This window comes from Pteropus medius, unplaced genomic scaffold, assembly GCF_902729225.1.
Source record: "Pteropus medius unplaced genomic scaffold, Ma_sr-lr_union100, whole genome shotgun sequence".
Taxonomy (NCBI): Eukaryota; Metazoa; Chordata; class Mammalia; order Chiroptera; family Pteropodidae; genus Pteropus; species Pteropus medius.
The window spans coordinates 12,212,199-12,283,335 of record NW_024352787.1 but is presented as its reverse complement, the minus strand read 5'-3'; the positions used below and the strand labels follow the sequence as shown (position 1 = coordinate 12,283,335).

Sequence of the window (71,137 nt, the reverse complement as noted above, 5' to 3'; positions counted from 1 at the left end):
TGAAGTCCCCTTAGGAAGACCTGAGGCCCAGGCAGGTTATATGATGACCCAGGGTCCTACCTGGGAGTGGGTAGCTTGTGTTCCCTGCTCCCAGGTGACTGTTCTCACTTTACCTGGCTCCCTCGACCCCCACCTCCTCCTCATACAACTTTTTTTCCTAAAGTAAAACTGCAACTCACCAACTGGTACAGAAGTATTTGATGCCATGGTACAAATAGGAGGGTATATTGTGAGGAAAGCTGGGGAAGTGTGGCGTGGTCCAAGAAGAATCCGTGCTTTTTTCCCTTGAGCTCTGTTCACATCCTCAAGTCTAGTCTTTCTCCTCAGGCTGGGGAAGCTACTTAGAAAAGTCCTACCCCCACCCCACCCCACCCCCACCGGACTCTAGTGCCATTTGAACACAGAAAGCACAATTCGGAAAGGGCCGAGTCTGGTGGAAGGACCATGTCCGCAGGCCTGCGCAAGGGCCTTACGGGTGCCAGGGCAGCACGCACAGACTAGCAGCGGCTCCGGGTTTACAGCCACAGGATTTAGTAGGCCGGACCCTAAGCCATCCCCATCTGGGGATGAGGATTTTGGAGAGATGAGAGGCAGTTGTTAAAAAGATGGTTTTTTTGTTTTGTGTCATCTTTATATAGGACTTGTTAAAACCTCACGAAGGGAACATCTTGAGGGGGATTCACAAATCACAAACACTTGAAAAAAAGCAACTTTAGATCCCAAGGGCCAGACAAGCTGCAACTGAGGCCAAACAGAGAGGGGGAGCCATAGGTCCTCTCACTAGAGCCCAGGGCACTCGCACATGTCTGCAGCTGCAGCAGATGTGCTGCCCTTCTGACTCCCTAGTTCCAGGGGTGCAAGGGGAGGGGGCCAACAGGTCTGAGGTGGGGCCTGAGTCTGCATTTTTTTTTTTTTTTTTTTTTTTTTAGGCGAGGCAACCCTTGGTTGACCTCACAGATTGCAAGGACCTTGTCAACTTACAGTCCTTTATATTTTTATTTTCTATGCCTACAGCACCTGGTCTTCCTAGGTGATCTCCCATCCAAGTGCTAACCAGGCCCAACCCTGCTTAGCTTCTGAGATCAGAAGGGATTGGGCTTGCTCAGGGTAGCATGGCCATAGACCCAAGTCTGCATTTCTAACAGGCTTCCAGGCAGTGGCACTGCGCTGGTTTGCAGGCCACACCCAGAACAGCAAGGCTGTAGCATCACCCATTTTAGACAAAGTTCTAGTAGCTAACACTTATGGGATGGACTCTGCTCCAAGTACTTAAGATATATTCCCTCATTTAATCATTGCCTATTATAACCCGTTTTATAGATGAGTAAGCCAAGGCACCGGAAAGTTAAGCAATGTGCCCAAAAATCACACAGCAAGTAAACAGTAACTCTGGGACTTAAGCCCAGGCAATTTGGCTCTTGAATCTGGGCTCTTAACCCCCGTGCCTCTTTGTTAATGGAATGCCTCTATGTTAAGTAAATGTCGCTCTGCTGACTCTTGATCTGCAGGACCATATGAAATGTTTAGTAAACATTATGAATCAGTCAATACCAGTGGCGAAAGGAGCAGACAAGCCTCTACCAGCAAGTTCTCATCAGGAGAGAAATCAAAAAAGCTGATGAATTTAACACCTGCCTTTGATCTAGCCAGCATTGGTTCCCTAATGCAGGTGAAAGCCGGGTGCTCATCACCAAGCCATTAAGAAAAGGCTTTGTCCAGGGTCACCACTGGTGATTTCCCAGAGGAAAGACCTTTGGCATCTGTGTTGATTTTCACAGGAGATTGGGAGGGGCATGGTATGAGGTTTAGAAATTCCAGGTAAACATGTGCCTTGGGGACCAGTTGGGGATCTATTTAATTATATCTGGTAGGTATAAGGCCAGAATTTGCCACAGCGGTATTAAAAAACAAGACTGTGAATGTAAGGCAAATGTCTTTATGCAAAGTCAAGTTACTGTAAAGCAAGGGTTCCCAATCCCCGGGCTGCAGACTGGTACCTGTCAGTGGCTTGTTAGGAACCAGACCACACAGCAGGAGGTGAGTGGCAGGCAAACCAGCAAAGTTTCTAGATTTGCAGCTGCTCCCCAGTGCTAGCACCACCACCTCAGCTCCACCTCAGATCATCAGGCATTAGATTCTCATAGGAGCACCGGTCCCTGGAGCCAAAAAGTTTGGGGATTACTGCTGTAGAGGACCAGCTCTTTATAGGCCAAATGCCTGCTGGTGGGAATAGTAAGCACCTGAGGATCCAGTCCAACATTTGCCAAGGACTGTCCCACGGGAAAGAAAAGAGCCCGACAGCCACACCCATATGCCCAGCTCAAGCTCCCACTTGAAGGTGAAGCTCATCTTGCTATTTTTCTCAAGAACAGTAAGGTGTGCACTGTGTCTTCTGGCCAGAAAAACTGACCCCGAAAAAGACCCAAGCTTTTATCGCCAAGGGAGTCTGGGCCTGAGGTCAGAGGTACATGAGTCTGTGTAACCCTTTGGCCACAGTGGGGAAAGCTGGGCCTCTGCTGAGTTAAACACTCCAAGGAGGGACCAGGCCTTTGGCCAGATGCCTTTGTCCTCATCCCTGAAGCTCTCAGTCTCTACATCTGGGAAGTGGGATTAAGAGTTCCCCTCCACTGCATCTTCTCTCCGGGATGAGAGGGGCATCATCGAGGCACCCCCTGAAACATTTTCATTTTCTCTGCCATTTAAGATGGAAACACAAGTTCCACATCGACGCGAGGAGAATGAGTACGTTATCATGCACCCCTTCTCCTTTCCCCTAGCAACGCGTGGTAACAGCGGCTCTTTCCCAAGCCGGCTCATGTATCTGAGTAGGGCTTCACTGGTGTCTTTCAGGTTGGGAAAAATAGCAGCCTAGCTTTGTCACAGTCCAGTCCTTCAACTATATCCAGCCCAGGACACAGCCGACAGGTAAGTAAGTTACTAGGGGGACAAAAGTACATAGGGTCATCAGCAGGTTGGAAAGAATGAGCATTGAGGCCAGACTCTGGTTCAAAAGTTCCAGGTAAGAGCATGGCAGCCTGGCTTCTAAAACTAGGCCTTCTATTTATTAGCTGTGTGCCCTTGGGCAAATTACTTAACTTCTCTGTGTTTCAGTTTCCTCACCCATAGGGTGAGGAACATAATGGCCCCTTTATATGACTTTTGTGGGGATTAATTTATTCACTAAAAGCTTCTAGAAAATGCCTGACACATAAACACACAGTATTAGCAACTGTGTTATATTAGGCTGATTACTTCTCTGATTCTAATTTTTTTCTTCTGTTAAATGGCAAAATTGATGCCTGCTTCCTAAGGTGGTTGTAAAAATTCAATAAGATGATGTTAAGTAAAGGGCCTTGCTCATGGCAGATAGCAGCCAGTGCTTTCTCAAGGTCTCTGGGGAGCTCTAGCTACCATTCAGGATGTGGTTTTATGGTGGGAATATTCAGGGTAGATTTTTATAAACTTGAGGTGTGAGAATAGTCAGTGATATTCTCCAATGGAGTGTAAGAGCATCCAGGGGAAGCCAGGGAAAGTAGAGGGTGTGGTTGTGCAAGTTATACATGATTGAAAAAATACAAATATGGCTGCATTGTGCTGTCTTAGATGTGCTGTAGGCTTTGTAGATAACAAATGGCGATGTATTAGTCAGCGTTTTGGCCTTCGGGGTAGAGTATAGGTGAAGATTATAGGGAAACAATCTTTATATCCTCAGATCTTTGTGACTACCCTACATTTATGGTGTCCTTTACAGCCATCCCCTCATTTGTTTATTATGGCTGCCTTTTCCCAAATGCAGGAGGTGGGATGGTATCCTTTTTAATATAGATGGGAAAACTGAGTCTCCGTTCTCAAATCCTTGTGGTAATCCCAAATATATGGTTTTGAAACAAGCTTTTCTTTTTTCCTTTCCTAGAAGACCACAAACAGAATGGGCAGGATAAGGACTCTTCCATAACAAGACTGTGAAGCCACTTCCAAACCAATTCCTGGCCACCGGCTCCCACCCCAGGAGGCCACGGGGAACTGGGGAAGGAGAGAGGGAAGTGGGCAGTGGGGGAGTCCATTTCCTGGGCCCTGACTGTGGCTCTGGCCTTTCTTCCTCTTTTTTTAATGACCAATTTTTAGTTTTGGAGAAAAAGAAAAAGGCAAAAGAACGTGAATTTGAGATTTACAGAAAACAATACCAGTGTTTTGTTTCCGTTGTCTTTCGTTTGCCACATGTACGCATTCTTCCAAGAGTGGGGTCACTCCTCCAGCCTCTGATTCCACTACTGACACCATCATTTTGCTCCAGCCATGAGAGCAGACAGTGCAGGGTTTTAGTTCCTGGTGGGCATCATCGGAAACCCTTGAACTTTAGCACCTACAGTGCTCCTTTCCTTGTCCTCTCCTACCCATCCTTCCCATCCCCTCCTACCTACCACTCACTGGGTCCCCAAGCTCCCCTCTGGACAGTGTGCTGGGGGAGGGGCTTGCTGGGGAGCTGAGGGCAGAGGCAGGAGGCTGAGCCAAGGGCACTTGTCAGGTTTCTGTGATGCACCAGCACAGCGGGAACCAGATGCTATGGGTGAAATTGAGAAGATCCACCTTTTAATGGTGTACTTGCCACAATACCACGGTCCTGTTGTGCATCTCAGAAAAAATATACTGGGTCAGGTCTGGAATGGGCCTGGGAGATGGCAGGAAGCAGAGCACAGGTATAGGGGAAGATCCTTCAAAAGATGCAGGTGACTGTGGTCTCTGAGCTTGTTAGGAATCCATGCTGTAAATTACCTTCCTGGGCACTGTGTACAAGGGCCCAAAGCTAGGCAAGCCAGAAAGGGAAGCATTCCAGGGGAAAAGGCACGTGACCCTAGGAAGCTACTCAGAAAGAGGCATAATGTCCACAGTTGTGGAAGTTCTCAAACTGCCCTCAAGGGCTAGTAGGCAAGGGAACAGGTAGGACAGGAAGGAAGGATCTGGGGGGAAAGCTTCTACGGAGGGTTAAGTACCAAAGCCCTGATGAGGACAAATACTGGCATGGCCCCACTACCTCCACAGGGCCCTGTGAGTCAGCATGCCCTTAGATTAGCATGTGTGGGTTATCAGAGGCCCCAACTCAGACAGAACCACTCCAAGGCGTAGGAAGGCAGAGCCACCACCTAGTGAAGAAGAGCCATTGGGAAGAGAGAGGCTGGAGCCCTGCAGCTATGAAACCGTTCACACTGGAGTTTTGAAAGAACAGCAATGCCATAAGCTCTAATCAGGTATCATAGGAAAAGAACTCACAATATAGAGGACATGTTCTGTGCTGTTCATGAAACTTTGCAAATAATATAATGGCTTGGATAGTAGGAGGTTTTGCTTCATCCCTAAATCAGAAATGAATGCCAGTTTTGCAACTGGGCACAAACCCTCACCCCTACTCTGTTTCCTTTTCTTTCCCATGCCCCCTTCCCAAAGATCAGACTACTGTTAAGTTTTCACCACACAATTGCATTTTACAAAGACGGGAGGCAAACGGAGTGATTTGCATCAATGGAATTGCACTGACAGTGTTTCTTATAGGATTACTAAAGTTTTTTAATATAAAATAAAGATTTTTTTAAAAATCATGAGTTGATATTAGGTACTAGGACATTAGTTCAGATGATTTCATTTTTATTTCTACAGTGTTAAAAGTGCACTTATATGCTGGTTTATTTACGTCTTGGGAAAAAGAGACTGCAAATTGAAGGGAAGATTATGTTACTTTTTTTTTAAAAAAAAGGTTAAGGCAGATTTTAAGACTTATAAATGTTTAAGAAATTATAAACAAGGTTAGACCCTTTGAAAAAAGTTTAGAAGATATTCTTAAAGTAAATTTTTATAGTGTTAATTTTGTAATATTTATGTTTTACTATATTACAGAGCTAACTGACCAGAATAGTTTCAGAAACAATATGAAACTTAGGAAAGTTTAAGCAATGTTTATATTTTTAAAATGTTCTTTGAATTATGTTTTTATTGTACATTTCTTCAGACTGAAAAGTATGTACATATCTTTGTTATTTTTGCACAATTTTTGTCTTGTTCGGTTTTAGAAGTCTGTTTTTTTATAATTTATTTTGAGTTGTAAAACTTCCAGGAGTAAAAACAAAACAAAACAAAAAAAATCTCAGCAACAAAATAACCCTCTGATTTATAAACTCTTACATTCAAAGAGGGAAAACAAAGGTTGAGAGATTAAGTGGCTGCTTCTGAGAAATAATGTCTCGACAGGGACTAGAAAAGCAATTCGATAATAGGTTTAAATATTTTAGCTCTCTACACCTTGAATTGCAATCTGGAATAAAGAGGCTCCCCACCGAATGCTGCTGACTTGGTAAAAGACTGACCCTGACCAAGGTGAGGACATTTCCGGAAAACTGAGCAAAAAGGGAAAACCCACGGTATTTCTTCCTTCACAATCAACCGCAGGTTTACTTTATAATGTATTTAAAACTCAGCTTGAAAAATGCAAATAAAAGGTTTTCTTTGGGTTTGTTTTAATGGAGTTCAACTGGACCCACCTATAAAGCACTATTAGGGTAAAATTTGGGGGGAACTAAAGCCCACCCCACTCAGCCCTCTCTCCCAGCCCCTTGACTGCACACACCCCCATTTGCCTGAAGATCTCGTGACTTGTCGCCAGCCACGGAGGCTCGAAAGCTCTGGTTGTTAAGCATAACGCAATGCATAGACCTGTCAGCCATAAAAACAAAGCGACTTGGATAACTTGTATGCCTTCTTTTGTATCAATGTACCAATTGTAAATAATGCCGATCAACCTTTGTAGAGAATAGTTTATACAGCATATTCTATTATTGCTGATTCTCAGTGAACTCTTGTTTTAAAAAAAGGAAAAAAAGAAATTTTCTATTTACACCTTCTATTTTGTTATGCTGTCTGCCCATGGCACTTTAACAAAACTCTGTGGGTTTTACGTAGTTGGTCAGTCATGGGGTATATTAAATAACTGTTATTGCACAGACAAGAATTTGCACCTGCTCATTTGTCCTTTCCTACTACCGATTTTAGAACCTTTTCCAGAAGACTTTTGAAGAAAGCATGTCCAAACATTCTAAGCAAATGCCACACTTGTGGAGTGGGTTTCTTTTCTACGATCCATATTTTGTAACACTAAGTATTTTCCTTATTTGTCCCATACCTTTATGTATTAGTACTATCAGATAGAATTCATTCCATGCCTGTGATATTGTAAGCAGAATAAATGTCTAAAGTAGGTGTAAATAGTAAATTCTATGGCTTACAGTTTTAAAAAGGAAAGAACAAACATGTATCTATTGATACTGCCATGGTTCAACACCAGGCCTGGAGACATTCTCCCGTGAGTGATTGTACTTTTTTTTTGTAGCTTGTAACTTTGTAAATAAAATAATTTATATGTTTGTAAAACAAAGTCTTCGGGTTTCCATAAAATTTAGATCTTTTGTTATTTTTTTCCCCCTTTTGGGTGAAAATGGTCTAACCAGATGAGCCTTCCTGCTAGCACGCACATTTGAGGCACAGAGAAGAGAGTGAACTCATTCAACAGATATTTGTGGAGCATCCTGGCTGTGGCTGCCCCTGAGCTAGGCACTCTGTGCTTAGTGATGAGAAACAGACATACTCCCAGCTGCTTTCTGAAAGCAACCCACTTGAGGGAGACAGTAAATAAATGAACACACAATCAAGTGTGTAATTACAGATTGTGGTGAATGCGAAGCTGGAAAGAACTGAGTTGTATGAGAGAGGAAACAGGAGAAACTGACATAAAGTGAGTAAAGGGAGTGCTGTCAGGGGGTTTTCTCTGAGGAAGTGAGCTGAAGGCACAGGGTGGGGAGAGAATCCCAGGCAGAGATGATCTAAGGTGGTGGGAAAAGCTTGGTAAGTTCCTGGAGCCTAAGGAAGGTCAACTGTAAATGAAGCAGGGTGAGAGAGATGGGCAGGAAACAGGGACCAGATCACATGAGGCTCTTAGAGTTTAGATCTTGTGCATAATTCAGTGGAGATTCTTTGAAGGGCTTTAAGTCAGGACATGACATGATCTCTTAAAAGATCACTAGCTGCTGTTTGAAGAATCAGTTTGAAGCTATTGCAAGAGACCAGGCGAGACATAACGTTGGTGTGGTCCCAGGATGATGACACTAGATATAAAGAGAAGTGAATAGATTCAAGGTATATTTTACATATTAAGTTAACAAGACTTGCTTAGGAATTGAATGTAAGAGTAAGAGAAAGAATGATTTCTGGGTTTCTGGTAGAGCAATTGTGTTGGGTGAAGATGCCATTTCTTCAGATGTGGAAAACCAGAAGAAAAACAGGTTTTTTAGGGGTGGGTGGGAGGAATGTTTTGTGAAGATCAGAAGTTCTGTTTGTGCATGTATTTGTTCATGCATGAGACTACTATGAAACATCTATGTCAAGAAGGTATGGTATACCCATGATAGAAGCTATCAGCCTGTCTACATCGGAGGCATCAATTTGGGAATCGTTAGTATATGGATGATATTTAGAGTCACAGAGTCACAGGTATAGATGTGATCACTTGAGAGAATGTAGAGGCAAAAAAGCAGACATTTAGAGGTTAGGGGGTAGCAGAAAGATAGCAAAGCCTCCCAAGATGAAGCATTCACAAAGAGGAGAAAGAACTCAACAGGAAGTGGTTCCCTAGAAGCCAGGGCTGTAAGGTGTTTCAATGAAGGAACAGCCAACTGAGTCAAATACCGTGGCAAAATGGAAGATAAAGATGCTATGTGTCTGGGGTTTTGCAATATGGAGGTCATTGGTGACTTATTTTTCCTGAGGGCTGCCATAACAAATTATCACATCTTGGTTGCTTAAAACAAATTTATTCTCTTAGAGTTCCAGAGACTAGAAGTTCAAAATCAAGCAGGGCCTCATTCCCTCCAAAGGCTCCAAAGGAAAATCCTTCCTCGCCCTTCCAGTTTCTGGTGACTGCTCGCAGCCCCTAGCATTCCTTGGCTTACAGACCTATCTCTCTCATCTCTGCCTCCATCTTCACATGGCCTTCTCCCCTGTGTTTCTCCTGTGTCTCAAATCTCCTATGCCTTTCTCTTGTGAGGACATCTGTTGTTGACCTTAGGGCCCACCCTAAATCCTGGATGATCTCAAGATCCTTAATTTAAATACATTTTTTTTTTCAAATATGTTCACACAGGTCTAAGGATTAGGACTTGGACATATTTTTGAGGGGTTACCATTTAACCTACAGTGACCTTAGAAAATCATGTGTGATGGGATGGTAGGGGCCAAGACCAGACCGGAATGGTCTGAAGAAAATTCAGTTGTGTAGACAAATCTTAAGGATGTTAAAAGACACGAGGGAGTGTTTGAATGTTGGTTTTGTTATTGTTGTTGTGTATTTTGTCTTTCAAGGGAGAAGAGAGCAGATTACAATTCACATGCTGGTGAGATTGTAGGGGAGCTGGTGAGACCAGTGGGACAACAGAGGAATGAAAGGTTGAAGAAGCAGGAGAAAGAACAAGTTCCTCAAAGAGAGAAGTCCTTGAGAAGGCAAGGGAGAAGTAAACTCAAACACATGAGGGAGTACTGGCTTTTGTAGTGTTAAAAGATAAACTGAGGCATATTAAAAATTTTAAGAGTTTATCTGAGCAAAAATGGATTCCAATTAGGCAGCACTAAACCAGAAGTCATTAGGAGCACTCCACTGACAAGAGCTCAGTAAGAGACTTTTATAGAAAAAGGCAAAAGCAAAGTAAGAAATTCTTAATTGGCTGTAGCTTAAAGCCTGGTTGGCTGTTTGTGATGGTTGTCTCTAGGACTTGGATTTCATAATCTTGAGGCATTTATAGGCTTAGATTTTGGTTTGCTTGTATAGACCACCAGGGTATTAGAGCCACCTGAATCTGATGGCCTCCTTGTTTAATTAATTTAACAGTAGGAAGAGGGCTACTTCCTCCAGGAAAATGGGGGTGAAGTCAGCTTGTCAATTCGCTGTTGGGGAGATGAGGGAATTCCCACCTGACGGCTTCCATCAGTGACATGGAGCAAGTTGAGTGTGCATGAGACCATGGGGAGAAGTTTGAGAAGAGTAAAAAAAGAATCCGTTACTAATGAAACTGGATTGCCACATCATGTTGAGCACATTTTGAGATTCATGATCAAAGGAAGGTCTTGGTATAGAAGAGACAGTCTTGGGGTGTGGTGTGAACACACCATGAATAGATAAGTCCATTTGGAGCCAAGGATTTTGGGTGAACTAAGGCAAATTTCTTATCATTTTACCTCAGGCCCAAGTGAATATTTTTACTATTGTGCAGAAGAGAAAACCAGAGGAAGCAGATTTGTAGCTTGGCACAGAGTAAGCATATTACAAATAAATGTTTGTACAACTGGAGTATTCAAAGTCATAAAAAGTCAGTGTGGTGCTTCTAACAACACAGTTGTCATTTATCTGTTGGTTCTGAGCTTTGTCCATGACTGGCTTCACTGCACTATCCTGAGTGACTTCTAATTCCATTTTAAAAGAAACCTATACATTCTGTGTTTTCCAAACTTAAAATTCTGAGAAGGCATCTTCAAAATTAGTCATAGGCTAGGAGAATCAATATGAAAACAAAAAGTAATCTTAAAGACTCTCTTCTACATGTGAAGAAACTGAAACAGAGAGGTCAAATGAGGTACAAAGACCACACAGCTGGCTGATGGGCAAGCCTGTTCTTTCAGTCTAGTGCTCTTTCCGTTGTAACTCACTGCCTCCAGTAGGAATAAACTCCTACAGACTTTCTTCCTAAGCCACTGTAGATATCTCCACGAAGGTATTTGAAAAGTCTACGTTCCTCCTAGTTGGTTTACTCAGGTCTCTGGAATTTATTTTACTACACTTAACTATTTTTCTCCTTTTTTATTCTTCCTAATAGGCAAGAATGACTTGCTTAATGGATTATTCCTTGCTTTCCGATCTGGCTGGGCTCTTCCAGAGCAGCAGATTTTATGTATCCATGTTTCTGAGCAAAGTTCCCAGACATGTATTTCAATAAGTCTACTTCCTATTCATTACATCTTTATAAGCCATCCATCTAGAAAAATAAATGACCAAGGTGCAAAAAGCTGAATGCCTCAAAAACAAATTAGTCCCACACAAGTCTGAGTCACTGCAGAACCGCTGTGTGAAGCCTGCCGACAACTTAGACATATTGCATTTATGGCGACAACTCGAAACACAAATCTGACCAAAGGTCATTAGCACTGAAAAGGTTCTCTCAATTTAAGAAATTTTGGAAATTTCCTGGGTTTCTTCTTTTGCTTTCAAATGTTTCAGTAAATTTTTAATTAATGCAAATATTACTATCCCAAAAGCTTTTGCTTCCTCTGTAACCTAAGTCAAGTATTATGGAAGCTGCTATTAAAACAGGCACTTGTGCAGTCTGCATTAGGATTTTCATCTTTTCTCGATTCACTTCACTTCCCTATCTGATTTCCTAGCCAGTCTTATCGCTAATCCCCTCCGTCATCCACCCAAAATCTCTCCCATGTTTCTGAATAATCTAGACACAAGGTTGGGGACTGGCAGCGAGAAGGTAACAATTCTGGCACATTATTAGAATAGAGCAAAGGCAGAGCCCCATAGAAGTGAAGAAAATGGGGAGGAAAAACATGACTCAAGGGTGTTTTGGTTTTTTTTTTAAGAATCAGGTGCATGTTTTGTTTTTGTTTGCAATTTTTGCAATTCTTTTGGTTCTGTCCAATTCAATAAACTGAGAAAATTTTGATATGGATTAGACGCACAGCATTAAGTAGAGGACTGAACTTCTCTGCTAGAGGACATAACCAGAGTGGGTGTTTGGGGGGCCTGCGCTCACCTTCAAACACTTGGAGGATGTTCCCGCCAGGTCCGTGCTGAGCCCAGCATTGTTCAACATTTTAATTAATGAATTGGCATTCAAAGTAACCTTGGTGAATTAAAGCCATGAATATCAACAGATGGATTTATAAAATAGCTGTTACCTTTGGGGAACCCAGGGGAGATTACCGGTGCTGGAAATGTTCTATATCTTGACCTGGGAGCTTATTAAATGAATATAATCATTGATAAAATATTTATCGAGTGTATACTTAAAATTCATTCATTTCACTGTGCACTTTGAAATTTAAAAATTTACACACAGATGCAAAAGGTAAATGGCAGACTTGGAGTGGAATTGTCTTAGCAGAAAGAAGGAAGTTACAAAGTGATTTGAAGAGAATACTAATGAGAAGCCCATTTTCTCCCCAAGGCAAAGGAGTGGGTGCAGCCATGGGTTGAAAATAGGGAAAGGGATTGGAAAGTCTCACACGAAGTTGTTGGACCCGTCAGAGATCTCTTCACCTCCCACATGCAGCCAAGTGGCTATTCCCACCACCTCTCCGTCAGCAAGGAACTGAAGGGTTATTTTTTGGAAAAATTGAATGGGACACTTAGATTCTAGATTCAATGATACCAGACCAGGCAGTGAAATTCACCTTGGGGTGGGGGAGTGGCATGAGGCACAAGATTGTCTCTTTCATCATAAACTGTAGAATATTAATTTGTTGCAAGATCATGCTGTTTTGAAATTTTTTAAATTAGAGTATAATATCGGTATGCCTAAATAACAATGAAATACATGGGAGTCACTAGATGAGCTCACATTAGCGTTTACCAGAGCACAGTACAATGTTTGGCTTTGGGCATAGCAGCTTAAAGGCCTGGATACAGGACCACAGAAAAACTGAATGTGATCAAATGTAACTGATTACAGTGAACGGTTAGGGAATCTACTTTCTTGGAGGTAGTTAAAAATGGAATGCCAGGAATGGCTTCAAAAGCAATCCTCCTTCTCAGGGGGACTTATCCAGCAGAGAGTTCATGCTGGTAAAGCTTGGTGTGGATTACAAAATGGGTTACATTGACATTTGCGAGCTTTTTCATTCAAAACCAAGTATAGTTCATGTTTCCTTGGACTTCAAATTTATTTTTATGGATTCCTTTAAAGTTCCAAAGGGTTGTCTTGTTCAGTGCTATATGGTTCCTAAAATAGTGGTGGGCATACAGTTGGCATACAATAAATGTTTGCTAAATTAAAAAATGGAGTCACTGGTATGTGGATAAATGTGGAACATTCAGATTGCAGGTGAGAGAGGAAGCATTCTCTGATTTCTGTGATTTTAATGTGCCTATTATGTCTGACTTCAAGCTACCAGCATGACCTTGCTGAACCCACAGTGGGAAGAGAGGTGTATGATTGACACTGTGAGCCTAGTCAAGCCAGCTCCAGCACATCCTGATTCCAGCTAATATAACAGATGTGCTTATGACCCGCAATACTATGTTAATTCACACTAAACTATCTGAAATAATTTAATACACTAGAAAGGCCAACAAAAAGAATTTTACTATCACTTGGAAATGACCAACATTCAAACAATTTTTTTGCCAATTTTTATTTTTCTTTTAAACTCATTTCTGCTTGGAAAAAAGCATTGGGCAAAGTAGGTATCTTAATTTCAAAAATAATATACAAGCAATTATCTTTCTTGTATAAGAAATCCACACTCCATGGGCTATGCTGCGAATGTTTCATTTGGAGCCTAATACATCCTTCCATTTAAAAGTAATATCAAGGGTGACTAGGTTGCAGGACAATTCACAAAACCCACAGATCTCACAATGCCCTGGAAGTCTGATATCAATGGTAGTAGTATTCTAGAAACTGCGTTCTCAGTTTCAGCCAGGGAAAACCAGATTGTATGCACCTGGCCGCCATCCCAACCATGAGAGACCATACACTTGGACCTGCCATCTGCCAACCACCAGGAGAGTAAAGACCTCTGGCTGCACCCAGAGTAGCCTCCCAGCTCTAAGCTGTACCTGTACTGCTCTAATATCAAGAAAGTGGCTAAAAGGACAGGGATTCCCCTGGTGGTGGTAGCAGTGGTACTGGTGGTGATGGTGGTGATGGCAGTAGTTGTAGCAGTAACAGTAATAATAAACCAATAACATTATTGAATATGTGTTTCAGAGCTTTTCTAATTTAATCTTTGCAATAACTCTATAAAGTAGGTAAGATTATTACCCTCATTTTACAAATGAGAAAAGCAAAATTTAGACAATTCAAGTAATTCGATCAAGATTACATGTCTAGTAAGTGGGAAAGCCTTTGGGGAAGGGTCTTAACTCCCTGTATAAACTGTGTAACAGGAGATCGTCTGAGGTCATCCTGCATACGAAACATTTAGAAAGCTCAAATAATGTCATTCACAAATTTTGTTCTCGGCTTCAATTTGGTGGACCTGATCAAAGCTTAAACGGACCTAGTTAATGCGATGGGAGCCAAATTTTAAGCTCAGCTTATAATATTCTGAAATATAGAAGTAGCCTCAAAAATGAAACAGAACAGAAAAAAAAAGTCTCTATCCCTTTTTCCACAAAGATAGCGCAGAAAGCAAAGCAGGAAGCGCTGGCCGCTCCCAAAGCCAAAGCCAAGGCTTTGAAGGCAAAGAAAGTGGTACTGAAAGGCATCCACAGTCACAGAAAAAAAGATACACATGTCTTCCACCTTCTGACAGCCCAAGACACTGCGGCTCCAAAGGCACCCAAACATCCTCAGAAGAATGCCCCCTCAGAGACACAAGCTTGACCACTATGCCATCATCAAGTTCCCCCTACTACCAACAGAGTCAGCCACAAAGAAGACAGAAGACAACAATACACTTGTGTTCGTTGTGGTTGTTAAGGCCAATGAGCACCAGGTCAAACAGGCTGTGAAGAAGCTCTAGGACACTGACATGGCCAAAGTCAATGCCCTGATCAGGCCTGATGAAGATGGCCTGTGTTCGACTGGCTCCCAACTATGATGTTTTGGATGTTGCCAACCAAACTGGCATCATCTAAACTGAGTCCAGCTAAGTTAGTAGTATTGTACCAGTTGATTTCCTAGTCTGACAATGACTGTGGTACATGGTTATATAAAATATTATTGTTGGAAGGAGGCTTAGGAAGGGTACCCTTTGTACTATTTTGCAACTACTTTTGAGTCTTAAGCTATTTCAAAATTCAAAAAAAAAATTAATGAAGTACCATACATGGGGTACTATAGCACCAGATCCATTATCCCCATCTTCTGCCATCCTTTGTGGCCACTCTCTTGATATTTCCTACTTCTGTGTTTTGTAAAATAGATTTAAATTAGTGTTTAAAAATATTTTTAGCATTTTTGCCTCTTTTAGGTCAATGAAGAATGAAGAATAGCTGGACACTGCTTCTCAGCAGGTCTGGCACTATCTAGATAACTGAATGTTAACATTTCAGAAAGACTGAGATGTAAGTTTTGAGACTTGAGCTCCACAGAACCCTGTGTACTTGTTAAATCACAGATGCAAAGCTAAAACAGACTCCTGTGTTAGCCCCACCTAACACCAAGACAAATATGGTGTCACTACTAGACTGTGTTCTGTTTTTAAAAAGAATTCTTAAAATGCAGTTCATCAGTACAACAACTTGGTGAAAATAAAATTATCAAGTTCCAAACTTATATCTCCCTTATGATTTGCACAAGAACATTAAATGTACAGCGGGTCCTCAAATAACGCTGTTTCATTCAATATTGTTTTGTTATATCATTGATGAGATGCCATAGGACTTAACTCTTGGTTATAACAATTAGCCTATGGTAAAACTGCTTTCATTACATATCGTTTTGCTTAAAGTCTCAGAACCTATTGATGACATTAAGTGAGAACTTAACGTCTACTAAATATAACTTTAGTTCCTCCTACATTGCCACACAGAACCAAGAGTCCTTTAAAGCTGCACCATAAAAACTAAAATGTTAACCCCCCAAAAAATCTTTCAATAGAAAACCAAGTAGGACAGCCTGTGGACATAGGTTATAGAACTATATTTAGTCACGATTCCTCGCTTCTCATTTTAACAAAACTATTAAGATAATAATAGTGAACACTATGTTGCACTTAATACATTCCTGGCACCATTTCTTTAAGTGCTTTACATATATTAACTCATTCAGTCCTCAAGACATCCACTGTGAGGTAGATATATTATCCTCATTATAACCATGGAAAAACCAAGGCAGAGAATTTAGGTGTTTTGCCCAAGATCACATAATTATTAATGGTCGGTGGTAAAACTAGCTTTTAAAGTGAGACAGTCTGGCTCTCGATGCTGCTACAGTACACTTCAGCACCATATATTTTCTCAGAAAAAAAAGAAAGCTTTATATTTTTTCCCCTCCTTTTTAACAGCAACCAAAACTCCTACCTGAGGCATCTTTACTTGCTTCTGGCTGAAACAGAAACTGGAAAGAGGGAATCAGCTCACAGTCTATTGTGACCACTCATGTCCCCACACTTTCCCTTTTATACATACCCCCTCAAAACACACACAATGACCCTGCACTATAACTTCAAGGTGGACAGGTAAGTCTTTCCGACACCAAAGCCTGAGCTCTTTATGCTAGTGGTCCACAAACAGAATGCCCAGTTGTTAGGCTGACCTGGGACTTTCCCAGTTTTATTTTTCAAAGTGTCACAGCACTGGACACGCCCTCTCCTTCCCCATGATCCTGGGCAAACCTGAAGAGTTGGTCGCTCTGTGTTCTAGAACACCTGGGAAGCTGTTAAAAAGTTGTGATGCCTGAGACAGTCACCCTACCACCGCATCCCTGACACTAGAACAATTCTATCAGACTCTCTGGGTGGTGAAGAGGCAAAATTCGAATTTTTAAAAGGCTCCCCAGGAGATTCTAGTGTGTGTCCTGGTTGAGATGCTCCCAAGTACAAGCTGGGGGCTCCTAGACTCTAGGGACTTCTGACCGACATGCACCAGGCCCTCAGCTCACAGCTGGCCCTAATGCAAGGCCTCCGTCCCGGCGGCCCACTGAGATGGCCTGCGAAAGCTCTTAATAGCCACCGAATTGGAAATGTAAAATGCTGCAGCCACTTTGGAAAACAGTTCAGCAGTTTCTTAAAAAGTTAAACATACAGAGGTGCTGCAGGCACCATGTCCGGCCACAAAGGTGACAAGGAGAAGCCTCTGAAACAGCCAAAGAAACGGGCCAAGAAGATGGATGAGGAAGAAAAGGCATTTAAGGAGAAGCAAAAAGAGGAGCAGAAGAAACTTGAGGAACTACAAGTAAAGGCCGCGGAGAAGGGCCCCTTGGCCACAGTTGGAATTAAGCAATCTGGCAAAAAGTGAGCTGTTCTTTGTGCCTGGGAAAATGGTGATTCTTAATTCCATTCCCATTTTAATATCTGGATTTCCTGCCATAACATCTGTTGCCACCTATAGCTAGAATAAAGTGTTGTCTTGGAGACTGTTGTACATTTAAGAATAAACTTTTGTAAAATAATAATAACAATAATAATCATGCAGCGGCTCATCTCTTTAGTTCTTCTCACTCAGCCATTCCAACTTTAGCTGTGAGATCAGAGTAAACCCAACCCGGAATCATGTCAAAGTGTGTTCTTCATTCTTTGTTCTGTCCTGAATTCTGTACCACCTGGAATTAAACCAACTCAATTTAAAAAAAAAAAAAAAAAAAAAAAAAAAAAAAGTTAAACATACATCTACCACATGATCCAGTTATCCCCTTTCTAGATATATAACCAAGAGAAATGAAATCATATGTCTACACAAAGTTCTATATGCAAATGTTCATAGCAGCTTTATATGTAAAAGTTCCGAAATGAAAATAACCCAAATGTCCATCAATTGTGGTATATCCATACAATGGAATCTAACTCATTGAAATAGTGACACATGCAACAACACAAGTAAATCTCAAAATATATATATATATATTATTTTGAGTGAGCTATTTGAGTGAGCTATACAATTATTTTTGTCTGGTAGACAAAATATGGTTCTATTTATATAAAATTCAAGAAAACGTAAACTAATCTATAGTTACAGATTACAAAATGCAGGTCAGCAGTTGCCTGGTGATAGCGGAGGTGGGGAGACAGGGTTAAGGAGAGGTGAAAGGAAGGAACTGGAAAGAGACAGAGGGAAACTTTTGGAGGTGATAGACATGTTCCTTATCTCGAATGCAGTGATGATTTCATGGATATACACATACATCATAACTTATCAAAGAATATACTTTAAATAGTTAGTTTATTAAGTGTCAATTATATTTCAATAAAGCTGTTCAAAACAACAAAAATAAAACTATCAATATTCAGGCCCCATCCCAAGAGATCCAATTTCATGGACCTGGAATGCGACGAAGCCTCAGTACTTTTTAAAGGACCCCACGCTGTTCTAATGTGTAGCCCTGATTGAGAACCATTGCATTAACACCTTCCACCTGAAGTACTATCCCAAACCACTAAAAGGATAGTAATAAAGAGATGGAGAACAAGGAGTCGAAGAAGAAGGGAGAAGTGTTAGGAATGATGATGTTCATAATGATTATTAATTAAGCCCAAATTGGCTTAAGAGATGGCTTTGACAGAGAACAGCTGACTCCACTAGGTGGCATCTGGACACTTCGTTTAGCAGTTTCCAAAGGAAGTGGAGATTTGGGGCCATAGCTGTCTGAGGTATGTCATGAAAGGAAGTGCTGAACTGACAAAGGCACCCAGATGCTTTGGAATTAAAACAATCAGTAACTTGGGAAGGCATCAGCAGGGTCCAGTGTGTTCTCCGCCTCACTCCATAGGCAGAGAGAATCATATTTTTGCAATTTCAGTGTCATTTAAGGTTCAAAAAGCAGAGCTATATATTCAGGGACTGAGTAACTCATAGAGAGTAAGTAAATGAAGTTCTCGGGACCAGGTATCTTGAGCTTAGAGCACTGAGCTGAAATCACTATCTCCTGTGCACCAACACAATGTTCTCTCTCTCCATTAAGGGACATTCCTTACATTTTTTACTTTGCTTTTCCCAGGCCATGCTGGTCTCAGTCAAAGGACACCATGACCAGCCCTCTCTTTTCATATTTTTCAGGTCCTCCTCTTCTGCTTCCCATAGCCATTATCCCCTCTGCAGGGGTCCCTCTCCATTTTAGTCCGTCTACCATTGTCTAGCCTCTGCTATGCTGAGCCAGAGTTACTTTCCTAAGTGATCACACATCTTTGGTTAACCCTGAAGAGTCAAGGATTTGGGACTCGGGGTGGGGCTGGGGGGGGTCACACATAATTTAGGCTTTGCTGTTCGTGTTTCACTATCACCTCCATCAGGGAACATAAAGCAAGTCCCCAAAGGACGATCAAGACACACTGAAGAATAAAAGCTCACATCGGTAGTTTTCAAATTCTCCCAAGAACCCATCAGGAACTGAGGTCCAACTGGGCCCTTGGGTCCACAGGCCATGGAGCAATGCATCTGCTTTGTCAGCTTAGTTCTGTCAGGGCTTCCCAGTCTCTAGTTAATTCTGTCACCAGGACCACTCAAGCTACCAGCCATGTCTCTGTGAAATAAAGCACAACTCAAGTAGCTTAGGTAATGGGTCCCTGTGAATCCTAACATAGTACTCTCTCATCTGTTCTACATGAGGGGGTCCTACCTACAATTTCTTTAAAGTGTTCTACTGCTGGAAAGTTTGCAAAGCACACTCTACATCCTCCTGAAATATTCTTCTTATAAACCCAAGCTGCGGTGCAGATCTGGGCATAAAGTTTTCAAGTCATTTCAGAGAATGGGTTCCTCCCATCCTCTGAATGCCTCCTCCAGACTTGGCTAACAAAGCACTCTCTCTCCTCTTTTCTCAGGCTTGTGTCAATGTCCCGACCACTAGCCATAAAGTCTCCTCTAGTTCTCCCAGATGCTCAGGGCACAGCCTTCTCAAGGTAAGCCTGACCTCTGAAGATTCAGACACCATGTCACCAGCATCTCAGGTATCTTCTGTTTCAGTCTTGGTTCAGATTTTGGCATTGACTTTCTGGCCCCTCTTCCTCTATTTTTCAATCGCTTAAAAATAGTTATTAAGTGTTGAGTTGATTTTTTAAATTGTAAAATACATAAAGTATACATATAGTTCTTTAAAATACATAAAGTATACATAAAGTATAAAGAACTATAATCAATGAGCACATGTGTACCCACATTACTATTACCCCTGGAGTCCCCCTCCATAAACCCATTCCCTTTCCTCTTACCTCCAAGGCAAACACTATGCTGAATTTTATGTGTCATTCCCTTGCATTTCTTAAGATTTCTCACGTTTGAATCTGTAAATAATATATTGCTTAGTTCTGTATGTTTTTAAACTCTGTATAAATTGATTCATACAGTATACATTCTTGAGACAATGTTTTTGAGATTCACCCATATTGCTGCAAATAGCTACAATACATTGTTGCAATGCTTAATAGTATTCCATTATATAATATAGCACAGTTTCTTTAATCCATTCTGCTTTGGTGACCTTTGGGCTACTGTCAGTATTTTCTATTACGAACAGTGCTTCTGTGAACATTCTGTACATATCCCCTGGTACACATATATGAGTTGCTCTAGGAGTGGAATTTCTGGGTTATAGTGTAGAAACATGTTTATATTACTAGGACAATTCCAAACTGTTTTCTAAAATGGATATTCCAATTTTCGCTCCCATCATCAGTGTTTTGTTGCACTATATCTTGTCAGCATTTAAAGTTGTTCAACTTCTTAATTTGTATCAGTCTGGTAGATGTAAAATAATCTTTTCTCGTAGTTTTAATTTGTTCATAGGATTGCCAATGAGGCTGAGAATATTGTCGTGTTTATTGGCCATTTGTCCTCTTCTTTCAGTGCCTGTTCTGGTGAGGGGTAAGGACACAGGTTTCAGAGCCTGGCCCTTAAAAATATAAGTGCCAGCTTAAAGTTTAGTTTTGCAGATATAACAATGAGTAGAGGCCCTCCTAGCATCTGTATCCCACCTTACTCTGTGACCCTCCCTCAAAACTACTCTCAGGTGGTCTCTGCCTCACAAGACCAGTACATGCAGTCTAGTTAAGCAACAGATGTTGGATCTCAGGATCCGGTCATGCTTCATAACCCACAATCAGGTAAAGAAAACAGGCTACCTTCCTGCTCCATTGCCAGCGCTGAGCTGCAGGCTGCTCGTACCAAAAATGCTAGTTAGGACTCGCCACTAGACACCTCCAGAATTACACAAGTTCTTTCTGTTAGCTCCTCCTGTGTTATTAGCACAGGAGATCTCACTTATTGGATCAACAAGTACTGAGCTAGGTGCTAGAGACAGTAACAAGAGGACAATCAGGCCCAGCCCTCAGCCAGGATAGGGGACGGGGCCATCCGCCCACAATGGGCTCGGCGCCAGTTTCCCTCAAGCCTCGGAGCACGATCCAACCTCCCAGACCTCTACGGGAAAGTGTAGAACTCCCCGCCCAGGTCGCAGCCAGGGGCAAGCGTGTCACGTGACAGTCTCGGCGGAAGGGGCGGGGCCAAACAGCCGCGACGCTGCCTGGTCGTCTAGCAACGGCCCAAAGCGAAGATATGGAGGCCTGCAGCAGCAGGGAGCTGGAGGCCAGGAATTATTTAGAGAAACATCGGATAATGGAGTTGCTGAACTATCTCACCAGCTCCCTGGTCTTTTACCAGCCAGGTAAGGGTCTTGGCTACCACTCGGCTTTCTGTCCCGCCCACTTCCCCACACGGAGCGGTTCCACGGAAATCCCCGGTACAGCCATTCCTACACGCCCTCCCCTGGTGGCGCCCGCGTCCCTCCCAAACACCCCATCGCCACCACCTTCACACGCACACTATCCTCTCTCTCTGCTGCTTGAGCCCTTGTGCTGCCAGTCAATGGTGGCCTTCAGTGAAACAAGTACTTATTGAAAGGGCTCTTCGTGCCTACCACTAGCTAGGTGCGGTGGGACTCTGGCAGGTGGAGGGCTCGTAGGGGTGTGGGAGAGACTCCTAGGTCCCACAGCCTGGCTTCACCTCTTAGTCCTATGTGTCTTTGGGCAAAAGTCTGAACTTAAGTCTCCTCCTCTGGAAAATGGGGATAATAGTACTGATTTCGTGGAAACGTGGGGAAGAGTAAATGAATGAATTATCCTTATGTCTGGCAAGGAATAGATGTTTCCAATATTACCCCGACCTCAAAGACTTTTTAATCTGGTAAGGGAACTAAGCAATTTTTAGGGTTAGACCAAAGGGTGTTCTTGAGGAGACAGCTTTTCCTAATGCTTTTTTTACACCTCTAAACCCCTTACAAGTTTGAATCATTGCATAATTTTTGTGCAGTGATTTAAAAGTTATACTAAGGTGAAATGGCTTGATATCATTTTCCCTAGGATGCGGAACTGTAACTTGCAGGCCTCCTTAGGGAATGTCAAAAATGCCAAAATTATCCATTTGTTTCCGTTTAAGGAAATGGAAATACCAAACTTTCCGACTTTGCCAAAGAACCACTTAACCGAATATGATCATGTCTAGGGTGATTAAGTTCTATTTGTTTTAAACGGATAAAGCAATATCCGTTTAAAGGAATGAATAAAAATTAATGGAACGCGGAAAAAATAAAATACACAGGAATGCACTTTTCAAAAAATGCACTGGGAAAAGTTGCTATAAAACTAATTATTTTGGAAAAATGACTACTGTTTCTTACTAGGGTTTAGTACTGTGATAGTGAAACAGTCTTGCAGTAATTTCTGTATATATGTATACTACATACACATATATGTATATACACATACACACATAGATAGATCACTACTAAGGTATCCAATGAAATAACACTTGTTATTCCTGATAGCTTGATTTTAAGGCATTTGGTTTTTCAAAATAAATGTTATGACATTCATGTTAACAACCTCTAATATTTATTATATATAGGCAAATTTTAATTTTCCCCATTTTAATAAGATATTATATTCATTATATTAAAATATTTTTCAACATATTTTTAAATTTCATTTTGATTTTTATCAAACTAAATATATGGGGTTTAACAGTCAAAAAGTACTGCAAGGCTTGTAAAGATTAACAGCATTCCCTCCTTATCCCAGATTCCTACTCTACAGAAAAAATGATTTTCGGCTCCTTTAGTTATTTCCTTTGTGTTGAAGACCTGATGTTTCTAAATCACAGATTTTTACTGCTGCTTCTTAATGATTCCGCCCCACAAGGTTTAGATTTAGCGTTATACTATACAATGAAAATTTAGCTCTTTTACACAAACACATGCACATACACACTCACACCTGTTCCCACTCAACACCATCTTCCCAATAAAGTTAAAACACAATTTTAATATGACCAGTATTCAGAATTTACATTATTATTGGGCAAATAACCACAGCTAATCCATGTAGTATGCTATGATTGTATTCCTTGGTTGTTTTCCCTGAAATTAATAACACTATCTTTTAAATGTTTGCTTAAATTTTCTATGTAATTATCACTAATTCATCCATATCTTCTTTTTCTCACAAGTGTGGTTCTCCTCTCATTACATTTACATTCATCAGGTAATCACCACCATCCCCCCATCCCCCCAACTGTTTTCCTGCTCCAATCTGGACTGGTTCCTCAATTTCTCAGCTACACAGTTATATTCAGGGGTGTCCCTCATTCTTATCCTAAAAATCCTCTTCTCCTCTCTCCTGTGTGTAGAGCCTGTTTTATGGCGCTTGGGTCTCCATGAAATTTATGAGACAACAGGAAATTCGAATACCACCTGAAAATTTGAGGATAGTAAGAATTATTTTAGAAGTGTGAATAGTATTCTAATAATGGTATTGTGGTCATGTGAAAAAGAAAAAGGAGTCCCCTCTTCAACAAATGGTGTTAGGAAAACTAAATAACCACAAGCAGGAAAATGAAATTGGACCCCTATCTTATACCACTCACAAAAATTAACTCAAAATAGATCAAAACCTTTAACATAAAACCTGATACCATAAAACTCCTAGAAGAAAACATAGGGAAGAAGCTTCTTGACATTTGCCTTGGCAATGATTTTTTGGCAATGACAGCAAAAGCACAAAACAACAAAAGCAAAAATCAACAACTGGGACTGTATCAAACTTAAAATCTTCTGTACCGCAAAAGAAACAGTCAACAAAATTAAAGGGCAACCTACAGAATGGGAGAAAATATTTGCAAACCATTTATCAGATAAAGGGTTAATATTCAAAATATATTTTTAAAAAACCTCATACAAAACAGTAACAAAACAAACAAACAAACAATCCAATTAAAAAATGGGAAGAGGAACTAAATAGACATTTTTCCAAGGAGGACAACGAAATGGCCAGCAGGTACATGAAAAGATGCCTAACATCACTAATCATCAGGGAAATGCAAATCAAAACCACAGTATCACTTCATACCTGTTAGAATGGCTATCATTAAGAAAGCAAAGATAACAAGTATTGGTGAGAATGTGGACAAAAGGAACCTGTGCACTGCTGGTAGGAATCTAAATTGGTTCAGTGGCTATGGAAGACAGGGGTTCCTCAAAAAATCTACTTTTTTAATTAATTAATTTTTTATGGTGACATTGGTTAACAGAATCCAATAAGTTTCAGCTGTATACTTTAACAGTAAGGCATATATATATTTACACTATGTGTTTCAAAAAACTTAAAATAGAACTACCATATGCTCCAGCAATTCCACTTCTGGGTATATAGCCAAAGGAAATGAAAACAGGATATTGAAGAGATACATGCACTCCTGTGTTTATTGTAGCATTATTCATAATAGCCAAGTTATGGAAACACCCTAAATGTCCATCAATGGATGAATAAAGAAAATAATATGTAAACAGAATCGAATATTATTCAGCCATAAGAAAGAAATCCTGCCACTTGCAACAACATGGATGGACCTTGAGGACATTACACTAAATAAGTCAGATAGAGAAAAACAAATACTATATGATATCACTTATATGTGAAATCTAAAAAATCCAAACTCATAAATGGAATGGAAAGGGGTAGGGGAATAGAGATATTGTTTAAGAATACAAACTTGCAACTAGTAGATAAAGTCCTGGAGTTCTAATACACAGTACAGTAATTATAGAATACCATGTTATAAATATCAAACTTAGAGACTAAATATTAATTCCTACCACAAAAAAAGTGATAAAGGTGTTAACAAATGCTACATTGACAATCACATTGGAATATATAAATGTATCAAAACAACATGTATGTCAATCATATCCCAATTTCAAAAAAAGAGTCCTTATATTTTAAGATATACACTAAAATATTAATGAAATACGATTACTGTGATTTACTTCAGAATAATACAGGAAGAGGGGGACTGGACAAGATTATGGTGAAAAAGAAGACTGGCCACAAATTCTAACAGCTGAAGTTGGTGATTGGTTCATTATATTTTTCTATTTTTATATAAGTATGAAATTCTCAATGATGACTTTTTTAAAAGAATTATATATAACTACATATATGTGTACATATATATATATGTGTGTGTATGTATGTATATGTATAAAGCCTAGTATTGAAATAAAGTGATGGAGCAGTAAGTATGGCATTTGTCATCAAAGCTGCTCCACCTTAACTTCTGGCTTCTTTTCCTCATAACTGACCTACATTATTTCTGGAAAGTGGATTGGTCTTGATTTTTCATTTTTAACATTGCTTAAATGAAAGCTAGCTTATTTATCCAAACGACTGCTTTTGTTAGGAATGAACATTTATGCTTCCTAACTGGAAGACTATATTAACCTAGGAGTCTGTTTTTATTTATATTTCATCCTTTTAGCTGGCAACCTTCTTTCCTGCATCATGCCATTCCAATTTTTTTAGTTTTCAACTTTGTCTCCAAATTAGAATCACCTTAAGAGCTTTTAAAAGAAATGCCCAGGTCCAGCCTCTGGACTGTTTTATTCAGCCATCTGGGGTAGAGCACAGATTATACTCATATGTAATTAAGTTTTCAATGTCTTGCCTTTCTCACAAGGCCTATATCCCCAGTTCCTAGTACAGTACCTTGAACAATTTAATAATTGTTAAATGACTATTTATGACATACTTGTGACATTTTAATTTCATATCAGAAAGAATTGAAACTATTCTTTTACAGATAAACCAAGAGAGTATTTAGTAGCTCTATTGGAACGACTGAGAATTGCCAAAATGACAGGCGTGGCTTTTCCTTTCTTTATGGATCACTCTAACATTGTGGCTATGTTTGAGATGATGGACTCCTCGAGCAAAGGCACCATATCATTTGTGCAGTATAAAGAAGGTCAGTAGCTAATACAATTGAGGTAATAGTTCATAGTCATTTCTCAACTTTCTCTAGCTGAAAATAGTTCTCACTTTATATTTTCCTTTCTTCTCATTCTGACTTTTACAGCCCTAAATACCCTAGGTCTGTGTACTGCAGATGAAGTTTTAAAAGATGATGGATATGGAATAACTTTGGATAAATTCAAGCTTGAAGTGTAAGTTCATTTTCTAATGAGTAATATTTAAGAATATGGCCTGATTTTGATGTACAATTAATACACTTTAAAACAGAGGTTCCTACTTTTTTGATAGAAATATTTTTCATTCCTGCAAAACTTTCAGCTGACTAGAAAGTGAAGACAGGGAGGGCTGACAGTAAAGTCCCTAAGCCTTGTGGGAGAGGAGGGAGAAGATGCTGGAGTTAGTTAGGAGGTTCCAGAGGTGGCTTTATTCTTTTCTCAATGGAAAAATTCCAGCAATTCTCAAAAAATGAGGTAGAAAAGCCTTAATCTGCTAAAAGTAATGGAAAAGCTTTGAGCTCAATACACTAATTGGAAAATCTCTGTATAAATTGTAGAGTAGTGGAATTTCTCTAAAATATTTCCTCAATATTATTTATCACAAAGTAAATGTTTATCAATAGTATAGGTTGCATCCCAGACTAACAGTTTCAGATTTGTAGTATTATAACAGGAAAAGTAGTAATTAAATGCTAAATCAGAAAACAAACATTGCAAGTTTTTTTTAAAGCTACAGAATCATCAGTCTTTAATAACTTATAAATGCTAAAAAATAGTTAATAATACAAAGAACCACTGCAATAAAATTTGATAGTTAAGAAAGACTAGTTAATCTAACTCAATTTGTTTAAGTTTTACTTGCTGAGGATTTATTAATCAAGAAATGATTCAAATAGTTTTAAGGCCAAGGAAAAGTTAGAAGAGAAAGTTCAAGATTCCCATCTCATCATCAATTACATAAATGTTAAACAAAAAATGTGTAATTATATTCCGTACCCAGGGGAAAGAGTGCAGTACAGTGCTCTGGCCTGAAATGTTTCATCCAAAAGAAAAGGTTGCCCACTGTTGTATGGAATGGAACTAGGAAGTATTTTAAACAGAAGGACATTTGTGGAAAATGAGGGCAGTCCTATTGTAGTCACTATCTCATATAATGTGTTTCCCTATGGGAAAGACAGTGAATGTCCAAATAAGATGCAGGAACTTCAATTATAAACATGCATTCTGAAGTGATTTTTAAAAATTTATTTGCTGTATTTGATTATCCATAACAATCTCCCTTAATTAACATAGAAAACTGAAAGTTGGTTATATTTTATTATCTTTGCTTTTGTATTTATTTTATTCCACAGACATATTCAGCATTTATGTTTGTAAGTGGAACTACTCTGAGTTTTCATGGCTTCTGAGTTTTCTGTTTCTGTTTTCTCAGGAACAAGAGGACTAAGGAAATATGGTCAGCATTTTAAGTCCAAAATAATAAATGATTCTATGAAGTTTTCAGTTGTCCAGTTTCATTGATTTGGAACGTCACTATAACTTAATTCAATTGGCACCCTCTTTGTTCAAATAAAACCAACTCAAAACAAAAAAAAAGATGCATTATTTTCCAGTGTTAGGCCAGTTTGTCCTCAAGTTAAGTAGAATCTCAACATCGTGTTGAGCCAGTTTGTAAATTCCAACTTCATTTAATGCTGCTGTGGCGGGAGGTTGCCCTGAAGCTGACTGCAGGACATCTTTCAAAAGTAGAGCAGAACCAATGTTCAAATTCAAAACAATGCAGGCTTCTTTTACACTGTTTAAAAGAAAGAAAACAGGGATGGAAATGAGATCTCCATTATCTTTATCATCCACATTATCCTATAACAATTTCGTTTTGAAAAACTAAATAGCTTCTCTGCACTGCTAGCCTGTATGCCCTCTAAAAAATTATGTATGAATTTATTATTTGGTTCTTTTAACATGTTAGGACTATGTATGTGTACAGAGTTTATATATCATTAGATTATTACAAGGTAATAGGATCACTGTTTTCAGTACAGATCCATTACTCCCCAAAACATAATACCTGATATTAACATTCTATTAAATGTAACCAAGACTTTAGGTAGATTAGGAAATGGGAAAAGAGAAAAGGGATGAAATGAGAGCAGTAGAAAGGTAGGATATTAAAAAAAAAAAAAAAAACACTGAAATGAGCAAAAATAATCTTTCATTTTATAAATTTAAAATACTTTATAATCTCAGAAATGCCCTAAACAACTTAAAATTTACATCAACAATTTCTAAAACTACTTATAAGAATTTTTCTTACATATGTTTTAGTTATACTTAGAACCAAAATTCATATCAAATGTTTAAGAAAAAAATATTTTCTTCAAGGCTGGCCTAATATTAGGTACTAAACATATTTTTAATTTCTTACATTTATTGAATATAGCAGAACTTCACTTGCTTTCATTCTCTATTTTTTTCTCCAGTAATATGCAAATAGGAGTATTAAACTAAATGCTAGAAAACAAAGCCCAACATATAATTTATATCCAGTTCTGATAAACTTTTTGGGGTCACAGGTCCCATATTTTTCATTCATATTTTTCACTGGTACACAATGAATATTTAAAATTTTTAATTTGATGCTTTCTATATATTTAACATCACTGGAACACTAAAGTTATTAAAAAAGGAATTAACCTTGAATAATGAAAACAAAATAGAAAGATTTTCACAGTAGTATACACTCTTCTGTAAACACAAAATAATATATATTTTTTACATATTAATGCCATCTTTATATTGATGGGACGTACATGGAACTAATAATCGTATTCCTTATGAGAAGGTCTTGTTCAAATGGCACTTGAGTCATATCTAAATGGGTCCATGAGGCAACATCTCATAACAGTTAAAAATTTGAACCTGGAAGCAGATTAATTACGTTTAAACCACAGCTCTGCTATTTACTGGATATATCACATTGAATAAGTTACTTAAGACCTCTCTGTGATTCAGTTTCCTCATCTGTAAGATGGGAATAAAAATGATATCTCCTTTAGAAAGTTGCTTACACGATTACATCAGTTGCCATATTTTACTGAACCAGAGGCATGACTGATTCTAAGATGAACTATTATAAATCAACTTCAAAAATGTCAAAATGGGAAACGGTGAGCATCTTAAAATAGAAAGATGTATGTAAAGCTTTTGTAAGGAGCATTTTGTATATGTTGCTTATGTTCTGAAATCTCATTTATTGCTGTTATAATTAAAATATCAATGCATTAAAAAAAGGAATTAACCTCCTCTAACGATTTGCTACATCAAAATCAATTGTTAAATACTGAGCTTACTGTTTAAAATAATTTTCTGGTCTCTTGCAATAGTGGGAGAACAAAGGGAAAAGATTCCGAGTCATATCAAACTGCAACTGAGATGCTCCTCCTTCATTGAAGTGATTAGCAAGAATGATCTGAAATAAAGAACAGGTCATGTAACAGTTGCCTTCATCATCCATTACAACCCCAAAATATAGTCGACCCTTACTTCTTGGTAGATGTATATATCCAGCTTCTCTGCAAGCATTTGCCAGAAAATTTTAAATAAAGAGATGCAAAGCTGCTGCTCCAACTGAAGTAAACGGTCTCGTAATGTAAGCAGTAAAGGGCAAGCCGAACTGGACAGGGACATTACTGCCTGCTCAGACTGAGAGGGCAAGGACAACCACCTGGAAAAAAAAAATAGCTCTGCCTGTAGCACATTAATTTTTACCATAAAATTTTCATCACTTTGTATTTTCAAAGATTTAACAAGTCATTTTAAATTTGTGGAAGTGCATTTTGAGTAAGAAAAATGTACAGCCCAACATTAAAAACTCAGAAAATAAATATATTTGTACTTTAGCTCTCAATTAAATACTCTTTACTTAAGGATGAGATTAAATTTTTTAAATCCCCCAGTTTAAATATGACTTACTGAAATATAAGTTAAAATGTATACCCATTTAAGATATCAGCTAATTTTATGCTCTAATTTTCAGCAAAACAGGGAATAACACTTCCAAACATTAAAAGTACTCTGTGTGCAAGGAATTGTGCTAGGACAAAAAAGGCATTTCCTGTTGTGAAGGAGCTCAGTCTGGTGGAGGTAACGGGGTCGTCCACACAAAGTTATGGACAATGCCAGCAGAGGACTGCAGGAGCACCCACCTTTGTAAAATGGGTGACAGGCTAAGCCATTCAGACCATATCATACACCAGCTCTCTATTTACAAACACATCTGAAGGTTAAATTATGATCAGTTTATACTGATTAAGAATGAATATATTTTAGAAAGATTTCCATCAGAAACATTAAAAGTTTAGAGTGCAAAAGGCCAAACTCCATCTTTTAACTTCTACTAAACTGGAGTAGACTATTGACTTATAAAAAAAATACAGACGACTTACCTTTCTTTTCCATATAATTTTGCAGCATCTTTAACTTCTCTAAAAACATGGTCTACTTGACGGGTCAACATGTCATGCTTTAAACGCTCTAACAGGTTAATCATGTTATCAAAGACAGAGCTCTCCATAGAGGCTAGTTGTCCCAACTCCAATTTACTGAGAGTGTTATTCTCTGCAAAGACCTCCAACGCTGCCTGTTGAAGTTGTAGAAAGAACTGAAAGCAAAAACATGTTAATGTGTTTATTTTATTCATTTATTTTTTATTTTTTAGGTGAGACAACCCTTGGTTGACCTCACAGATTGCAAGGACCTTGTCAGCTTACAATCCCTTATTTTTTATGCCTACAGCACCTGGTCTTCCTAGGTGGTCTCCCATCCAAGTACTAACCAGGCCCAACCCTGCTTAGCTTCTGAGATCAGACGGGATCGGGCTTGTTCAGGATAGCATGGCCATAGACTAACGTGTTTATTAAGATACTTTTTTAACAGCTTGAAATATAACATATAATTCACTCATTTAACGTATACAGTTCAATGGCTTTTATCATATTCCAAGTTGTTGCGTCTCTCACCAGTCAATTTTAGAACATTCTCATTACCCCCAAAGAAATCCACACTCTTAGCCATCATCTCCCACACCCTCCCCATTTCCCCTAGCCCTAGGCAATCAACAAACTACTTTCTGTCTCTATACAGATTTGCCTATTCTTTACATTTCATATAAATGGAATCATACAATGTGTGGTTCTTTGTGACTAGCTTCTTTCACTTAGTATGTTTCCAAGATTTATCAATGTTGTAATATGCATTAGTACTTCATTTCTTATTGCCAAATAATATTCCATTACATGGATATACCACATTTTGATGGACATTTGTTTCCACTTTTTGTCTGTTATGAATAATGCTGCTATGAACATTTGTGTACAAGTTTTTGTGTGGACATGTTTTTATTTCCCTTAGGTATAGAGTGGAATTGCTGAATCATATAGTAATTCTATGTTTAACTGTTAGAGGAACTGCTAGACTATTTTCCACAGCAACTGCACCATCTTACTTTCCCACCAACTGTGTGAGGATTCACATTTCTCCACATCTGTGATAACTGTTATTATGTCTTTTTTATTATAGCCATTCTAGTTTGTATGAAGTGGTATATCATTGTGGTTTTGATTTGCATTTCTCTGAGGGCTACCATACTGCCTTAAGCACTCCTCATTTTTTTGACACAGAAAGTTGTAGTAAACCTAGCAGACTTAAGAATTAAGAGAAGTAAAATGCCATTTTTACGGTAGTATTTTAGGGAGAATTAGTATTATTCTTTATGCCCTACAGGTAAACAATGCTGTGGATATTAGCAAAAGGTTAAAAAGAACCTAAATGTCCATTAATAGGGGCTGCGGATGGCCACACTTAGCAGTTGTTCAGGGATGGACATGTGAGAGGCCACCTTGGTATTTCTGCTGAAACTGTTACTGTCCTTTGAAATTGGTGATGGATCATGTGGGCCTAGAACCACCTATGGCCACAATTTACCTCTGCATGTCTTAGGAATGAAGCCAAAAAACAACTTTAGAGTGGCCATGCCTAATCCTTTGTTATACAAATTCCTCATTTCCTCACTCCACCCCACTTTCCACTTAGGCCTGTGAATCAAGTTTCTGTCATCTACTACTGAAAAATCCCTAATTCTGGATAGCTGGACATGTTAGGCTTGCACAAGCCGGCAATGGACAGACAGCTATTAGTAGAGAATCTAAATGAATGGAAGGCGAACTCTTGTCCACTTTCCTTTTTATTTTTTCATGTAATACAAGAGCTTTAATGATTTCTATTGAAAGCATTCACAGGCTAAAAAACTATGAAGATGATTGAAGGATTTTTGATGTTAAACAGAATTTGTACTGTAATAACATACTACTACAGGATTCATTCATGATTTGAAGAGTCAACTCTAAAATTTGGTTATTTCTCTGCTGACAAAAGGATGGTTAACTCAGCATCAGATAAGTTTTTAGCCTCAGGTAATTTTCTAAGGATAGGGATGATAGCCAATTCATCCTTGTTAAAGGCTGTTGCAGTGACTACAGTAATTAGATATTCCACAAATATTTCATTGAAGCTAAAAATATGTCCCTGAATGAGTTTCTTATTAGATCATCTGGCACAAGAATTAAGAATGACAATTTGTTTCATGCTATTGAAAAGCTTAGCAGAAAATAGAGCATTGTAGGGGCTGAGTGAACAAAGTACTTACTAAAATTAGGAATATGACACAAAAGTACACAATAATGTATTCTGATCAGGTGACTTTATAAAGATAAATGCATTTATTATTACACTCTACATTGTATTTATTTTGAAATAATTATTTGAAATAATTGTGAAATATTTTGTCTTATTTTCCTTGCTCAGCAGAATATTATGCACATGGATTTCAGCTAACATTTTTGTAGGGAAAAAAAGGCTTTAAATAATTATTTAAAAATAATAATAATTATTATTATTATTTTCACAGCCAGAGTCCAGATTAGAATTATGGTTGTTTATCAGATTTTTATTTTGTTTATACCTGTTATTAGTATATTCATTTTTGTTTCCTATTTATTTGGCTTATTACTCTGTATTTAAGAGACCTTTTTCCTTTCCCGGTAAAGGAATACATTTTCATGTATATAATGCTTTAGTAGTACATCATAATTTTTTCTGTATACAAATTATGTAAAGCATTAGCTGTAAACCACAATTTTTTGTCATAAATTCATAATCTATGAAACATTCTTATGTTTTCTAGACTTCCTCCCTAACCCAAGTATTAAATATTTTAAATGTCTGTTTGACTATATTGCATTTCTGCTTTTTTGTTTTATTGCATTAAGATTTGACAATGTACAGAAAGTTTAACTTAATCAACATTGTCCATCTTTGTGACTCATCTGGGCAAACCCAAAAATGTTTCACAGCATACTAAGTGTTCCTTAGCATACTGTGAACTTAACACCAATCCTAATTCAATCAATCTGATTTATTTAACTGTAATATTTTAAATCTCCACCTTACCTATTAATTGAAAAGTGGTACTTTTAAATCTTTAATTAAAATTAGTTTTTTTCACCTTGCTGAAAAACTGCATATAGATATCATTTTAGTTCTCTTTATATTTTGACTAAAACTTGAAACAGGTTCTTTCTTTGTCCCCCAAGGGTAAACACCTTTATTTATTTATCCCCCTCTCTTTATTTTCTTTTGTTTGATTTCCTCTTTGATCCATTGGTTATTCAGTAACATGTATTTAATATCCACATATTTGTGTTTTTGAGTTTTCTTCCTATATCTGATTTCTAGTTTCATGCCACTGTGGTCAGAAACGATACTTGATATGATTTCAATCTTCTTGAATTTATCGAGGGTTGTTTCGAGGCCCTATGTGTGATCTACCCTGGAAAATGTTCCATGTGCAGTTGAAAAAAAAAAGTGTATTCTGCAGTTTTTAGATGAAACGTTTGGATGAAATAAATATCTAGTAAGTCAATGTGATCTAATATGACAACTAAGGCCATTATTTCCTTATTAATTTTCTGTCTGGATTATCTATCCATTGGTGTGAGTGAGGTATTACAATCCCCTAATATTATTTTATTACTATGGATTTCTCCCTTTATGTCCATTAACAATTGTTTTACATATTTAGGTGCTCCTACGTTGGGTTTGTAGGTATTTACAATTGTTATATCCTCTTCTTGGCCTTTGTCTTTTTAAAACATTTTTTGTTTTAAAGTCTATTTTGTCTGACGTAAGTATTGCTACCCCGGTTTTCTTTTCATTTCTATTTACGTGGAATATCTTTTTCCATCCCTTTACTTTCGGTCTGTGTCTTTTTATTTGAAATGGGTCTCTTATAGCTTTTTAAGTGAATAAATTTTCAGCTTTACCTTTGAGAGTTTTCCTTTCTCATATTTTCATACATCTGGTTATGGCCTTTCTCTTGCTTAAAAAAGACCCTTTAATGGTGAGGAACGCCTTTAGTTTTTGTTTGTCTAGGAACCATTTATCTCTCCTTCAATTCTGAATGATAACCTTGCTGGGTAAATTATTCTAGTTGTAGGTTCTTTTCTTTTAGCATTTTAAAGATGTCCTGCCACTCCCTTCTGGTCTGTAAAGTTGCTGCCAAGAAATCAGCTGATAGCCTTATGGGGTTTCCCTTGTATGTAATTCGTTGTTTTTTTCCTCTTACTTACTTCAAGATTGTCTCTTTATCAAACTTTTGCCATTTTAATTACAATATGTCTTGGTGTGGATCTCTTTGGGTTCATCTAGTTTGGAACTCTCTTTGCTTCCTGGACCTGGGTGTCTGTTTCATTTCCCAGGTTAGGAAGGTTTTCAGCCATTATTCTTTATTAAATAAAGTTTCTGTTCCTTTCTCTCTTTCTTATACTTCTGGGATCCCTACAATGCAAATGTTTTAGTTGTTTTTCACTTTATTATCCTGTCTATTTTCATTTCATGATACAATTATATAATACTTTACATATATATCTTCATATTCATTATATTCAGTATAGTTTTTTCACCATTTAATGTATATTTCACTGTTTTATGGTCACCTTAATTCTCTGCTAATGCTTTCTTCATGAAACCTACTTCATGGGACATGCTAGTGAAAACCCAAGGTGATTTCTGTGTCCACAGAGATGATCTTAGAACAGCAGTTCCTAACCCAAGAACACCCTGTCCAAGAAGGAGGTCCTAGAGACCCTCTGAGATCATTTTAATATCTAAAACAGCTAATGGAACTAATCTATATAGGTTACGGTTATAAAGGCTAATTAAGTTTCTTCACTTTTACCTTAAACTAATATAAAATAAGATTGAATGTCAATTCTAACTGTAAAATAAAAAAATTTTTTTTAAGTTTCTTCACTTTTAGCTGGAAGTATATATTGTAAAATCTGGTTCCCAAAGCGCTAATAGCCAATATAGTCTTTGCATTAATAAAAAGAATAAAAATAAATTACTATTTAATAATTCTATTTAGGCAGACCAAATCTGTCAACACATGGAATCTGCATGGAGAAAGGAAGGATAAGTAAAATTCTTGGAGGTAAAAGGCATTATAGTACTTGTTAACTAGACCCAAGACTTTGATTTTTTGAATTATTTAAAATATACCTCCCAATACGATAAGAAATTAGTTAATTTTTTTGGATGTGATAATGGTATTGTGGTTATGTTTTTTCAAAAAGGACTTCTTATCTTTTAGAGATATATATTGAATTATTTACCAAGAGATATCCTGAGATTTATTTCAAAATAATTCAGCATGGGGGGAGTACAGGAGAGGTTTAAATGAAACAAAATTGGTATAAGAAGCTGGGCGACAGGCACATGAAGATTCATTTTATTTACTCCTGTATATGTTTAAAAATAAAATATTAAAATTTTTTAAATGTATGAAATAATTCAACAGGTATCAAGTGTTATTATTTTACTTTTCCGTAAAGTCCTGGATTTTACTGACTTTGACACCATTTATTCAATCTTATCTTTTTCTGAGATAGTAATTACCATACATGAGTATTTCCTAAGTATAAAGTCTAAAGAGGAAAAAGGTTAATTCTATAAACAACTATTTCATGAAATGTTGCTTTCTTTTCAATGATTAAAATACCAAGATTATTTAACCATTTGAAACTCGGTTGAGAAAAATATGTACTTTAATCACACCTCCTAAGTTTGGCCTAATTGTTATTCTGCCTAATGTGTATTTTTACTTGCTACAGAGTCAACATTTCAAAAGGTAGAATTGTTCCAACTACTAATATATTATTTAATATAAAAGCACATTAACTTACAACATTGTCAGCCCAATCTGCTAGTACTGTTGAGATATAGTTCACGGCATTAAGAATTGCACAGTATCGAAAGCCAAGGGAAGCTCTAGTCTCTTCTTTCATCACCTGAGTCAGTCGTATCCTAAAATCATCTACTAAGTCCTTCTGTAACTCCAGGAACTGCAACTTTCGGGAAGCTGTAGGAAGATTTTTATACCTGTCTGTGGAGAAAGTTAAGACAAATGAAGGTTTTTGGTACTGTCCATGACATAGTTATAGGTTTTCCCTATTGATATGCTTTGGTGCCTTTGTCAAAAATCAATTGAACATTCAAATATGGATCTATTTCTAAACATTCTAAGGGTATGGGTTTCACAAGTAGATGTACCTGTCAAAACTCACTGAATTGTATGTATAAGATCTATGCATTTCACTGTATATAAACCATACCTCAGTTTTTTTAAAAAGCATATGATAATTATATACAAAAATCACTCCATTCCTTTAACAATTTTTTTTAAAGGAAGGAGGATCTAGTATAGGTTAAAAGAGATATATATTTAAGAATTTCAGGTGAAATGGTAAGATGTCTGATATGTTCTTTAAAATTCTCTAGAAAAAAAGGTTGGGGAGAAAAATACATAATAGAAAAGCGTTGTTTTAAATCTTAGTAACAGATACCTGAGGGTTCATTATATTATGCTACTTTTGTGTATGTTTGAAAATTTTCCTAATGGTTTTTTAAAAGACATGAGTTTTTCTAATTTTTTTGGTGCTTTAGTGTTTTTTATATTTTTCTTACAGTTAAGAATATGGAATTATTTACTGGCTATATATACTTCTTTAGGTTACATACACAGGCCCAAGAACTGGACAAGACAGAAGAGGATGGTGGCAATGACGGCTCAGTAGCACCTGGAAAACCAGCAGGCCTGAAATGGGACAATGTGGATGGCTACAGACCAACCAGGGCTAGAGGCTGCCAGGCCTCCCCTGGAGCCAGAACACTCTTGCACAATAGAAAGAGTTCCAACTACTACTCTAATGCTTCAAGTAACTTTATTTTACTCTTGTGTAGTCTTTGACATATCAAAGTGAAGGAAATATTTAAAATTTAGGTCAATCACCATTTACTAAAGACACTTAAGCTGAATGGCAAGTGAGTTCAGGTAATAAAATTACATTTTTATTTGTTTTTGTATAACTCAGGAATTTTCTCATTTTAAGATCTTACTTAAATTATTAAAACTCCAAAACCTAGAATATTGTGCTAAAGTTCTGCCAAAATAAACTGAATTTGAAGATCTTATGATAACCATTATCTAATAATTTCGTTGAACAACTAGAAAAAGTACCATGTGAAGAGTCAGTACTTTTAAAACAAAAAGACTTATACTTACCAGTTATAACTAAGAGTAGTGTCATAAAAGTTTCCGCACAGTCTGGAACTTTCATTTCATCCACATCAGTGATATCCTTATACTGGGATATCCAGGCAGCTTCTGATGAAAGCGTTGAGTCCATTTTTTGAAGAGCAACTGATATGCCAAAAAAAAGGATTATCTGAAGTAGTTATTCATTCCTAATTTTCAACTCACAATTTTTTAGGAATTATAACTTTTCTACAAAAAAAAATAAATCTACTACTTCCTACTAGTTGCACTATATTTAACACGCTCTATTTTAGGGTTAAACAATTACTTCTCTCTGCCAACCCTACCCCAAAATCTTAGAAATAGGTATACTGACTAGACAAGCTACATACAAAATGATTCTACCAAGAGCAGAAATACTATATGTAAAATCTATTAAACAATAAACTATATAATCTATTGGCTTAAATATTATACTCTAGAAACATGTACAGTTCCAGAAAAAAACTAATGTTTGATGAGAAGAAAACAAGATGACCTCTGAAAGCAATTTGGTAAACCCTGGTGAAGAAATATTTAAACGGCTCTAATTTCTAACCAGAACTGGAGGAGAAAAATACCACAAATTAACATACACAAAAAGAGACATCTCTCCCCATCCTATGGGCACTTGAGCACTTACATTTTCTCTCCACAGTCAACCATCTCTGAAAACAGGTTTCCTCTGACAGAATATGCAAACAATTAGCAAAAGTGCCAGGATAGCCGTGAACACTGTGTAACTCCCTTTCAAATAACAGCACCTCGTCCACCAAATGACAGAAGAGATTGTCATCATAGAGCAGACAAGGAATATCAGCAGCTAACTTCTCCAGAACAAGCATCATAAGGCCCCGAGAAAATTCAAGCTAAAAGAAATACATAAGCAAGGTAATGTAAATGACAAGTTATTCATGGACACATAACCTCTAAATCTGGAATGCTTAGGATGAGTCTCTTACCCTTGCATTTATTGAAGAGCCTACTTTGTCTAATATTGGCTGTATCTTCTCATCCAGAAACTCAGTGTGGTTCCCAATCCACAAAAGCACCTGAGCCAAGTACCATTCAGGCTAAGGAAGGAGGTAAAATAGTTTGAATTCTTTCATCATTCCAACTAGAAAGTTACAATCAAATAGATCTATGTCACTGTATACACACAGCACTTATAAAAATTCCTATATGTAAGAGTACAATTTCTACTCTGAACTTGAATAATTCAAGTTATTCTGAACTTCGATAGTTCAGAACAATTAATAATCAAATGTTTCCTAATGTACTCCCAACAAATTCAAATAATGTGGCTTAAGTCAATAAACTCATAAATTTACAATGCCACATATATTTAAAACCTAGCACTTTACAAATATGTAAAATGATGAGTATTACTAAGAGCCAATGACTCTTTAAATTGTTTATTTTTTTTGAAATAACATTCCAAAATAATTTTTAAAGATTTTCTGCTTTTTCTTTTCAAAAGGTAAATTTTTTAAATTTGGCTGGTCTACATTACAAAAAGTGTACACATGCCTTAAAACAGGTACAATTATAGAAAAGGAAATGTAAGTATGCAGCTTTTTAAATCGTCCCTAGAGATGATTCTACAAACCTTCCAAGTTTTGTTGGACAGGGATTCAAAAACATTTACTGAATAGTAAATTCCTGTCGTGTGCTAGATGCCAGGAATACAAAAATAAGGGCAATCTCTAATCTCAGGAGCTGCATCGTTTAGGCCTGATGTCAGAGTACTAGGCCCATTTGAACTACACTTTAAAAAGCAGCCAACATAATTCACAATTTTCCTACCTCAAATTATTAATGCCTCTCTGCAGCTTCTAATTTATTGCTTTGTCTCACTACTAATTGGTTCTACTCTTCTTTCCACCAACACCCCATCCAAAAGAGGATGAGACCCATAAAGTACAAAAGAATAAGCTGAATTTAAGAACCAAAAATCCATTGCCACTCTACTCTTTCCTATGCAAACATAACTGCCTATTTCTTAATTCCTTAAAAATTCTGTAAAACCTATAAACTCATTTTTATATGACACCTACAATGCCTAGTGTAATCTGGCATTTAACGCTTAATCCAAAGCATTTACTGAACCTTTCTGTTACTTGCCCTGCATCAGATGTAGCAAAACTCAAGGATAAAGAAGGTAGTATCCACCACCTGGCAACAAACAAGGTTATAATTCTCAACAAATTCAATCAAATTTCATTGAAAACAAATGCCTATGATCGTTTTTCAGGTCAAATTAAAGAAAAATCTCACTAATATGCCCAATATACATGAATATAGTCTCTCAACTAAAATGTTAGTGATAATTTCCTCAAGCCATTCCCATGATTTATTCCCACACCCTCTCACATAGCTACAAATTATTTTAGCATTGGCACCCGTTTTCAAAAGCTAACACTCTATCTTTTGACTTTCACTTCTCTTTCTATTTATAAACCTGAAGGAGCAATTTACATGGTGAAACACATATGGACCCAGTTGTAAAAAGTGCCACAGCAAATGCTACAGCAAACCCAAGGGAAACTTCAGGAACTGGTCAGATGATGTGATAATGAGTGAGCTGATTCCTACAACATACCAACACAAGTTCCAAAATATATCTCTAAAGGGCAGTGACAAATCAGGAATTTTCCTCTTTAGAGAAAAAACAGAAATGTGAACAGAATCAGATTTTAACTTATTCCAAGAAAAGTATAAAACCCTTAACAACTGCTATTAATAAAAACAAAGGATAAGAGTTGGCAAAGCACACCTTGCTTATAACGTTCGTCTGTCGGTTTCCTCTAAAGTGATACCTGAACCTCTTCTGAAGGGGAGTCAGCATAATCTGGATGGGGAGGATGATAGACGAGGATGCAGGAAGAGAGTATTTTTCTGAAAGTTGTTTTGGCTCAGTAAATAATTCATCTCTGACATACACAAGTCAAGGAAAAAGTATCAAAAACATACACACATATATGAATGTATGTGAATACATATACACATTTTTCCAACATGCATGAAAGATACTGAGTAAAATTCTAATGCACATAATATATAATCTACCTTTACATTACATGATTTCAGTAAAAAGTACATGAAAAATGTTATTATAATTAATCTATTTCTCCTAAAAGAATAGTAGTAAAGAAACACATTCAAGTAATCATTTTATTAACACTAAGGTTTCCTCCCAGTTGCCCATTTTTCCTATTGTCCCAAAAGACTATATGTGAGTCCCACTTGGGTCAGTCACGTATTTCAGGCTGACCCACGCCCTCCCGCTCACATGCAATTCACTTTGAAAGAGAACAATCTACCACTCCGCGGGCATACACAGACCAAGTACAAACCCAGCACTCCCATTTGGCTTCCTGGCCTTTGTCAGAAAGTTTTACTCTCAAGCTACAGATCTAATGTAGAAAAATAAATGTTAGTAAGTTTTAACTACAACAAAGATACGAGGTTTGTAGTTTCAGAAGCTGACAAAACAGTGTCTCCAGGTTACTATGTATCTCAGGGGAACTGGCTGGTCGACTTAAGCCAACAGTTTGAGACTGAGGAGGTGAAATGAATGGCCAATGAAGCTGTGCTAAAATTTCCTCAAAATCGCTGTAACAGAAAAGTAACACATGTATTTCAGCAAAATACAATGATAATCAAATATCCATCTGACAGCAATTACCATGAAATATGAATAAATCCTTTACCTTGTGAGCTTGTCTTTAAGAATTTTATGCCAGAATTTAACAGTGGCTCTCATGAAACCAAGAAGATGAGTACAAGATGATTCCTGAAGTTTGATGTCAAGTTCTGCCATACACACCAGAGTAGAAGCTGCCTCTGGGACATTATTGGTCATCAGATATTGCTGAATGTTATCACTGCGAAACAAGGCAAAGCAAACTTTAAAAGACAGTTCAGAATAATTCCAAATGCAAAAAACTGCTCCTCCCTCTTGTTTTATATAAAGTTATGCCCAAAGAAGAAGGAAGCACCATGCAGAAGTGGCTTTTTTTTAATGTGATACCCATGTCTCTGGGATCCCGGAGTCCTCAAATTCAGCAACCTTCTAAGAGGCCCATGTTCAGGACCCCTCCCACTCCTCCTAATGGAAGAGACTTGTCCTGAGTCACATTCCCTCAGGCACTGCTCATTTCTGATAAATCTGCCTTTTACAGAAGTCTTCAGTATCTTATAATCCAAATAATGTGGGTAGCATCTAATAAGGTCTAATACAGTAGTCTTCAATTTTTACTTACTTTGCCCAACTGAATTTGATTATAGGAAACTTAAGGAGGTGGCACCTCAAAATCCAGTCCTTTCAAGTTACTGTTAGCAAAGTTCCAGATAAAATTTAAGGTAAGCTCTACAACAAGGGTAGCAAACTCAAATGCCTATGGAGGCCTGATAGTTAAAGTTAACAAAAAAGCCAAGTGGGTGGGGACTAGAGCATCCTAAGGCTCCAGCCAATTGTTGCCACACTGTAGTGTGGGTCCAATATGGCCAAATCTTAAAATTTTCTAGAAAAGTCAGAAATCAAGATTTTCATATAAAATCAAACCAATTCTTCAAATTCTTTAAAAGCCAAATACATGTCTTCAGGACAAACTCAGCACATAGCTACTATCTTGGCTCTATAAAGCAAACATTAATTTTAAAATGTTTGATTTGATAAAAATAACATATTCTATATCTTAAGCCATCTAAAAAACAAAATGTAACCTTTTCAATAGTGAATCTCAGTTCAGGGGTCACTTCCAGCAGAAAATCTGAAGTAAGTGCTCTGTCTCTAAGTAGCCTATACACACACATTCTGCCTGCATGCTTGGCCACTGCACTGGAAGCTGATGTGCTAGGACTCTTGTCCCTAGTTTGGTGCGCTCCTTCAGTTATCTTCCTGGGGTGGGCACAGTGCCCTCCTTAGGAATAAAAATGTGTAGCCCACTGGCTGAGCTACACTATGCCCTAGCATTTATTTATTCCTCAATTTTCTCCAAAAGTCACTTTTCTTTTCCACTGTCACTGCTTCAGGTCTCAACAATACCAAGCTCATGTCTGTAGTACTCTATCAGCCCTTTTGGTCATATCCAACACTCATTCTCTCATTTTTCTTCCTTCTCCTTTTTTAATAATTTTATTAAGATTTCCAACAGATTTTGTGTTTTATAGCTATTTTCAGAATTGAAAACACTCTTTCCCATTGGGTGTCAACAAACCATCATTTCTACAGTTAAGGCACAAGTAGTTCTGTTCTGATGATTGTTCTGATGATTAGCATGCACAAGTGACTGCTCCTGTAGAAGGCTGTTCCCTGTGCATTACAGCAAATTACATAAAAACTTCTCATTGATTTCCCACTTCAAAGACATGTAAATCCATGGTTAAGAAATGTATAAATGTTACAAAAGAATTTAAATATACAAGTAACCACAGAATACAGGTGTCCTGCTTTCTGGAATACAATGAAACAGATCTCAACAGAACACTGAAGCATGAATGACATTTAGAGCATAGGAAAAGCCAGGGTAATAGGGTTCATTCATAGTGAAACTGCTGAACTGCAATATTCAAGAAACAGAGTTAATATAAAGATGCTACTTCTAGAAAGAAGAAACTACTTTCAAAAAGAAGAGAGAGAGCTACAGAAAAAAACAGGTCAGTTGATGAAACAATAAAATGTATAGAAGAAAACATAGGAACGAAACTCAAGGACCTTGATTGGACTTAAAGAGGATTTTATGAATTTGACCTCAAAGGCAAGGGAAGTAAGAGCAAAAAAAATGAATGGGACTACATCAAACTAAAAAGCTTCTGCTCAGCAAAAGAAATCGTCAACAAGGTAAAGAGACAACCATCTAAATGGGAAAATATATTTGCAAGCAACACCTCCGATAAAGACCTAATATCCAAAATATACAAAGAACTCAAACGACTCAATAACAGCAAAAAAACAAACGATCCATTCAAAAACTGGGCAGTGGACCTGAAGACACTTCTCCCTAGAGAACATACAAATGGCCAACAGATATATGAAAAGATAGCTCAACATTGCTAGTTATTAGAGAAATGCAAATCAAAACCACAATGAAATACCATCTCTCACCTGTTAGAACAGCTATAATCAACAAGACAAGTAATAACAAATGTTGGAGAGGATGCAGAGGAAAAGGAACCCTCATACACTGCTGGTGGGACTGCAAATTGGTATAGTCACTATGGAAAACAGTATGGAGGTTCTTCAAAAAACTAAGACTCGATCTACCATATGATCCAGCAATCCCACTACTGAGTATTTACCCCAAAGACTTGAAAACCCATATCCAAAAAGATATTTGCACTCCTATGTTCAAAGCAGCATTATTCACAGTGGCCAAGACATGGAAGCAATCTACGATAGATGATTGGCTAAAGAAGCTGTAGTACATATATACAATGGAATATTACTCAGCCATAAGAAGAGATGAAATACTACCATTTACGACAACATGGATGGACCTCGAGATAATCATGCTAAGCGAAATAAGCCAGACAGAAAAAGTTGAAAATCACATGCTATCACTTATATGTGGAATATAAACCTAAAAGCAACAAATGAACAGGACAAACAAACAGAGACTCACAGTGATGGATAATAGACTAGTGGTTACCAGAAGGTAGGGAGGAGGCGGGAACTGGACAGGGTAAAGAGGGTCAAATATGTGGTGACAGAAACAAATCTAACTACGGGAGGTGAACACACAGTGTAAACATATATATGCCTTACTGTTAAAGTGTACAGCTGAAATTTATTGGATTTCATTAACCAATGTCACCATAAAAATTAATTAACTAAAAAATTGAAAAAATATAAATAAATAGATAGATAGATAGATAGATAGATAGATAGATAGATAAACCCGGTCATTAGAGGGAAATGAGGAGATGAGAAAAGTCTCAGAAGACCAAAAGAAAGCTAGAAATAGAGATGTATCACAAAAGACCTATGGTAAAGAACATGTTATTAAAAAGATAAACAACTGTGCTCTACTTGATTATGAGTTTGATTCCTATTTCTAATACAACTCCTTGGGAATATTTTCTTTTAAACAATTCTGACATCAGAAAGAGACTACCCATAACCATGGTCCTATTTTAATTAATCTATTATTCTGACTACAACAAGAGTGAGGCTTTTACCTAATGAAATTATTATGTAATTATAATAACTTAAAAAGGTATTAATATTGCCCTTTATTGGCATTTTATTTCAGAGGGGCAAGGAAAAATGAAGTAAAATAAAGCAAAGTTTAAAATTCCTTCACTGCAAATAATTTAAACAAGTAGGAGATATTCTAAAAAGCTTAAGTCAATTTCTGGAATTGCTAGTAACACTACAATTTTAGGCATACAGCTTTTTCTGTAAAGGTAAAACTCACGTATGCAAAACAAATATTTTCATACTGTACTGGTATGTAAAATTCATTAAAATCTCAGGAAACATATGTAGGACAAAGTAATACGGTATTACTCTTTGGAATAACATAAAATATATTAAGTACGATACATTTAAAATGGGACATCAAGACTCTTGGATGACTTTTCTCCCTCAAGTCTTCCAGACATTAATGGCTGCTGACAGCTATAAAGCAAGAGTAATTATAACAAAGCAAGGATGTAATAGCACAGCTTAGAGGGGCTGGGAGACTATATCATGAAACCAAATAATTTGCAAGTCTAGACAGAAATGTTAATTTAGGTTGTTTGAAAGGTAATATCAAACACTTACAATCAACCACCAGTGTTATATATTCAATTCAAAAATTAGTACTTCTTTTTTTTCCCTACCAATAGGTACAACTCTTGTTATTCATCTAAGCACACTGTGTAGCTCTTATTAGATGATTCTCACTGAAAAAAACCAAACAAACTGAAATTATAGAGAAAACAATCCATTTCATTAAATGACCATCTCTAAAAAGTAAAAGTATAGAGGAATTAGTACCACACTGAGGGGTTATTTTAATTTGGCATTACAAAAAATAGTTTTTATCATGTGTTCACAATACAACTATAGGACTTAAAATTTTTACTTGGATTACTTTCTTTCAAATGCAAATTAAGCTCCCTGAAAAGTTTATGTTCATCCACAATAAAGGAAAAGAATCATTATCATAATGCTATTTTCATAACAACTGGCAAAATTACATTATTATAATCTTTAATTAACTCAATTATTTAATGGCATGCATGCACTCTCTAAGACAGATCCTCAAAGGAAAATAATAATTACGAGAACAAAGAGGCCCATTTTACCTTAGTTCTTCAATTTGTGAAATCCATTTAAGGTAAGCGAGATGCCGTTCAATTTCTTCAATTTGGTTAATCATGGCCCCAAGATCTTCTATCCAGGGCTGTGCGGTCAGCAAATGGCTGTTAATGGAACTGAAGAGATGAGTTTCTTGCTCCAGAAATTGATTAAGAAATTGCTCTGATTCTTCTGCATTTTTTAAGGCACTCTGAATTCTTTTAGGGATTTCTGATGAAATTGTAAGTACCTGACCATACCAAAAACAAAAAACAGCAGCCATCAGATAAAATTTTCATAACCTTTTTAATTAGTTCATTACCTTCAAAATACATGCTTGTTCTAATAGAATTAGAAATTGTCAATTAAAAGCTTCAAAAGAAAGAAAGGTTTGATTTCTGTATCCTGTCCCAACCAAACCTATACAGGAACTGCTATATGTGGACATGCGTAGGGACGGGCCTATCATCCTGGCCCCCTGTAAGTACCTATAGATCTGCTTTCACAAAGCTCAGTACTTTCAGAGGGTCCAGCCAGAGAACACTTATATATACTTTATCTACTAATTATTTTCCTTCAAAAAAAAAAAAAAAAAACAGAAGCTCTGATTCTGAAAGTCTGGGTATTTATAATTGCAAAAGTTCCCCAAGTGTCTGATTTATGCCCAGGTCAAGAACCAATAACTTAGTAAAATGATATATCCAGGTAATGCCTTTAGATACTGTATTTGTTAAGTGAATTTTTCTTATAGCATATGGAAAATATATGCAAATATTAGGTATCAATACAATATAAAGAATATTACAGAGGAATTTCAATTTAATTGCCACTGATTAGATACTCTGTACCAGGAACTGTATTAGGGATAGACATAAATAAGACAAAGCATCTGCCTTTAAACTGTTGGTATAGAAATGTTAAGTAGATAGTTCAGCAGTGAAATTAATGCAATAAAAGAGATCTATATGCCAGATGTAATGATGTACAAATATAAAGGTAGTACTTCCGAAACCTCAATGTGAAGAAGAATCATCTAGAGATCTGGTTATAATGTAAACTCAGTAGGTCTGAAGTAAGGACTGAGATTCTGCATTTCCAACAAGCTCCACACTTTGAGTAGCAAGGTTCTGAAGTACAAGGCAATTGTACTTGCATGGCTGATACACAGACTTTTGCAGGATAGGGGGAAATTTTTATGGAACTTTAGAAGGAAAGAGCATTCCAAGCAGAGAAACAGCTCAATCATGATCAAAGAGCAGCAAAGAGGTCAGTAGGGCACAGAATACAGTTCAAAGAATTGCAGACAGAAGCGATGAGCCTAGACAGGTAGGAAGAGACCAGATCACAGGTAACAACTGTTCTTAGAAGAATATGGGCTCTTTCCAAATGGCAATGGGATGCTATTAAGAGATTTTAATACGGAGAACAATTCAGTTAGATTTATGATTTAGAATGGTAAAGTGATGAACAATTATGTTTATTATTTGTAATAATAAAAACTGGAAACAGCAAAAATGTCTATCAATAAGAGCCTCGTTAAATAAATCATGCACAGCCATATCTGAGTATCATAAAACCATTAAAAAAGAGAGATCTATACAGGGAGATAGGAAAACAAGTCCCATACTACATTAATCATAAAAAGTTAAGCTGTGCATGTTAAGTAATATATGCCTGCATACACATAAAAGATTTTTAACTGTATATTTTATAACATTTGCTTTATTTACATTTAATAAGATTCCTATAAGGAATAAAAAAAGATAGTTATTGTGGCAGTATGAAGAAAACAGAAGATGGGCAAACTACCATCAAATGCGAGAGAATGCAGCCCTACACTGAAATGGTGGCAGCAGGGATGGGAACAAAGGGATGGACACTAAAGATGGTAAGGAGGCAAAACTCAGATGTCTTGGTGACAGGGGAAGAGTAAGGATGATGAGGAGCAATCTAGGAAGGCTCCTAGGTTTCAGGCCTGGGTGACAGGTAGATAGATAGTGGTGCATTTTCCCAGATAGAGAAGCATTTTAAGAGATGGATCAGTAGTTTTAGATACACTGAATTTAAGGTTCAATTAGAAACTTCAGCGAGAGCTTCCATGACTATCAGAGAAACAAGCCTGATTCCAGTGGGTCAAAAAGCAAATGGAAAAGCATTAGGAAGTTACGATAAATAAAGATGACTTTTTTTAAGAGGCCTACCAGTAAAAGGGACTAACACCAAAAGATAAAGAGAGGGTTTTTTGTTTGTTTAGGTTTTAAGGAAAAGACCTGACTATGTTCATATGCTGAAAAGATAGGACAAGCTGAGCAGAGGATGAAATTATAAGAGTAAAGTAAGTTCACTGACGTGGCAGACAGGACTGGGGCATAAGGACTGCCTTACACTGATCCTCTACTACATTAATAAGTAGAAATGGTTGCAAATAAGTTTGTGAAATGTGGGGAGATTGTTCAATAGATTCATGCTAGATGGCCTCAATTTTTATTTGAGAAAAGGAAGGATAGAATGGCCTGGTGGGGTAGGTATGTTAGGGAGAATTTGGAAAAACAGCTGAAGAGCGTAGCAGAGGAGCCAACCTTCCTATGGAAGGACTGCCAGTTGGGGGAGAAGACCACACCTTTGGGCTGGCATCCATCTACTCGGCTGTGTGATTTCCTCCACAAGAGCCCACAACAACTTGCCTGCAGGAATGGAAAGGACAGGGCTAGACTAAGCCTAGAGCCTAGCAGGACACATGGTAGAAAAACAGGAAGATGGAGAGGCCTGAGACACCAGGAATGGGAAAACATCAGATGACTAACAAACCTGGGGCTAACACACCAGTATTCCCAAGCAGAGGTTATTTAACCCAATTTAGGGTTACACAATGCAAATCTCTTTATCTTTGACAGACACACTACTGCAAATATAGGGACTCAGTTATTTTTTTAAGATTACATTTATGGGGTTTTTAAAAACTTATTTTAAGTAATACGTTCACTGTAAAAAGAAAAAACCTGAAAACACAGAAAGATGTAAAGAAAAAAATCACTTGTTAAACAATCACCCAGAAATAACCATTATTATATTATACATGTTTTCTCCCTTGGAGTGCAAAAAATGATGTTATAACATTTTTGTATACCATGAAATTATTTACTTGTAAAAGCACTTTAAAACTCATTTTATGCAAAGCTACTTAAAATGTCAGCTATCATTATGTTTCTAAGACATAAATCATATCAGTATGAACTGTAACTTTTGAATAATTTGTAAAATACTGAGTATATTGTGGGTCCTTAAAACCTATTAAAAAGTTTAAAATGATTAGACTATTTGTCAAAATCTATATCTTCAAAATAGCCTATGTAATGATGGTTATGTTTATATTAATTACGATGATATTATTTCAATGTTTTAATACTTGCCTGTTCTTCTAATTGCGTTTTACCTTCTGTCATCTGTTCTATGAGTTTATCAAGTTTCTTAAAAGACTTAAGGTCATTTCCAACTTCCTTTTCTATAAATGCAGACACATAGGAAGGGAGATCACCAATATCTGTGCCTTCACTGACTTGTTCATTTCCAACAAGAGCTGCAATATATACGTCACCTAAAATGAACGAATAACAATTATTCAACACCAGCAAGTCAATGGAGTTAAAAAAAAATGCAAAAGATATACAAGGCAATATATCTACCTTCAAAGTTAATAATTTAAAGAAAACACTCTCTATGGATGGTATATGATGTATATACATACACAAAAACATAGATATATGTATATATATACAAAATATACACAAAAATTTCCAAATGAATACATGCATATACATGTATGTGCATATATGTATATAAAGACTCTATATATTCATTTAGGTATCTGTGTATACATTTATATATTTTTGTGTATATATATGTACATGTGTGTGTGCATATATGAATAGCCATAATACAATCAATCATTCAATCAAGTATTACGAAATGTTTAGGAGCTGAGGAAATTCCTCAGAGTGAAAGAAAAATGCCTGAAGTCCTAGTAACCAAAGCTTTCAATAGATGTTGTCTAATTTTATTGGTATAGTTTTATTAAATTCGTAACATGTTTTCAAAATCTGTAAGGAACCAGATGGTATGATCTAAATAACACAAAAGGAGGACTTTGACTTCAAGATGTTAAAAAAAGAAAGAAAAATAGTATTGAAAGATTTCAAGTAGATGAAAAAAATATGAAAGGGTAACCAATGAGTAAAAACTCCTCCTTATATAAGAGTAAAAAAGCTTTAAAAGTTTCAAATGCCATTGTACAAAGAAGTCCATTTCAGAAACAGAAAAAAAATTTTTTAAAGGAAATGAGAGAAAACATAAATTACTAGAAAAAACTCTAAATGGGTTTTTTCATAATGGGATGCATCATAAACTGTAGTCTAAAGTAAGATTCTTTCTATGGCAAATAAACTAGACTTAGACTAATTCACATTGGACTTGTTAAGTGTGATAAAAACAGGTGATTTGGAACCCTGTAGCCATTCTTGGAGAAGAGCGGCAGCACAGGCAACATTCACTAGCTTTGAGTGGCTTTGCTCTTGACTCATTTAGTATGTGATATTTCCCAAAGAGTCCACCCCTTATAATAATTTTCCATTTTTACTTAAACAAAACACTTGAGAAAACAAATTTCTCATACACACATAATTCGCTCCAAAGGCAATTAAATTATTTTCCAGTAATTTTGTGCACCAACAGCAGTGCTCCTTTCCTCCAGAGTATCTCTAGCTACATCTGGGCTGACCGTCTGTGTCAGGGTGGCTTTCTGAACGTGCCCGGAATCCCAGAGAGAACTGAAGTGGCTTCCTGGCAAAGGCAGGAGTGACATGGCCCACGCTGGCTGCCGTATCTTTCTCCTTCCACTCCACTCCAGTGTGCCAAGATAAACTACTTCTCCTTGAAGTATGTTCCCATGTGTAATCTATCCCCTTTTGGTTGCTTATGGTTTCCTTCTTCCTGGAGAAGTTCAGAAAACTTTAAGTTTGGGTCAATCTTGGTATAACGGTAACTCCATTTCACTGTGCGGTCATTAAGTTTCCTGGTATTAAATATGTTCAACTCTACTCAGTCCTCAACCTGAATTATTCCACATATGAGGCTTACTCTCCCTAGATTTGAGTAGTACCTAAGGATTTTATTTAAAAACAAAAAACAAACAACAACAACAAAAAAACCACAAGATAAACATTAAAGGAATAGCCATTGATCTCCAAATGAAAATAAATACTACAAAATAAGGTCCCAGAGAAAGCAAGAGTGCATTTCACAGAAATCAAACATCAGAATAAACCTGAACGTACAGTGCATTTCTCTACTTCATGTTTGCCTGAAGGATTTGGTCCCCTCTAAACAAACCATTCATGGTGAGTTTATGAACAAATTAAAAGTTTGATGACATTAGCATCTATTTAGTAATAAGGACTATATAAATTTTTTTAAAAAAGCGTTTGCATTACAGATAATGTTGGGGGAACTAACACAGCCTGTTGGGGAGCAATATTGTTGGATTTCACCTCTTTTGCCTCTGTTCTTCCTTGAAGCTGTCCCTGTAGAATATGGCTCTTTACCAAAAATTAAGTTTTAAGACAGCAGCAATGAGATAAAGGCAAGAGGTTATAATCAGCCTTACTACAAAACAACTGTCACTTCTGATAAAATGAAAATAAGAATAAAGATGTGCCTAAATGCAAATGTAACTACCAGATATTGTTCAATTATTTATGTAAAGAAGCAGAATATATACCTGTGTGTTTCGTACTGGGTATGTTCCTCTCCTCGATCCCCTCCAAAACAAATTTTCCTTTGTTTTATTCAACTTATAAGAACTGAAAGCTTGTTCATATGCTATGAGAACCAAGAGCCCACTAACAGGTAAAAGCAAAACTAGCATAAGTCTATACCTCGACTTCCCAACTATAAATTGTAACATTCTCCCAACCTATACTTAAAGGTTGTAAATGGGAATAAAATCCATGTTTCTTGACTCTCGACCAATATTCTTATTTTCTTCTACTTCAAAAGAGAATTGGCTGGTCCACATCAAACTTTATTAATACAGGAAAACATTAATTGTTATGTACAGGAGTCACAATGTCTTCTTCTTTTAATTTATCTTAAATAAAGCAAGTGAGTTATGTGGTGTTATCTACAGACACATACGTGCAATGGAAATATTTTGTGACTGCTAAGGTTGCTGTAGCTTAGGGAAGAAATTCCATTTTCATGTTTTAAAAAATTATACTCTTTTGATATAACCATTTAAATGCAGCATAGTACATTCTTAGTCAAATGACATTCTTCAAAATAACACATTAGGAGGTTTTTATGTTTCTCCCTTTCTCTATTTTTTGTAAAAAGCACTCCTATAAATTGCAAAGAAGTTGCCTAAGACAAAGGAGGGACAAGGACAAAGCCTAGAGTCTGCATCTATCATATTACTAACATGACAGCCCAATAGGCATCAACTTCCCAGGCATAAGAATGGGGCAAAGGTGGAAAAGGGAAGGGTTAAAGATATGGGGTACTCTCAAATCCTTTAAGGAAAAGGAGCTGAGTTGTGGCAGCTATTATTGTCAAGTGCTATAGACTACTTGGAGCTTTCTTTCTGATGCAGGTTATATCGGTATACAATGTTAAGGGTAAGCCTGGCTCCTAAAGCCAACACAGTAACATGAGCTCCTTCTTCTTACCACTGCTCATTCCCACACTATTTGCCATGGTCAGAAGAACCAAAAATCCCTCTGATGGAATAGGTGTTATATGTTTTTCCCTTCCTCCCCCAATAAATTTCACTTCAAAAGCCCCTGAAGAGTTCTTGATTTGCAAAATCCTACCATGCTTAGCTCATTAAAATAAAATAACAAATGTCCACATCTCTGACTTATGTTCCTATGCTAGGTAAGAAATGGAGGTATTGATCTTTTCTATCTTCCTTGTCCAGTCCAAGACCCAGGAACCAAGCTGATGCTTCATTAAAATAACAGGCAGGCCCCAATTATTTTGAATCCAATATGGGCAGAACTCCGGTGAAACCACACAAGTTCCTACACTAGGTATGAGTCAGGAAGTGCTCTTCTCCAAATCACCCCATATTTTACAATTTACAATTACAAAAAAAATATGCGTATAATGATAATCAGCATTTAATACTATACAAGCATACTATACAGGGGAAAAATACTTCATCTAAAAGATAACAGGCTAAGCCCCTTGTCAGATGCAGACCCTGGAAAGTTGTTTGGAGAGATGGCTGGATAGACAGTGCTAAGGTGTATGGAACAGTGCTTGGGGGCTTGGAGTCTGCTTACTTTTCTCCTCCACGTTCTTCCTTTCGTCATCACTTTCAGAGCAGCACTAGAAGAACAGGTGTAACAAACACATTAAGAGTGAAGTGGTATATGTAACTCATACAACGTTCCCAGAGGACATCCAACTGGGAGACCGAGAGGTCTCAGATCCCTTCCCCTAGGGTTTTCCTGAGCAACCAGGGCCGTCTAATGCAGGTTCCAAAAAGGGCCACCTGCCCAAGACCGCGGGCGTTACTCCGCCCAGCCGCCAGGGCTACCTCCCCAGAGGAATGTCATCTCACAGGAATCGTCACAGCCACTTCATTGGGACTACCTTTCCTGGGAGGTCTGTACTACCCCACCAGACCTGAAAGGGTCATCTCCCCCGGGCCACGGTAACAACGTCCTCAAACCGGCCGCCAGGGCCACCTCATTGAAACAATCTCCCACGAGAGATCTGTGCCACCAGAATCTCCTCCCTAGGCCACCAAGACCCTCTCACCGGGGTTGCCGGCGCCTGGCCGATCTGGCCCGCCGGGAGCATCGCGCATCCACCAAAGTCCTCGGTTGCTGGAGCAGCCAGAGTGACGGCTGAATTCCGACTCCGGCCACCTATCCAAACAACTCAGACTCGGTGAGCGTAGGGCGGAGCGCCACCGCGACTTCCTCTCGTGGTCTCTTTGGTTTCTTCCTCTTCTCCCAGAGAGGCCCTGCCAGCGCAGCCACCGGCCGTGAGCAGTGGTGCCCCCTGCCGGCAGGGAACAGGGTCGGCCGCTCAGGAAGCAGGCGCCGCCCCCGAAGCTCTTGAGTAAAAGGGGCACGGTTCTTCCGAAGCCTCACTGGGGGCCTTGATGATGGCTCTTGGAGGTATTCCTCCTTCCACATCATAAATTCAATATGAATCATTTAAAGTTACAATGTAGATGCTATTTCAGATGTTCTGAGAGTGTGAGGGGGCTTGTTGACTACCTTTAATGTAATTTGATTGGGCTGTTTAGTTGGAGAATTTCCAATGTTATTATGTTTGGACTTCTCTTTTCAGGCTGATCAGATTCGGCTAGAGATGACCCTCCAATTTCCTGCATGGAGGGTGAAGATCTTGTTGTAAACGTTCTGGGAACTAAATAGAAGAAAAGGATTCAGCATCTAATATGCACTTTACCCAGTGCAAGACCAAAAAAACCTGCCCTTTGTCAAGGAAGAGGAACAGGAGTTACCTGGCAGCAAGAGGTATGTAGGTAGGGGACCCAGGGATTTGACAACTTCAAAACAAACATGGAAGGTGGGACCATAGAGACATAAACAAGAGGATGGGGTAGAAAGCTGCAACCTTTAGAGGAAATATAAACCATTCAGTGAGGAGAAAACTTTTTTTAAAAATTATATGTATAATCAATATCCTGAAATATGAGAAGCCATAAAACAATAACAGGATACTATTTAAAAAGAAGCATTCAGAGACTCTATTCCGTGTGTGTGTGTGTGTGTGTGTGTGTGTGGTATTAGCAGAAATAAAAGATTCAATAAAAGAGTTGGAAGATAAATGTCATGAAATATCCTAGGAGAAAAACAAGAGGACAAAGAAATGAAAAAATAGGAAAGAAAAGATAATAAATTAGAGGACCACTCCAGGGGGTCCAAAATCTGAAAAATAAGAATTTCAAAAGAAAAAACCAATAGGAGTTAGGGAAGGAGTGATCATCAACGAAATAATTCAAGAGAATTTTCCCAAACTAAGTCATCAGTTTCCAGATTGAAAGGGCCTACCGAGTGCCCTGTACAATGGGTAAAAGTTGACTGACCCCAAGGCTCATCATTGTGAAATTGCAGAACACTGAGGGCAAAAAGACAACCTAAATTTTCAGAGAAAAACGAAGGATCAAGGCTCAGCATATCTTTAAATTCATAATGAAAGCTAGAAGACATGGGAGCAATTCTATCAAATTACAAAAGGAAATTTGTTTCAAAATTTTAATTCTTTGCTTGATTACTAAACCCCAATCAAATGTAGCTAAAGAATAAAGGTATGTTCAGACATTCAAGATCTCAAAAAATTTCCCTTTCATGTACTTTTCCTTTCCCAGGAAGCTACTGGAGGTTGTACTCCACTAATCTGAAAAACTAAACAAAGGAAAAAGAAGACATGATGTTAGGTAGTTAGTCAGACATGAGTGACAAAGGGGAACAAAAGAATAAGGGCCCAGCTAGAGACAACCCAAAGAACACTCCAATGGTAGTACACTCCAGGTATGTACATGTGCACTAGGCAGAGTTATAGAGCAGCGAGGCGTCAATCAAAATGACCTCACTTGCCAATCACCTAGGAATGCCTTTGGAACCAACAATCACAGCCCAAATATAAGGCAGACATTCCCATGTCTGGGCTTTGTTTTTGTCCTTCTAGACTCCCCTCCTAGTGCTTTTCTGGGCTCCCCCTTTTGCCCCCTTTATGCCCTTCTGGGTTCTCTCTCTTTTTGGTGGCCTTTTGTGGCCTTTTTGCCCTTTTGTAGCCATTTTGGCCCCTTCGTGTTGGTTACAGTGCCAGGACCATGTGCCTCCTTGGTCCATACTTTGTCTCTCTCCATGGGCCTCCTTGGGGCATTCTTTGTCTTCTAAAATATATTTTTAGTAAAATTTTAATCTTTTTTTTTTAAATGCCTACAGCACCTGGTTTTCCAAGATGGTCCCCCATACAAGCACTAACGAAGCCCAACCCTGCTTAGCTTCCAAGATCAGACGAGATCAGGCACATTCAGGGTGGCATGGCCGTAGACTAAAACTTTAATCTCAATGACCTGTGATTCTTCACTGCATCATTTGAGGAAGAACCTAGAAAAATGCTAACTACACATCTGCACTGTCATTATCCCCCTCCCTTTCCCCTGCCATTGGAGTGACACTGATCATCGGCCCCAACGGTGACAGCTTTACATAATTATTTGACTCTAAAATTATTAAATATGTAAAACTCTGATAAAAAATAACATTAAAGAAGAAAAAAGATTGCTCTAAACTCAAATTTTTCCTTCCGAAGAATTTATTTTCTAGTAAAGAAATGGACATGAAAATAATTTAGGATTAAATACAGTAGGTTCAACAAAGGGAATGTTTTCAATGCTTGAGGGAGCACAGAAAACAACTGCAATCTGGGGAGTGAAGAGAGGCATCTAAGATGGACAGACTAGGCAACGATAAGGATGGAACAAGAGTTAGCTTGTGTGTGCTACGTACTTAGCATTCCATAGTGCTGTTGTGGAGGTAAAAGCAGGATCTCAAATATTATTATATAATAGACATCTTAGGATATAATCTTAATGTCAAAGAGAACATTAAATTGTTAAATGTTTATTAGAGTTAGAATGGGGGTGAGGCTTTCAACACTTCTGTATTATTTTAACTATAAAAGCCAATAAAGAGCTGCTATTTTGGAAAACAAAACTAGAAATGCATGTTTCACTTGGGCCTTGTCTAAGGAAGTTTAGGCCGAAATGCAAAAAGCATTAAGTTCTGACCATGGTCCCGACTAATGGCAAAAAAAAATGAACGTTTTTCCTCCCAACTCATTTATGAAGAGTTGGGCCACAATCTCAGAGAAAACACTTTTTAAAATATACAAAAATTAAAAGTTTGGGATTACATTTTTATTGCATGGCTATGGTAAAAGTATTTGCAGCTGCTGTCATTAAGACATTAACCTGTAAATTAACCATAACCCAAGGACATGTGATTATACATGCATTAGGAACAGAAAATGATCCAATGGTTCTGCTCACTGCCTTTGAGAGGAAACCACACTCTGTGGAGTTACCTCTTTTATCATAAACCTTCCTTTTGACTAACTTTGGCTGTGTGTTGAATTCTTTCTACGCCCTCCGCTAAAAGACCCTCTTCTCTCCGTGCAGGTCTTAGTCTCACCAGCTCCCCCTACCCCGCTCCCCCTCCCCACAGCTCAAGGAAATTTGCCCTGTCCTGCATCAGTATGAGGGTTGCTCAAAAAATTAAAAATAATTACCATATGATACAGCGATTGCACTTTTGGTTATATGCCTCCCAAAATTGAATGCAAGGTCCCTATGTGTATTTTAAAAAACAAGTCTAGCAGAAATATAAGGACTTAACATTGGTTTTTCAAGCAAAACATTAAACATGCAAAAGCTATTCGAGGCCGGGATTTGGTCAGTAAACATGTGCTACTTGAAGAGCATGGGAAGAGCAATGAATTTTATTTTTCTTCACATAGAGCACAAACTTGCTAAGATCAGGTTTCTTCAAGAACATCCTATTGGGGAGTTGTCAAGTATATAGCTTATATCGAAGAAGTGGTAAAATGGTGCCCAAGGATCCGTTGCATTTGAAGGAATTATATATAGAGAACAACATAGACCCTAAAGTGATTCTCTATTCATGTTTACTGCCTGGTAGACGGAAACAAAAAACGGCCATAACTATGTGGAAGAAACCCTCACTAGACTGCAACTAACATTCCTAAGGCAATCGTTGGGTTAGAAGTCGTCTAAGGAACTCTTTGTGCCTATAAAGTCATTTTTGGCTCTCGCCAAAGTCCAGGTGCAACAGCCTGGCAGCTCCCGAAGCGAACCCGCCACGGTGAGCTCCAACCTGCAGCCAGGAGGGCCAAGGGGCGCAAGCGCGATGCCTCCTGACGCGCCGCTCCTGGCCCGCGCGGCTGGAAGTGGGCGGGGCCGACGGCGCCAGGCGGGCTCCGCCTCGGGGGAGGGGCCGGCCGGCAGCGGCGCGTCGCTGCGCTGCGCTGCACGTGTGCGAAGCTGGCGGCGGGCTAGTCTACCCCAGCGCTGAGGGCCCCAAGATCCGACAAGGTTGCCTATGTCCAGCCGCTCTCGCAGCTGGCTCTTCCGAGTTACCCTCGTCGCCGCCGCCCACCTTCGCCCAAAGCAGCTTGCTCGCCCCCTCGCCATCTGGCCCGCGCCGCGCTCCCAGGCCCCGGGTAAGTGCGCGGCCTCCCCGCAGCCGCCCGGGCTCCGCCGCCAGCCCTCGGCCCGGGCCCCAGCCTTCTTCAGGCCCCGCCTGGAGGGGCTGTGCAGACTGGGAAGGCGTCCTAGCCGTGGTCTGAGCCCGCGGCGTCTCCATTACTGGTCGTACCCGTGGGAGCGCGGCTGGAGCCCCGCGGATCCTGCGTTTTGGTGGTAACAGCCCCGCCCCCTGCTCCCGGGCCGGTGGTCGGCGGGGCACCGCGCCCTCCCTCCTCCCCGCGGCGCTGTCAGGCGAAGGATTCCATTCCCACTGTTCTCTTTCTTTGCCTCAAACGCTCCCTAAACTCTTCTCCCTCCCGGAAGAGAAAACTGGCCTTTATCCCTAAACCTTTTACAGGTCCCATACATCGCTGGGCCAGCCTTATGCACAGACTAGCCCACGTGCTTCGTCGTGGTATCCATCCATCACTACTTATTGCAAGCTTGCTACGTGCAAGGCAGGCACTCAGGTGGCTGCTTGTTTTGTAGACGTTTCCCAGAGTAGGAGCGAACAGATTGGGGACCGGGAGTGTTTTCTCGAGCCCTCTGCAGGGTCAGTGTTTAACGAATGGATGAAGGAGGTGCTATGCATGTTGAAACTCATGCGCACGGAGTCCTTACCGCCAGCCCTGCACTGAGAAATTTAAAAGTACATCATCATTGCCTGGGTTTTAGCGCCTGCCAAGAAGTAGTATTTGGAGTTCAGTTTTTCAAATATTTGGTCCCGTTGTCAGACCACTTTTTTTTTTTCATTCCGAAAATATGGGATTATAAGGGCTTTTGTTTCAAGTCTCTAATCATCTGTGAGACAGGCATGCCCCCACTGGCCTGCGGATGCCTTGACAATGGAGGGATCTACTAAATATCCAGTGCACACTAATAGTGAAAAAGGGATGGGTAGGCAGTGATTTTGTTCAGCCACTAGGCAGGTAGCCAACACTCCGTATTAATTTAATATAACTCTTTTTGAACATATTTTTGATAGCTGGGACGATACAGATATTAATAAAACATAGTTTTTACCTCTAAGTAGGAAAGAGAAATTAAAATCCAACTGAGCTTACTGTTGACTAAATTTGCTCCAACCTCAGGATCTCAACACCTTGCCCCTGCTGCTTGGAACGCTCCTCACACATATCTTTTTATGTCTCCTTCTTGTTTCAAATCTTTGCTTAAAGGGCACCTCCTTAGAGAAGATTCACTAAAGAGCACCCTTCTGACTCTCATTTCTCTTACACTGTTTTTATTTGTAGCTTTATGCTTGCAAGTTTTTAATTTTATTCTACACTATATCCTTAAAATAAATATAAGCTAAATGAGGACAGGAAAATTTCTTTTTCCTCAATACGTAAAACAGTGCCAGACATATAAGAGGTGCTCAATAAATATTTGGGGAATTAATGAATGTAATGAACTTAATGATTTTTGCATGTTAGAGTGTAGTGTGTGCTCCACACTGAAGAAAGTGCCCTTTATGGTGAGTGCTAGAGGCATTACTGACAGTTTGCAGAGGATGGAGGATAGATACATTTAAAAGGTGGAAGTCATGGAGAATTTTGAAATATAGATAAGATTAAGACTAATATGGCTTTTTTTTAGATGTTGATTTTGCAGGAAATAATATTAAGGGACTGTCAATGATGCATTAAAATTTTGGAAATGCTAAATTTTATTTTTGTTGTGGGTGTAGAGGAAGCTATTGGTGAATCTGATATCTTAATGAAACAAATATTAAATACTATTAAAATTATAATACTCCTAATGTCATTAGGCTCATTTGGAATGTAAAAGAAACAAAATTTATTATTTTAGTATTCCCTCCAAAGAATTGTGTAGGACTTTATGGGTAGTATTAGTAGATTTCATGCTCTTCCCAGTCATAGACTCAAGCTTCTGGTCTGTAGAGATTTTGCTTGACATGTGAGATACTGTCATTACTATTATGGATAATGTATTTGTGCAGTGTAACATTTCTTTAAAATTTTTTAAAAATATCATTGAAAAAATTTCACAAAGCTGGTCTCTTTACCCCTCCCACCACTTTTTTTTTTTAAGCCAACCACTTTTTATAGCTTTGTGGTAGAATGCTTGAATATGTTATGTTCGGATTTTCCTGAATTTTCCTTAAGGAAATCTCATTGGGGCAGTGGTGTTTTATCTTTCTAATTGAATTCTTCTCACCCTCTTTCATGTTCATGGGATCCTCCCCTCACCCTTCTCTCTCATTTAGAAGTTATATTGCATTTCATTCTTATCTTTTATTTAGTTCCTGCTTATGAAAGGACACTAATTTGAGTTCTGCCTCTCGTAGTTCAGAAGTTTGCACACCTAACTGTTGTAGTATGTTCTCAGCTTCTAGGCCCACAGAACTTAGCAAAATATGTATTAAGTGATTTAACAAGAAAAAATCAGACAGTTGTCCACAAGAATCAAGAAAAGGTTGCCAAACAATACTAAAGGATCTGTTTATTTGGTGCTGTTAGCAGTACTTTGAGGGTCTCTTAAAACTAAATTGCATTTAAGGTGAAAACCATGTTTAATCATTAGCCCAGAAAACAAAAGAAGCATAAGCAGCTTTGTTTTTTCCCCCAGTTCTGCTGTGTAAAACCATCCGTAATAAATATTAATGACCAACAGTTGAATAGGAGCAGTTATTACAGACCTTTGACCAAGTCGTCATTTTTCAGTTTTACACAGAAATAAACTGAAGCTTAGGTTAAGTGATCTGCTTAGTGAATGACAAAACTTAGATCAGGCTTCAAGTTATGCCCCACAAACTCCCATTCACCAAGTAAGAGTTGAAATCTGTGGTTGATACTTCAGATCGATGGTCTGCTAATCATTCCAGGGATGTTAAGCATAACAGTGCTTTTCTAAACTTTCTAGAATTTCATTCACGAAACCACTGATGTAGCATAGGGGAAAGTAAGGAGTTGGGATGAGGCCATATTCTGATGCAGCTGACTGGTAGTTTGTGGTAACATTTCCTGAGGTAAAAGGTGCCGTTTGTGGTAATGATGAGATCAGTTTAGAGCATGTTGAATTTGAGCATTTGATTCTACTAGTAGGTACTAGTAGGTACTTCATCTCTAGGCCTCAATTTTTTAGTGCTAAGATGGAGATGATAATGACCCCTCTGTCATAGAGTTGAAGCGAAGTTTGAACGAGCTCACCACACGCTTTCATTGTTTAGCTGTCTTTACGATTGCCTTGGACTCCAAATAAACCAGGGAGTTGGAGAAGGTGGTCTTGGCTGAAAAACTCGGGAGTGAGAAGGGAACAAGACTGGAGAAGGAACCTAGAGAAACCCGAATTTAAGTGGCAGGCAGAGAACAAGGGGGAAAGAATATTTTGAGAGGCAAGAAATAAGCAAGGAGTAGGAGAGTTTCAAGGGAGGAAAGCAGTGAACCAAGTCCTCCTAGGAAAAGATGTCAAGTAGGGCCAGGCTTGAATGGCTGTGGTTTTGTCAAGAAAGCCAGTGCTGGCAGGGTGTTTATTTGATTCGCAGCAGTGTCTTGTGGCAGTACCAGGAGTAGTATCTGGCACAGGGGTGCATGGTGAGTGTGTGGAGGGGTAAAGTGTAGTGTTGAGGCATGAGTATTAGAGTAAGTGTGGATAGACTTCTCTTAAGAGGTTGCTGTGTTAAGGGAATGGTAATAATGAGTTGTTTGAATATGCTAGAGGGAGGTGTGTCTGTCAGAAGATCCCTGTTTTCTTTGTGAATGATAAATAGGACTGGAGGAGATGGTGCTCACTAGGGAGGGCCACTAGGTAGCGTGTAGGGCTGTTAGAGGAACTCCCTTGACCTGGAGAGGTTTTCTCCAGCAGCAGCCAGGAGCACAGACACAGACAGTGCAATTGGTACTTGGTTGAGCTTTAGCAAGGATCATGGCGCAAAAGGACTAGTGAGCAAGTGTGTTGAGTAATTGCTAAGAGTTGTTGAGGTTTGGGGCACTCAAAGTGGAAGAAGTGGTGTCTTGGGACTAGATATCTCTATGTTTGAAGAACAGGCGATGGGAGAGAAAGGAAGCAGTGGAACTGAAAAGGTCAGTGGTTTGATCAGAGTAGAGTAGCTTGTATATCTTTTTAGACTTTACACTTTTATTTTTTATTATAAAAATTCAAACATACAAAGTAGAATGATGAAATGACCTCCCCCTGTTTCCATCACCTGGTTTCAACCATTACCTATTCATGGCCAGTCTTGTTTCAAATCTACACCCACTCTGCTTCTATTCACCGTTAGCAAATTATTTTGAAGCAGATTCCAGACTTCATATCTTTTCAACTATAAATAGCTTTTTTTATATCTCTAAAACATAAAAATTCTTTTTTAAATGTAACCGCGGTAACATTCTTTTACCTTAAAAAGTTAACAATACCACCTGATGTCGTCAAATAGCTCAGTGTTTCAATATTCCTGATTGTCTCATAAATGCTTTTTTTAACTGTTGGATTGTTTAAGTCAGGATCTACCATTGCACTTCTTTGTAGGTTTATCTGTAGGTTTTGCCTTCCTTTTTTCCTTTACTTTTTATTAGTTGAAAGAATTGTGTCTTTGTCCTTGTAATTTCCCACATTCAGAATTTTGTTGATTGCATTCCATGGTCGTTTTTAACATCTGTCCCTGTATACCATCTAAATTAATAGAATTTCAATCAGTAAGGATACTTCATAAGTAATAGCATGTGCTTTCAGGGGCACACAATATCTGGTCATCTCTTTTCAGTGATGTTAGTGGCCATTGATGGTCATTGCCCAGGTCCACTATTTCATTAGGGATTTGCTACTTAGTGTGTCTTTGATCTCTATAGATGGGAAACCTTTCAGCTATTGATTACACCATGCCGGACTCTCTGGCATGTACAAAAGAAATTTTATCCTGTGCTCTCTTTGGCAGCACATTTACTAAAATTGGAATGATACAGAGAAGATTAGCATGGCCCCTGCACAAGGATGGCACGCAAATTTGTGATGCATTCCATATTTTTATGAGATTTTGTAAGAGTAGCAAATAAGATCAGACATCAAAAAAAAAATTAGAAGATGAGGGGGGAAAAGGGGACTGGCATTAATTTAGTTCCTCCTATGCTAGCCACTCTTGTTCATCATATCTTCACAGCTGTCCTATGAAGCACATATCATTTCCAATTTACACTTGAAGAACAGGGGTTTGGAGAAGTTCAATAATTTACCTGGACCAGTTACACAGCTAGAAAATGGTGGGGGGAACATACAATACTCAGGTGCCTGCCTGCAAGGATAGTGTAGATGAAGGGAAGTAAAATGGGAAGATATGGAATTAATAGAGTGAAAGGCACAGGAGTCAGAGCTCATGACCTTCAGATGAGTCTTAAAGGATAGGTGAGACCAAGGTGATTTGAGATAAGTGTAGAGGACCTTCCATTAGAAAGAGCGCATGAGCAGTCAGACTGGGATTGGACTCCTTTGGAGCTGGATCTGAGTCATTGGAGGCACGTGGAAATAATAGTACATGGCACTGGACAATACCAAAGTTGAAGGATGGCAGCTTACCTGCAGAGGAAATAATTGGTGTTTCTGTCAAGGCTATGGCCATCAGGCGCTTGAGAAAGAGCCTGATGAGTTAATTACATACTGAGAGTGAAGTAGACCATAAAGTCCCTGAGCCAAATGTGGATATGGCTGTTACTGCCCATGCTGAGAGTTCAGGCTGCTGCAAGGGTATCAGGATTTCTTGGTAGATGTTGTCATGCCAGCTGAAGACATTGTATCATTGTTGGGGAGCCATTGCAGGCTTTTGGGTAAGAGTATGTGTGACACAGTGTAATGACTGGCTATGGGACATATCCTTTTGGATGTCACCCAGGTACCTGAAACACCGCAAAACTATAAGTCGGCTTATCTTTACCCACCACCTACTCTTCTTCATGGAGTCCCCATGTCCTCTCAGATCCCAAAGGCAGAAAACCAAAGTCATCCTGGAGCATTTCCTCTTTTCTTCCACATCTGTCACTTAGTCCTCTCCTCACCACCCCTCCTTTCTTTTGCCTGTGCCTCAGCCTTAGACCAAGTTCTATTAACTTCTTGATTATGGCTGTATCCTCTTACCTAGTCTTCCAACCTAATCCCTTACTCTTCAAAGGATGCCATGAAATCTTTCTAATTCACAAATCTAGTGGTGGTTTGATTTTCATGACATCGTTTCCTTTATTCAGCCTGGCGTGGCTTCCACACACTCCCTAGCTGTAAGTCCATACTCTCCCTGTGTGTTGTACCCTCCACGATGTCTGATGAGCTCCTTGGGGTTCTTCCAGCACTCTGTGCTCTCCTGTGCCTCGGCATATCTGGTACCCTCTTCTCCCAAACAGCCTCCTCCCCTTTTTCTACAACCTTACTTTTACTAATTCCTCACAACTAGCCCCAGGTGTTCGGTTTCTCATCTTCCATTAAGAAAAATGTCTTCTCTGATACCATTACCTCCAACACCTTTTGAGGTCTTCTCTGTGTTCAATAATTACTGACCAAGTTAGCCCTTTTTTTTAAGAAAAAAATTTTCTTTATTTAATATTTTGTCTTTCAAATTGTTTTTACTGCATTTTTTTCTCTTTTCCGTTTTTTTGTAGCTATCATGATTCTTTTTTTTCACTTTTTACATGTAGTATTTGTCTTTTTCTCTACTTTTCTATCTATCCTTAATTTTTGACATAACTTTAAAAAAAAAAGACCAAACATGGATTCTTAAAATTTAGTCCATTGTTGTTGTTGTTGTTGTTGTTGTTGTTATTACTATTATTATTCTGCTGTAGATGCTTCTGTAGGTATATTTCTTGTTAACCAAGCCTTGGAGAATTAGAATATTATTTTCTACTTATTTATATTCTTTATGAATATGTTTACTAAGTTTATTAGTATGTTAATTTTAGTATCTCCCTATATAATGAATATAGGAAAAGGCTTTATCTTTATTTCACCAAGATCATCAAATAAGATCAAATTAAACAGACACTCATGGTCTTAGGTAAATTTATTGATTTTGATTGCCACGTGCCACCTCTCTCAATATGCTCTGTACTGGAAAGTGCGAGTGGCCTCTCAGACTTTTCCTCAGCACAGTATGTACAGGCCAGTTAAATGATAATGTGTATTTTTCAAATTGTGGCAAAATACATATAACATATAACACCTTAACAGAGTTTTAAGTTAATTTAAAACTTAAAATAGTTCAGTAGTGTTAGGTACATTCACATTGTTGTATAACCAATCTCCAGAACTCTTTCATCTTGCAAAATCGAAACTCCATACCCATTAATCAGCTCCATATTCCCCTTGCTTTTTTTTGTATGATATGCTTTCATGTCACTAAATGTATTTACACACTATTTTTATCTAATCAGTTTTTCAAAAGGGTAATAATATACATGAAACAAAATCCAGATGATACAACTATTGTATTCAGTAAAAACAGCGAGTCTCCCTGCTGTCTCAGCCACCTGTACCCTCTCCTAGAAGTAACTACCTTTCCCATTTTCTATTTACATGGTTCCTACATACTGTTCAGTTTATGTACTCAGACATTGTTCTCGATTTTTTTGCTAATATAAAAGCACCGAGATGAGTATCTTTACTACTAAAACTTTAACCACTATCTTAATCATTTTCTTAAAATACTCCCTGAAAATAGTATTTCTGGGGCAAAGAGCATATATATTTTTAAGGCTTTTGATGCACACTGTCAAATTCCATGCAGAAGTTGTGCTATTTTTCTATGCCACCAGAGGTATACACCAACATTGGGAAGAATTATTTTAATAAATGATTTTTTAGTATTCTATGAACAAAGTTAACTGACTGTTTGCTGAAGCCCATTTCTTTATAGAAGTGATCGTTACTTTCTTACTCTCTCTTCCTAAAAGATTCTCTTAAATGTTTTCTTGGAGCCTTAAAAATGGAGATGACAAAAATGGCTGGTGTGTCACTGAAACGTGGATCCCTTGCTGTTGAAGATAATGACAGTGTGGCCCCAGCTGAGGAGGCAAAAAGACAGAAGGTCTCAGAATGCCATCTGACCACAGGTCAGGATAGACTAGAGAATGATTCTCCGCCCAACAGTGAAAATGTGCCTGAAGCTGTAAGTGCTGGAGAAGGTAAAAAGAATTCCGCTGCTCAGTTGGAAGAAGAGGAAGAAGATGGCCTTTCAGAGGAGGGCGACGAGGAGGAAGAAGCTGAGAGCTTTGCAGACATGATGAAGCATGGACTCACTGAACTTGATGTCGGCATCACCAAATTTGTAAGTTCTCATCAAGGATTCTCAGGAATCTTAAAAGAAAGGTATGTTTAGTTTATGTACAAAGTTATTTTAGTTACAGTAATTCTTTTCTTTAAAAGAAATCAGCAGTATAGTTTTCTGTTTAGCTTTCTTTCCCCAGGATGAAGGAGAGCTGCCTAAATGAGTGAATGAAACCATTTAAAGATAAAACGAGTAAATAAAAGAAAATAATTTTCCAGTGGCAAGTATTGCTAACATGTGAATGGGTGATATTCATTTATTTAAAATAAATTATTTTAAATGGTTTCAAGTTTTCTTCTGAATTAGTCTTAATACTCCAGTGTGTGCGCGCGCGTGTGTGTGTGTGTGTGTACATACACACCACATCTTTATGCATTCATCCATCAGTGGACATTTAGTTTGTTTACATGTTTTGACTATTTTAAATAATGCTGCAGTGAACAAAGGGGTACACATATCTTTTCACATTCATGTTTTCTTCTTTGGATAAACACCCAGAAGAGAAAAATTACTGAATCATATGGTAGTTCTTAATTTTTTTTTGAGGACCCTACATACTGTTTTCCATAGTAGCTGTACCAATTTACAATTCTACCGACAGTGTACTACAGTTCCCTCTTCTCTGCATCCTCTCCAGCACTTGTTATTTCTTGTCTTTTTGATAATAGCCATTCTAACAGGTGCGAGGCGGTATTTCATTGTGGTTTTGATTTAAATTTCCCTAATAATTAGTGAAGTTGAATATGTTTTCATATGCCTGTTGGTCATCTGGATGTCTTCCTTGGGAAAATGTTCAGATCCTCTGCTCATTTTTAAATCAGGTTGTTTATTTTTTTGTTGAGTTGTATGAGTTCTTTATGTATTTTGGATATTAACCCCATATTGAAAATATTATTTACAATATCTCCTCCCATCTAGTTGATTGCCTTTTTGTTTTGTTGGTGACTTCCTTTGCTGTGCAGAAGCTTTTTAGTTTGACATCCCATTTGTGTATTTTTGGTTTTGTTTCCCTTGCCTTTGAAGTCAAATTCACAAAAATACCACTGAGACCAATGTCCAGAAGCTTAGTGCCTATGTTTTCTTCTATGTATTTTATTTGTTTAGGTCTTACATTACAGTCTTTACTCTATTTCGAGTTAATTTTTGTAAATAGTGTAATATAGTGGTCTAGTTTCATTCTCTCGCATATGGCTGTCTGGTTTTCCCAGTAGAAAAAAGACTTTTCTTTCTCCGTTGTACAGTCTTGGTTCCTTTGTCATAAATTAGTTGTCCATAGTGGGTTTATTTCTTGGCTCTCAATTCTGTTCCATTGGTCTGTGTATCTGTTTTTATGCCAGGACCATACTGTTTTGATCACTGTAGCTTTGTAATATAGTTTGAAATCAGGGAGTATGATAACCTCTTGCTTTGTTCTTTTTCTCTCATGATTGCTTTGGCTATTCAGGGTTTTTTTGTGGTCCACACAAATTTTAGGATTTTTTTGTTCTACTTCTGTGAAAAATGCTATTGAGATTTTGATGGGGATTGCACTGAATCTGTAGATTGTTTTAGGTAATATGGACATTTTAACAATGTTAATTCTTCCAATCCATGAATGTGGGATATTGTTCCCTTTCTTTGTATCATCTTCAATTTCTTTCAACAATGTTTTGTACTTTTCGGTGTGTACAGGTCTTTCACCTCCTTTGTTAAGTTTATTCCTAAGTATTTTAGTCTTTTTTTGCATTTCTAAATGGAATTGTGTTCTTCATCTCTTTCTGATAGTTTGTTAGTATAGAAACACAACAAATTTTTGTATATTGATTTTGCATCCTGCAGCATTGCTGTATGTTTATTGTTTCTAACAGTTTTTGGTGGAGTCTTTAAAGTTTTTTACATATACAATCATACCATTCACAAATAGTGACAGTTTTACTTCTTCCTTTCCAATTTGGATGACTTTTATTTCTTTTTCTTGTCTAATTGCTCAGGCTAGGACTTCCAGTACTATATTGAATAAAACTGTCTTGTTCCTGATTTTAGAGGAAAAGCTTTCAGTTTTTCACCACTGAGTATGATGGTAGCTGTGGGTTTGTCATACAAGGCCTTTATTATGTTGAGGTACTTTCCTTCTCTATCCATTTTATTGAGAGTGTTTTTCATAATTGGATGTTCTGTCTTGTCAGGTGCTTTTTATACATTTGCGATGATCATATGGTTTTTATCCTTCATTTTATTAATGTGTATCATGTTTATTAATTTGCAGATGTTGAACAACCTTGCATCTTTAGAATAAATTCCACTTCATCGTGATGTATGATTCTTATGATCTGTTGTTGTATTTGATTTGCTAGTATTTTTACATCTGTATGTTCATCAAAAATATTAGCATTTAATTTTCTTTTTTGTGTGTTATCCTTGCCTGATTTTGGTATCAGGGTAATGTTGGCTTTGTAAAATAAGTTAAGAAGCATTCCCTCTTCTTCAATTTTTTATAATAGTTTGAGAAGGATAGGTATTAAATTGTCTCTGAATGCTTGATAGAATTCACCAGTGAAGCCATCTGATCCTGGACTTTTGTTTTGGGGAGGTTTTTGATTACTGTTTCAGTTTCCTTACTAGTGATTGATCTATTCAGGTTTTCTATTTTTTCATGATTCAGTGGAGGAAGATTATATAATTCTAAGAATTTGTCCATTCTTCTAGCCTTTCATAGTATTCTTGTATGATACTTTGTACTTCTATGGCATCCATTGTAATTTCTCCTCTTGAGTTTCTGATTTTATTTATTTGAGTCTTCCCTCTTTTTTCCTTAGTGAATCTATCTAGAGGTTGGTCAGTTTTGTTTATCTTTTTAAAGAACTAGCTCTCCATTTCATTGATTTTTTTTCTATTGTTTTTTAGTCTCTATTTCATTATTTCTGCTCTTATTTTTATTATTTCCTTCCTTCTGATTTTGGGCTTCATTTGTTCTTTTTCATTAAGTTATGTTAGATTATTTGAGATTTTTTTTATTTCTTGAATAGGCCTGTTATTACTATAAATTTTCCTCTTAGTACTGCTTTTGCTGCATTCCAAAGACTTTTGGAATGTTATATTTTTAATTTCATTTGTTTCTATGTATATTTTGATTTTTTCTTTTATTTCTTCATTGACTCAATAGTTATTCATTAGCCTGTTGTTTAATCTTCACATATTTGTGATTTTTTCCCCAGCTTTCTCGTAGTTGATTTCTAGTTTCCTACGGTTGTGGTCAGAAAAGATTCTTGTTATGGTTTCAGTCTTCTTTAATTTACTGAAGCTTGTTTTCTGTCCCAACATATAGTTTTATCCTTGAGAATGTTGCATGTACGCTTGAGAAGAATGTGTATTCTACCAGTTTGGGGATGGAAAGTTCTATAAATATTAAGTCCATCTGATCTTATCTGTCATTTAAGGGCTATGTTTCCTTGCCAGCTTTCCACCTAGGTGATCTATTCATTGGTATAAGTGGGATGTTAAAGTCTCAGAGGGTCTTTTCTTTACATTCTAATACAAAGCCACGGTGTGGCTCTGAATTCATTGAAAAACTAGGAACAATAATTCTTATGACCTTGCACTGAAAACTTTTTTTTAAGAATCCTTTGTTTTGCACAATAGTAAGGCTTACTGTTGATAAAGTTTTTCCTAAAGTTAACAGGAAACAAAACGTTAATGCTTAAACTAATACATAAACTAAACAAAAGTTTGTGTTTTCTTTTCATCAGATACTCTGATTTCGTTGTTCACGAAATAGGAAAAGATGGACGGATCAGCCATTTGGATGATTTATCTGTCCCAGTGGATGAGGAGGTAGGAGCCAGCTTTACAGCAAATCACTTACTGTATAAAAATAGCATTTCCTAGAGATCATAGAAATATAGAGCTTTAACAGCCTTGAATTCTGTGCGTGACTCACTGGGAGTTCTTATGATTATTTTAAAGGATCCTTCAGAAGATGTATTTACAGTTTTGACAGCTGAAGAAAAACAGCATTTAGAAGAGCTCCAGCTTTTTAAAAATAAGGAAACCAGTGTTGCCATTGAGGTAATAGTATAGAATTATATAAAAAGTTTTATAGAGTTTTGATTGCTTCTTTTTTGGGTGTATGTTAATAGGCATCTATTGGAAAAATTATAGTAGTTAATGAAAGGATGATGTCCTAATTGATCTAAAAGGGCATTACACTAAAAAAATGTTTTTATCAGTGACAAATAACTAGTATCGAGATTAACTATGGCCCTCCAGAAAAGTTATTTTTTCTTTTAAAAATGTTTCATATGACCACAAATCAACAAAGAAATCTCTTGTTTTGAACCTCATAGTGACCATTATATCATATAGTGTCTACTAGAAAGGGACTGCCACAGCCTGACAA

General features: G+C 37.8%; 4 protein-coding genes, 2 non-coding genes and 2 pseudogenes across 27 annotated transcripts in view; 4 read left to right on the top strand and 4 right to left on the bottom strand.

The window, feature by feature from the left end:
* ATXN7L1 (ataxin 7 like 1) overlaps positions 1-7,205 on the top strand; it is a 209,833-nt gene extending 202,628 nt beyond the window's left edge. For 11 of the 17 annotated variants that reach the window (XM_039849370.1, XM_039849367.1, XM_039849375.1 and 8 more), the window contains one exon: positions 1-349. This exon is cut by the window's left edge and continues 1,359 nt beyond it. Coding sequence is in view for 6 of the 17 variants with exons in the window: in XM_039849377.1 (XP_039705311.1) it covers positions 2,851-2,925; positions 3,914-3,955 (117 nt within the window). In the remaining 11 variants the exon portion in view is untranslated. Of the gene's footprint in view, positions 350-2,850; positions 2,926-3,913 lie in introns of those variants that run through there. The other 6 variants (XM_039849377.1, XM_039849368.1, XM_039849384.1 and 3 more) reach the window with 3 other exon arrangements.
* On the bottom strand, positions 1,006-1,124 carry LOC120591971 (uncharacterized; annotated as a pseudogene).
* Positions 7,206-17,013: 9,808 nt separating the features above from the next.
* LOC120591694 (translation machinery-associated protein 7-like) lies at positions 17,014-17,369 on the top strand. Its single transcript, XM_039849319.1, has one exon. It carries the CDS (start codon positions 17,024-17,026, stop codon positions 17,216-17,218), a length of 195 nt encoding a protein of 64 aa, XP_039705253.1. The 5' UTR covers positions 17,014-17,023; the 3' UTR covers positions 17,219-17,369.
* Positions 17,370-21,399: 4,030 nt separating this feature from the next.
* On the top strand, positions 21,400-37,802 carry EFCAB10 (EF-hand calcium binding domain 10). Of its 5 annotated transcripts, XM_039848942.1 has the most exons (6): positions 21,406-21,575; positions 26,042-26,206; positions 26,318-26,405; positions 27,643-27,679; positions 33,939-33,944; positions 37,335-37,691. In XM_039848942.1, the coding sequence occupies exons 1-4, from the start codon at positions 21,467-21,469 to the stop codon at positions 27,677-27,679; spliced, it is 399 nt and encodes a 132-aa protein (XP_039704876.1). In that variant the 5' UTR covers positions 21,406-21,466; the 3' UTR covers positions 33,939-33,944; positions 37,335-37,691. The 5 variants fall into 5 exon arrangements, with proteins under 5 accessions (XP_039704873.1, XP_039704876.1, XP_039704877.1 ...); XM_039848941.1 differs by lacking the exons at positions 27,643-27,679; positions 33,939-33,944 and adding an exon at positions 25,235-25,308 and having other exon boundaries at positions 21,425-21,575; positions 37,335-37,802; XM_039848940.1 differs by lacking the exons at positions 27,643-27,679; positions 33,939-33,944 and adding an exon at positions 25,235-25,312 and having other exon boundaries at positions 21,425-21,575; positions 37,335-37,802.
* RINT1 (RAD50 interactor 1) lies at positions 27,441-54,203 on the bottom strand. Of its 2 annotated transcripts, XM_039848937.1 has the most exons (15): positions 54,008-54,203; positions 53,527-53,572; positions 49,600-49,784; positions 46,198-46,439; positions 41,613-41,786; positions 41,365-41,514; positions 40,676-40,832; positions 38,862-38,972; positions 38,543-38,768; positions 37,888-38,025; positions 36,509-36,708; positions 30,656-30,870; positions 29,754-29,934; positions 29,561-29,679; positions 27,441-28,005 (listed from the first exon to the last, which is right to left on the bottom strand). In XM_039848937.1, the coding sequence occupies exons 1-15, from the start codon at positions 54,047-54,049 to the stop codon at positions 27,813-27,815; spliced, it is 2,379 nt and encodes a 792-aa protein (XP_039704871.1). In that variant the 5' UTR covers positions 54,050-54,203; the 3' UTR covers positions 27,441-27,812. The 2 variants fall into 2 exon arrangements, with proteins under 2 accessions (XP_039704871.1, XP_039704872.1); XM_039848938.1 differs by lacking the exons at positions 53,527-53,572; positions 54,008-54,203 and adding an exon at positions 53,444-53,462.
* LOC120591931 (5S ribosomal RNA) lies at positions 30,996-31,114 on the bottom strand. The gene has a single exon (XR_005650025.1). It is a non-coding gene; the product is annotated as a 5S ribosomal RNA (ribosomal RNA).
* A 1,957-nt stretch (positions 54,204-56,160) lies between the features above and the next one.
* Positions 56,161-56,279, bottom strand: LOC120591922 (uncharacterized; annotated as a pseudogene).
* Positions 56,280-63,377: 7,098 nt separating this feature from the next.
* On the top strand, positions 63,378-63,484 carry LOC120592063 (U6 spliceosomal RNA). The gene has a single exon (XR_005650033.1). It is a non-coding gene; the product is annotated as a U6 spliceosomal RNA (small nuclear RNA).
* The last annotated feature ends 7,653 nt before the right edge of the window (positions 63,485-71,137 follow it).

What these genes read in the sequence shown, in the direction of transcription:
- EFCAB10 (XM_039848939.1), top strand. Translation starts at nt 21,467, where the DNA reads ATGGAGGCCTGCAGCAGCAGGGAGCTGGAGGCCAGGAATTATTTAGAG. An exon ending in ATTTGTGCAGTATAAAGAAG is followed by an intron (nt 26,207 to 26,317) that starts GTCAGTAGCTAA and finishes TGACTTTTACAG; the next exon opens with CCCTAAATACCCTAGGTCTG. An exon ending in GATAAATTCAAGCTTGAAGT is followed by an intron (nt 26,406 to 37,334) that starts GTAAGTTCATTT and finishes ATACTTCTTTAG; the next exon opens with GTTACATACACAGGCCCAAG.
- LOC120591694 (XM_039849319.1), top strand. Translation starts at nt 17,024, where the DNA reads ATGTCCGGCCACAAAGGTGACAAGGAGAAGCCTCTGAAACAGCCAAAG.
- RINT1 (XM_039848937.1), bottom strand. Translation starts at nt 54,049, where the DNA reads ATGCTCCCGGCGGGCCAGATCGGCCAGGCGCCGGCAACCCCG. An exon ending in AAATTATATGGAAAAGAAAG is followed by an intron (nt 29,935 to 30,655) that starts GTAAGTCGTCTG and finishes TTTTTTTTCCAG; the next exon opens with GTGGTTGTCCTTGCCCTCTC. An exon ending in CCAGAAAATTATTTTAAACA is followed by an intron (nt 28,006 to 29,560) that starts GTAAGCTCAGTA and finishes TCTTTTAAACAG; the next exon opens with TGTAAAAGAAGCCTGCATTG.